The 72,089-nt window shown below is 37.9% G+C and overlaps 2 protein-coding genes across 2 annotated transcripts; one reads left to right on the top strand and one right to left on the bottom strand.

The window, feature by feature from the left end:
• Positions 1–45,814: 45,814 nt before the first annotated feature.
• LOC107809018 (putative beta-1,3-galactosyltransferase 2) lies at positions 45,815–49,937 on the bottom strand. Its single transcript, XM_016633599.2, has 12 exons — positions 49,831–49,937; positions 49,444–49,673; positions 48,336–48,435; positions 48,153–48,226; positions 47,860–48,071; positions 47,689–47,752; positions 47,510–47,582; positions 47,286–47,406; positions 46,970–47,057; positions 46,768–46,893; positions 46,542–46,651; positions 45,815–46,309 (listed from the first exon to the last, which is right to left on the bottom strand). The coding sequence occupies exons 2-12, from the start codon at positions 49,557–49,559 to the stop codon at positions 46,161–46,163; spliced, it is 1,233 nt and encodes a 410-aa protein (XP_016489085.1). The 5' UTR covers positions 49,560–49,673; positions 49,831–49,937; the 3' UTR covers positions 45,815–46,160.
• A 5,391-nt stretch (positions 49,938–55,328) lies between these two features.
• On the top strand, positions 55,329–56,022 carry LOC142165443 (uncharacterized). The gene is made up of 2 exons (XM_075223997.1): positions 55,329–55,640; positions 55,774–56,022. Exons 1-2 carry the CDS (start codon positions 55,329–55,331, stop codon positions 56,020–56,022), a joined length of 561 nt encoding a protein of 186 aa, XP_075080098.1.
• The last annotated feature ends 16,067 nt before the right edge of the window (positions 56,023–72,089 follow it).

The following is a 72,089-nucleotide window of genomic DNA, read 5'->3' as shown; positions in this document are numbered from 1 at the left end:
TCTGAGGTTAATCGTGTGCTCTTACGAAGAACACACAAATAAACTCATATTCGGCACGAAATTTTGCCAAAACTTGACTTGGGGTTTCTGGGGTTTGTTTCTGATCTAAGATTCGAGGAGCTGGGGCAATATTCAAGGGAAACAGAGTGGGGATTCAGAACGAGGGGGTCAGGGTGGTTCGGTGGTGTAATTTTGATGGCGTTTGGAGGTGGCGCTGCCACCGGACGGTGGTGGGATTTTGGGGCGGCTACTAGGGTTTGAGGGCAGGTTTCTGAGAATGGGGTGTTGGAACGATGAAATGAGATGGGGTAGGGTAGCATTTGGACATATATATATTAACCCCCCCCCCCCAGTTCTGATCTGTTGGATTAGGCAATATCAACGGCCCAGATCAAGCTTAATGAAACGACGTCGTATGGTACTAGGGGGGAAACTGACCGAGTGAGGCGGGTCTGGGCCTGGGTTAGATGGACGTTGGATGGGGATTTCTAGGCCAGGTTTGGCCTAGTTTTTGGGGAAGAAATATTGGGCCATGGGCAAATTAGGACAATGTAGCCCAAACAACTTCTTCAATTCCTTTTTTTCAATTAATTCTTTTTCTTCTTCTTTTTTTTCAAAAATAAATTAAAATCTAGATTAAATCCTAGGACCTAATTATCCTGAAAAACACTAATTAAAACTAATTAAAGACTATCACAACAAGTAAATTAAAAGAAAATTACTCAAAATCAAAATTCAAATTAAAGAGTACAAGTTAAACTACTGTTGTGATTTTTTCAATTCTTATAAAATAAATAATTTACTACTTAATTCAATAATGAAAAGTTTAATCCTAAATGCGAATGAGACATATTTTTATATTTTTCGTTAATTAAATAAAATAAATATGCATAGACAAATACAAACAATTATCAGAAAATACCACAAAATACTCAAAAAATGCAAATAATGAAAAGAAATTATTTTGTTTGAATTTATGGGAGTAATTCATGTAGGGCAAAAATAACGTGCTCACAGCTGCCCCTCTTTGCCCGGAAACACGAAGAGTTTTCGTGCAAAGATAAAGTGAGCGGATACGAGCGATTTTTGTCCGTTTGAATAATCCGGGTGAAGCATTTTTGAAAAAAGTTGACCGCACCCTGCTTCAGAGGTTGCCTACATATCCTTGGCTAAAAAGGAATCAGGTTAGTGTAGTTCAGGAATGTTTGGTAGCTGGGACTACCATGAAGCTGGGCTTCCAATGTTGTTGTTGTTGCTGCTTACTGAACCCTCTTATTACACCATGTCAAAATAAAACAAAAAGCTAGACTAGACTATGGTCTATGGATTACAAAAGTCCTATCTATATCTTCAAGCTTGCTCTTGTGTTTCTTGTTGCCTTGTTGTCCTCCATTCTCTCGGAAACATCCGTTTGTTGCCACCTTAAATTGTAAACTGAGATGTTTTCCCCTTCTTCAGGTGGGTGCCTGACTGCTGAACTTGATATGTATTCCCATGCTATCCAGGCGGGCTGCTGACTGCTGACTTGAAATATATTCCCTGCTCTCCAGGCGGGCTCCTGACTGCTGACTTGAAATGTATTCCCTGCTCTCCAGGCGGGCTCCTGACTGCTAACTTGACATGTATTCCCTGCTCTCCAGGCGGGCTCCTGACTTCATCATAGACAAAACAAAGAATTTGAAAGTTAAATTTAAATTGTACTCCCTTGTTCTCCAGGCGGGCTCCTGACTGCTACGCTTGAATGTATTCCCTGCTCTCCAGACGGGCTTCTGACTGCTGCATTTGAAAGTATTCCCTGCTCTCCAGGTGGGCTCCTGACTTCAACTTGAAATGTAGTCCCTGCTCTCCAGGTGGGCTCCTGACTTCAAAATAAACAAAGCAAAGAATTTGAAAACTAAAACTTAAATTGTACTCCCTTGTTCTCCAGGCGGGCTCCTGACTGCTGCGCTTGAAAGTATTCCCTGCTCTTCAGGCATGCTCCTGAACTTCAACTTGAAATGTATTCCCTGCTCTCAAGGCGGGCTCCTGACTACTGACTTGAAATGTATTTCCTGCTCTCCAGGCGGGCTTCTGACTGCTGCATTTGAAAGTATTCCTTGCTCTCCAGGCGGGCTCCTGACTTCAACTTGAAATGTAGTCCCTGCTCTCCAGGCGGGCTCCTAACTTCAAAATAAACAAAGCAAAGAATTTGAAAACTAAAACTTAAATTGTACTCCCTTGTTCTCCAGGCGGGCTCCTGACTGTTGTGCTTGAGAGTATTCCCTGCTCTTCAGGCGGGCTCCTGACTTCAACTTGAAATGTATTCCCTGTTCTCCAGGCGGGCTCCTGACTGCTGACTTGAAATGTATTCCCTACTCTCCAGGCGGGCTCCTGACTGCTAAACTTGAATGTCTTCTCCCTGTTCTCCAAGCGGGCACCTGATTTCAACAAAATAGACAAAAATAAAGAAAAATTTTCTGCCCCAGTTTGGTAACTGGGCACATATGTAAGTGTTAAACTGAATCATATTACCAAATATTACTAATAATTTGAAAGCTAGGTCCCATTATGCAGGGGGGTCCTGACAACTCTTAACTAAACGACAATTTTAAATCTAAGTTATATCTTCTACAGGTGTGACTTCTGCTAAATCTTGCTATCTAAGAGAATCTTTAAACTACTCCCCATTATCCAGGAGGGTCCTGAAAATCAAAGGTCAAATTTTATCTTAAGGGTGACAACTTTCATGTCTGAATTATACTACCCTACAGCCGAGTTTACGCTAAATGTTGTTATCTAATCGAAATCTTAAAGCTAAGTCCCATTATTCAAGGGGGTCCTAGAAACTCCTAGTTGAATCATATCTCGAACATGCAAACTTCTAAGCTAACTTATATTCTTTTAGGATACATTTATGCTAGATTATGCTATTTCTGAACTTTAAACTAGGTCCCATTTTCCAGGAGGGTCCTGAAAATCAAAAATTAAACCTGTTTGGTAACTGCCTTTCTCCACGGAGGGTTTCTCCGAAACAAACGAACTTTTCTGCCCCTATTTCAATCAAAGAAAATTTGTCAGTTCAAAATGGTGGTTAGTCGATGGCATTCTTGCTGAAGATCTTTCCGCTGCATTGTTTTGTTCTAACTGGCTTCCTCGAACTGGCCTTGAACCGTTTTGACTTTCTGACTGACTTTCACACCCCATGACCTTCGACGAACCGAGTGTTCTATACCCATGCTATTGTTTTACCTCTGACCTTTTTATTTGAACCTTTGCATCTCCCATGACATTACCAATCCATTCCACCGATGAAACTTCCGGTGATTCCTTGTACCCCTCTCTTACATCATGTTATCCTTAATATGCTTTGACCACTCCGTGCTTTGCAATTTTGGAAGTTGGTAGTGAGCTTTGAAATATTTTTTACTTGATTTGCACAAGATTGACATTGAAACATCTTTAGATAAATACCCAAAAGAAAATGAAATGCAATGACTTTGCGGGTTAAGGTTAAGAAGAATCCAAAACCAGATGACTGCTATAAAAGGAAAAAGAAAAAGAAACTTATCTGAGTGGAACAGCCGGTACCAATGATCATGACATGCATTTCGGATTAATCGGCCCAATCTGTCCAACCAATCAACTTTTAGTTATCGTACTTCGTTGCCCCAGAATTTCCATGACCTGATTACTTTACCCAAACCTTGACCTTGTTCATCCTGCGGTGCTTTGAAAGGTTTTCACCAGCAGACCTCTTTCATTCATTCATATCTCAACTCACTTTTGCCTTACGGTGCCCGTGAGGGTTTTCACCAATAAGACTCTCTCATTTTAATTTCTCTCAACTCCCATCGCTTTACGGTGCCCATGAGGGTTTTCACCAATAAGACTCTCTCATTTTATTTCCCTCCTTGCTTGAACCAGAGTGTTGCCCCCGACATGAATTACCTTTACCTGCTTGACTTGGCATTTCTCAAAGACTGATTAGAAGGTCTTTCTTTGGACCGTAATGTGGGCTTTTGGATAGGGCTAGGAAGGAAGGGTATAAAAGGCTCAAAACAATTTAAATAGGTTAGAATTACAACTTTCGGAATCAGGTTTCCCACAACAACCACGACTTCTGCCCCAGTTTCTTGCTTGGGGACTTTTGGATTTTTGTTTCGATGAGACCGTACCGTAAGGCTGCCTACGTATCCTTAAAAGGAATCAGGTCGAACGTAGTTCATGTTGTAGAAATTACTTTGTTGTTGTGATTTTATTTTCTTTCTTTCTTTTCTTTCTCTTTTTTTCTTCTGTTGTTCTTCTCAAAATATGCCAAATACAAACAAGTACAATCAAAGGAAGAAATCATACGTAGTATCTTTTGACTGCATCAGAATTGATAGCTATTTCTACACATTTCCCTTCTATATCTACCAAATACAACGCGCCATTGGACAATACTCTGGATACAACAAATGGCCCCTGCCAGTTTGGGGCGAAGTTTCCTTTTGCTTCAGCTTGATGAGGCAAAATACGTCTCAACACTAACTGACCCACTTCAAACTGCCGTGGACGTACCTTCTTGTTATATGACCTCGCCATTCTCTGTTGGTACAATTGGTCGTAACACACTGCTGCCAATCTCTTTTCATCAATCAGACTTAATTGTTCCAAGCGGGTTTTGACTCATTCAACGTTATCAATTTTTGCCTCAGCGACAATCCAAAGGGATGGGATTTCAATTTCTGCGGGTATCACCACCTCCGTGCCATATACCAACAAATAAGGAGTGGCCCCTACTGAAGTACGGACAGTAGTGCAATAACCCAGCAATGCAAACAGCAACTTTTCATGCCACTTTCTAGAACCTTCCACCATTTCGAAGTATCTTCTTTATATTCTTGTTGGTTGCCTCGACTACTCCGTTTGCCTTAGGGCGATATGGGGTGGAATTGCGATGTATAATCTTAAACTGCTGACATGTCTCCGTCATCAGATGACTGTTGAGATTAGTGCCATTGTCTGTGATGATTACCTTCGGAATCCCAAACTGACAGATGATATTTGAATGCACAAAGTCGACCACTGCTTTCTTGGTCACAGATTTGAACGTTTTCGCTTCAACCCACTTAGTGAAATAATCAATGACTACCAGAATAAACCTGTGTCCGTTCGATGCTGCTGGCTCGATTCCCAATGACATCCATGCCCCAAGCAACAAAAGGCCATGGTACGGACATTGTATGTAATTCAGATGGTGGAGAATGAATCAAATCTCCATGCACTTGGCACTGATGACATTTATGCACAAAACTGATGCAATCCCGCTCCATAGTGAGCCAGTAATAACCTGCTCGGAGAATCTTCTTTGCCAGAATGTACCCACTCATATGCGGTCCACAAACTCCGGAGTGTACCTCAGTCATGATTGTTGTGGCCTGTCTAGCATCTATGCATCTTAGCAATCCCAGATCTGGAGTTCTTTTGTATAATACCCCTCCACTGAAGAAAAATCCACTTGCCAATCGTCGAATTATTCTTTTCTGATCACCTGTGGCCTGTACCGGATACACCCCCATCCTGATGTATTCTTTGATATCATGGAACCATGGCTCCCCATAAAGTTCTTCTTCCACTATATTATAGTAAGCATGCTGATCACGGACCTGAATCTGCAAAGGGTCCACATAAGCCTTATCTGGATGATGTAATATTGACGCTAGAGTAGCCAAAGCATCGGCGACTTCATTATGGATCCTTGGGATATGCTTGAATTCTATCGATTGAAACTGCTGAGAAAGATCATGCAAACATTGTCTATACGGTATGAGTTTCAAATCCCGCGTTTCCCATTCTCCCTGAATTTGGTACACTAGAAGGTCCGAGTCACCCAAGACCAAGACTTCCTGGACACCCATATCCACAGCTAACCTCAAACCTAGAATGTAGGCCTCGTACTCAGCCATGTTGTTGGTACAGTAAAAATGAAGTCGAGCCGTAATAGGGTCGTGTTGCCCTATTTCAGAAATAAGTACCGCTCCTATTCCCACACCCTTCATGTTTGCAGCCCCATCAAAGAAAAGTTTCCATCCAGGCTTCACGACTTGCTCCAACTCGTCAATGTACATCACCTCTTCATCGGGGAAATAAGTTTTCAAAGGTTCATAATCTTCATCAACCGGGTTCTCGGACAAATGGTCCACCAAGGTCTGTGCCTTCATTGTAGTTCGAGTCATGTAGACAACGTCAAACTCTGTGAGAAGGATCTGCCACTTTGTAAGCCTCCATGTGGGCATAGGATTCTGAAAGATATACTTCAATGGATCCAAGCGAGATATGAGATAGGTAGTGTAAGATGACAAATAATGTTTCAGCTTCTGTGCCACCTAGATTAGGGCGCAACATGTCTTCTCAAGCTGAGTGTACTTGACCTCGTACGGTGTGAATTTCTTATTGAGATAATATATGGCCTGCTCTTTCCTGCCAGTGATGTCATGTTGACCCAATACGCAGCCGAATGAATTGTCCAAAACCGTCAAATATAGAATCAACGGTCGCCCTGGTTCTAGCGGGACCAACATGGGTGGATTTGACAAATACCCCTTTATCTTATCAAACGCCTCCTGATATTCATCTGTCCACTTGACTGCAGCATCTTTCTTTAACAGTTTGAAGATTGGCTTGCAAGTTGTCCTGAGCTGAGCGGTGAACCTGCTGATATAATCCAATCTCCCCAACAAACTCATCACCTCGGTCTTGTTCCTCGGAGGTGGCAATTCCTGGATGGCCTTGACTTTTGATGGATCCAGTTCAATGCCCCGGAAGCTGACTATGAACCCCAACAACTTTCCAGACGGCACCCCAAAAGCACACTTTGCAGGATTAAGCTTGAGATTGTACCTGCGAAGCCTCCAGAAGAACTTTTTCAGATCCCTGACATGGTCAGACTGCTTTCTAGACTTCACGATCACATCATCCACGTACACCTCTATTTCTTGGTGTATCATATCATGGAATATTGTTGTCATTGCCCTCATGTAGGTTGCCCCAGCATTCTTCAAGCCAAATGGCATGACCCAATAGCAGTATGTTCCCCACGACGTGATGAATGCCGTCTTTTCTGCATCTTCCTCGTCCATTAAGATATGATGATAACCCGCGTAGCAATCCACAAAAGAGCCAATCTCGTGTTTGGCGCAATTATCAATCAAGATATAGATGTTCGGCAACGGGAAATTATCTTTTGGACTTGCCTTGTTGAGATCCCGATAGTCAACATACACCCTGGTCTTGCCATCCTTTTTCGGTACAGACACAACATTGGCTAATTAGGTGGGATATCGGGTGACCCGAATGACTTTGGCATCGAACTGCTTGGTGATCTCTTCTTTGATCTTTACACTCATATTTGTTTTGAACTTTCTCAGCTTCTGTTTGATGGGAGGGAATGTCGGGTCAGTGGGCAACTTGTGAACCACTAAATCAGTGCTTAGGCCCGGCATGTCATCATAGGACCATGCAAAAACATGTTTGTATTCGAACAGTGCTTTAATTATCTCCTCCCTGAGTTGAGGCTCCAGATGGACACTTATTTTAGTTTTACGGACATTTTCTTGGTCCCCTAGATTAACTGCTTCTGTGTCATTCAAATTAGGTTTAGGCTTTTCCTCAAAATGACTTAGTTTCTTACTAATTTCTTCATAGGCCTCATCATCATCAAATTCCAACTCGTCATCACACTCAATTTCTTGTATTATTATTTCAGAGTTAGATTGGCTCTTAAAACTGGGCCGAAGATTCCTCATGCATGTCATTTCATTGATATCACCATAAAAAGAACTGTACAAAAGAAGAAAACAAAAATAAAATTAGAAGAAATGAAGGAAAAGGAACAATTGCATTTCATTGAATTTAACGATAATAGGGTTTTAACACATCCAACTGGACGGAACATAATATCTGAATTACAGACCCTGGAATAATCCAGACAACTAAAAGAAAATCAAAACCCACTACCAAGACTCCCTCCGGGTAGGAAGAGGAGTAGCTTCCCAGTTGTTGACTTTTGCACGTTGTCCCACGAATTGCGCATCTGCCCTGCTGGACCCTTCCCCAGCCTGAACCATGTTGACCTCGGCGAATAACCTTTCGAACCCCTTCTCCAAGTCTCCATCAGCACCAATCAGTGGTCTAGGGACCTTTGACAACAGTTGCTTTCTGATACCCGGCCTGACGAATGACCTAGACAGACGCGGGATTGGGTTTGGCAATGCCCATGCTTTCTGTTTCATTTTTCTAGCTCTTCTCACGTCTGCAACGGTAGGCTTGAACCCCAAACCAAAAGTATCCAGATTCTTTGGAAGGGAAACTGGCTGCACAATACCTTGCAGAGATGCACCCAAACCCTTGCCCGGTACGAAACCATTTTTCAACATTTCAACAGCTACCATAATTGATGTCGCAACCATCTTTGGAGTTGGAACGCACTTTCCTTCCGGAATTTTCTCTACTGATACTGTGTCAAAAATCTGATAAACCCATGGTCCCTTGTCATCGTCAACCTCTATGAACGGAACAATGGCACCGTTGGGCACACACAAATTATCTTCGCCATGTACAACAATTTCCTGTCGATCACATTCAAACTTGGCCATTTGATGCAGAGTAGACAGGACTGCTTTGGCCGCATGGATCCAAGGTCATCCCAATAATAGATTGTATGAAATAGCCACATCGAGCACCTGGAATTCCATAGTAAATTCAACTGGCCCTATTGTGAGCTCAAGCACTATGTCCCCGACTGAATCGTTCCCTCCACCGTCGAATCCCCGAACGCAAAATTTTGTTCTTGTGAATTCTTTCATCCTCCACTTTCAGCTTGGTCAATGTGGAGAGAGGACAGATGTTTGTGCTAGACCCATTGTCAACCAATACCTGAGTAACCACGGAATCTTCGCATTTCACCGTCAGATAAAGGGCTCTATTGTGCTCAGTACCCTCCACGGGCAACTCATCATCAGAAAAAGTGACTCTGTTTACCTCGAATATCTTGTTAGCTATCTTTTCCAAGTGGTTTACTGAGATTTTTTTAGGAACGTGGGCTTCGTTCAAGATCTTCATCAAAGCGCGACGGTGCTCATCTGAATGGATCAATAATGACAAGAGCGAGATCTGAGCTGCTGTCTTCCTTAACTGTTCCACAATGGAATAGTCTTGCACTTTCATCTTTCTCAGAAATTCTTCTGCTTCTTCCTTAGTCACCGCTTTCTTCACCAATACTGGATTATCTTTTGAGGTCTTAGCTTTTCTCAGCTCTTCGGGGGCAAAGCATCTCCCCGATCGAGTCAAACCATGAGTCTCACACACTTCTTCTTTAACCTCTTTCCCTTTGTAAGTCATGGTCACTCGTTCATAATTCCACGGGATTGTCTTGCTGTCAACTATCGGTAATTGAGTTACCGGTTTGATAACAACAAGATCTGTGGGGGCGCTCTTCACAATTACCATGGGCTTGTTCGTCACTCCTGGCACAACCACTTTTGCTCTTCCATGTTTTCCTGCGACGTCACTGGAGGACCCCTTCTTGACCTCCACAGATGGTTCATTATTTGCCCTGTTCAACTTGATCACAGATGTCTCACTTGTTGACTTTTCAAATGGTCTGGCTTCACTAGCCCGAATTATCATGACGGTTTGCGAAGGCTTCATAGGCTCCCCTCCCTTATGCACTATCTCAATCATATTTGTTTCATGATGGGCTGGCAAGGGATTCTGATTGATATTGGGCGCCTCCGGAGCTTGGACCTCAATCTGATTGGTGTCAATGAGTTCTTGAATGGCTGTTTTCAATTTCCAGCATTTCTCTGTGTCATGTCCCGGGGCCCCTAAACAATACTCACAACTCACCGAGCGGTCAAGATTTCTGGGAGAGGGATTCATCAATTTAGCCTCGATCGGATTCAACATACCCAACTGTATTAGTCTGTGGAATAGGCTAGCATACGATTCTCCTAATGGAGTGAAAGCCTTTTGCTTCTGCAACCTCTTATTCTTGGTTGGGTCGAAAACCCGTTCCAAGAGAATTTCTGTGGGCTTTTGGGGGTGGGTAGTTATTTTGTGGGGCTTGGTAGGGGTTTTGTGGAGCTGGCACGCACCATTGTAAGTGAACGAGCAGCTGGGTATAGGTTTGTGCGTGATGGACAGAAAAATGGGGATCTGGCGGTGGGTAATAGTGTTATGGTGGGTTATATGAACTATGGGGGTAAGTTTGGAGATAGGGTCACGGCTGGTTGTAGTAACGGGGAAGGTTCCTGGATCCAACCCAAACTCCCAACTCAATTGTCGCAATATTCTCCTTCTTCTTCTTCCCGAGCACACCCCCAGTACCGTTTTGAATGGCCTGAGTGGTTGCCTTGATTGCTGAATAACTCATGATCTTGTTGGACTTGAGTCCCTCTTCAACCATGCCTCCCATTTTCACGACTTCATTAAAGGACTTACCTATTGCTGACACCAAGTGACCGAAATAAGTGGGTTCCAAAGCCTGCAAGAAATAATCAACCATCTCACTTTCTTTCATCGGAGGGTCAACCCTCACTGATTGCTCTCTCCAGCAGAATCCATATTCCCTGAAGCTCTCACCGGGCTTCTTTTCTAGCTTTGTCAATGACAGACGATCTGGGATAATTTCGAGGTTGTACTGAAAATGGCAGGCGAAGGATTGGGCCAAGTCGTCCCATGTGTACCACCTGTTGTGATCTTGTCTGGTGTACCATTCCAAGGCCGATCCACTTAAACTTTGGCTGAAATATGCCATCAACAATTCATCTCTTCCACCTGCTCCTCTCATTTTGCTACAAAATCCTCTTAAATGCGCTACTGGGTCACCATGCCCATCGTACAGATCAAACTTGGGCATTTTGAACCCTGCTAGCAACTGAACATCTAGGAACAGACATAAATCCTTATAGGCCACACTCACTTGACTTCCTAGCCCCCTCATATCTCGGAACGATTGCTCTAAGCTTTTGACCTTTTTGATCATCTCTTCATGTTCGGGATTTTTGGGCGGCTTCTCGGTCTCTGCCGGGATATCAAGATGAGGGGTGTAAGGATATTGTTCTGGAACTTTGAAGGTGGGTTCAAGGGGATAGTACTAGTTGTCGTGAGTTTGGAACAGGGGTTCACTAGAAGATCGGTGTAATGTAGCAGGTGGAGGTGCCACAAAAACAGGTGTAATTGGTGGAGGAGGGTATGGGACTTGTTTGGGTGGTGCAGCTTGAGAAGTGAGGGAAGTGGCTCCATGGTATTGTTGGTAGAGGGGAAAGGCTAGAGATGAGTTCACAGTGGGAGGCTCCGGAGGTTGGGCTGATGGTGGGATATAAGTAGGGTTGGCGGGATAAACTGGTGGTGGGTGCCCCTTCGCCCAGGCTTGGTACATTTCAGTCATCTGCTGCTTCAGCTTATATATTTCTTCCTTCATCGCATTAACGTCCATTTCTTCCACCTCTTTTGATGGGTCGACAATACTTGTTTCCGGTTCCTGGTCGACCATATTCAGCTTGTCTTTCAATCGGGTGTTGTAGGAGTGAGTTGCCAGAATACCAGTCAACTAACCACCTGCCTGAGCTCAATACATCAACAACAACCTTATTAGAGATTAGGCTTTAACATATTGGTAACCACACATTAGGCATGAATGCACCTAAACAGTTAACCAACTCTATTATGTATTTGATTGGTTGCATGCGTCATCCCGGCCTTCTCTTTCTTTTGATTGCAAACTTCCACTTTTCTTTCATTTCTTTTCCTTCCTTTCATTCTCTCTTTGTTTTATTTCTCTCTTGATTTTTATTTTCTCTCTTTTCTTTCTTGTTTTTCCGCTCTTTATTTCTCTCTTTTATTTGGTTACGTTGAATCCTATGGAGATTGCCTACGTATCATGACCCCGCATGAATCAGACCAAGCGTAGTTCTTGGGGATAACTGTGAAGTAAAACATTTTGGGATTTTCAGTTATATATAAAAAAAATGCTATTACAAAGACTGAAACTAACAGACTCGAAAGAAACTAACAGATTCGAGATACACACTCAAAAACAAACAACCCATATACTCTGATAATAGAAATACAGACTCCAAAACAACTGGAAGACTTTAACGGAAAGAAAGCACAAACTCAAGAAATCACGAATACATCAATGCCTCAATTGTCGCTAGGACCCGTGGGGCATCATTCGGCCTTTCTGCGGGCCGACTCGCTAAATCCCCCTGAAGGTGGTAGAGATCTTCCATTACCCGGTGAACAAAAATCATCACAGTAGCGAAGAACATAGATCTCGTCATATCCTCACAGCTACTGCACTTTATTGCGATATAGTTGGTGACCCTTTCGACTCGCTCTCTTATGACGCCCTTCTCTTGCAACAAATGCCCAATTTGTTCGGTTCTGGATTCCAAAGTTCGTTCAGCTACCTGGTTCTGCTCTTGGAGTTGTTGCAAGTCCCTTTCTAGCCGTGCCATTAAGGCGTAACAATGTTCTCTTTCAGCCTTAAACTTTTTGGCTTGTTTAGCCATTTCACCCTCGAGGTTGCCAATTGCCTTTTCCCAACCTGTGACCCCTCTTTCATATCTTTCTTTCATCTGTTGAACGAAAGCTGCACGCCCTTCGGCGCTTTTAGCCAACCTTGCCCGTGCTTTTGCTAGTTCAGACTCAGCTTTCTACAGGTCATCTTCGTAGTCACGTACCTTTTAAGTGAGGTTGTAAATGAGCCTCTCATCATTCCTGCTTCTGCCTGGGCTCTCGGCTTCAATTTTCAACTGTCGAACCTGAGCTCTGAGGGCCTCATTTTCTCGCACCAATATTCTCCTTTCACCTTCGGCCTCTTGTGCCTACAAATCATTATTGAAGGTGACATTTCTCAATTCTACTTGAAGACCATGGATAATGGCCTTATATTCCTTTTCCTTCTCCCCCCAAGCTAACCTCTCTTGAATTTTATCATCAAAGGTTTGAACATGAGGCCTTTTGGTGGGCCTCTCGGGCTTTGGCTCGTTGTTTACATAAGACATTTTCTCAAACCAAGCAGCATAATTTGGATCTACTTCCCCCTTGGCGATGTCTGGTACCTGGGTGCCATTTTTTAGATACCGACAGCTGTTCCAATCCTGCTGAACTACAGCCTCAGGCAATGCAGCTTCTGGATGCAACTCTATGACCTGGGTGCTTATATCTTCATCTTCAGGCACAATCTGATACCTTCCCAATTGCCTCAAGACCCTCTGCGGTGCATATGGTTGAATACTCCTTACGCCCATTATCCTTAGGTATCCTTTGGTAGCAGTCATATAGATGGCTTCTGTCCTTGGGAGCCATCCTATAGTCCACTCGACCTGACCTGCGTCAAGAACTTTCAAATGAGAAACTCATGCTTCAAATCCTTATGGTGTGTTGTAATCTTTTATCCTCTCCTCATAACTAATGATGAAGTTGTTTCGGCTCAAACTGTAACTCATGAATCTGGGATGATGGCGAAGATGCTCGATCAACCACATTTGCAGAATGATACTGCAACCTTCAAAAAAATGAGCCCCTGCTTTGCACAAAGTCAATGCTTGATAGATATCTGCCAGCACCAATGGGGCAAGTGTATAATTTTCCTTGGTAGTAAGGATTTGTGCAATTCTAGCCATACAAATATCCACCGTCCCTTTCTCATTTGGAAAAACCATGATCCCCAAGAATGCCACAATAAATGCGAACCGGCAATGAACTTGCCAAAGGCCGTTGTTTTGTTTATTGCTTAGACCCTTTTCGTGCGTTTCAAAACCAGCAGAATGCCGGAACCTGAAGTATAAGAAATGGAAAGCACAGCACCCGTTGCTCACACGCTCCTTATTTGTCTGTTTACTAATATTCAAGAGGTCAAAGAACTTGTGCACCGATGGAGCCCTTGTAAATATAAGTTGTTGCTTCCTCAAGTCCCGTCCGAATTCAATGTTCCCGGCTATCTCCTCCAAAGTAGGAGTGATCTCAAAATCCGAGAAACGGAAGATATTGTGGACAGGATCCCAGAAAGTTACCAAAGCTTTGACCAGATCTTCCCGCAGTTTGATTTCAAAGATGTCTATAAGAGCACCCAAGTGCTGTTTCACCCATTTATGACCATCTTCGTCTAGATCATTCCACCACATACGCAAGTGTAGCCGAGCATGTTCCCTGACCACTTCTGGCGGTTCCTAGATGGTATTCATTTGTTTCTGTGGAAGATTAAGGTTAGGGTTGACTCGATTTGACCCTTTTGTAAACAGTTTTTTGAAGAAGAAAAGAAAAAAAAAAGAGAAAAAAAAAGAACCATAATCTCTTCCCCTGTATGCCAACTTTAGCCAAATGGTTGTTTTTGCAAATGCGGCCCCTTTCCAATTTCACGCGAATTTTGAGGCCGGGGGAATTATTTTATGACCCCTCACAAACTTGTCCATCCTTTTACGAAAATAGCCTTTCGACAACTGAAAAATACTCTGAGGCTACCTCGGCAAGAATGGTTTAAGACAGAGCCGAAGCTGGATCGGCTTATTTTGACCAAAATCAAGATTGCATTCACTCGACCACTGACTCTCTTTTCTTGTTTTTCTTCTCTCTTTTTTCAAAAATAAGGCCGAACCTTATGTAGGTTGACTACGTATCCCACATCTGGTGAGAATCAGACCTGCGTAGTTCAATCAGTTTTGACACATTTGAAAGAACACAGTGTTTGACTCTTTTTGAAAAAAAATTTGGGCAGAGTTTCAGGACGCTTTTCAAATACCGGGATGTTTAGAACCGGGTTTTATTTCCTTCCCTATATCACTCTTGGTTTTCCCCCTTTTTGGCTTTATTTTCCCTGGCCGGTCAGCATGTAAGCCAAAATAAATGTTCACATAGCACGTAGAATGCATCAGGATGGTCTGTTCTTTCGGACATGCCTGTCTAGACGGACTCAACCCCTGTGTTGAGTCCCCTAAGTCAAATGCACATGATGCAAACAAACGTTCCTACAAGGGATCCGGCATGGGGCTATGTTTTTCTAGGTTTAAATCCTAGGGTTTTTGGTCTAGACTTGGGGTACCCGAGCGGACAACTGGGGCCGAGGAGGCGGCGACGTACCGGGAGCATTGAAGTCTACCCGGCCTTGTCTCTTGCCCAGCCTCGTTCTATTTGGTATAATTTCTACAGAAAAAGCGGGCTACGCGAACGTATGCACCATTTCCAGAAGATTCAGATGGGTGGCGTAAGAAGACAGTTATATACAATCTAGATAATATTAAAGTGGTAAACATATAACATTTAGCACAAAAAGTTCACAGAATACAGTAATATTAACAATAAATAAAACCAAGCAAAATCATATTAACAAGCTCGAATTCTTGAACCCTGAACCAGAGATTCTGGGCTCGTTCCCCAGCAGAGTCGCCAGAGCTGTCACACCTCCTTTTCACTACACCCCCGAGAGGGGTGTATAAAGGGAGTTTTTCCAATTAAAGGACAATCGAAACGGGATTTATTGTCAAAAGATTCAGAGTCACCACTTGGGAGATTTATGGTGTCCCAAGTCATCGGTTGAATCCCGAATCGAGGAAAAACTTGACTCTGTTTAACAGTCCGCGAACCAGAAATTCGAGTAAGGGATTCTTTTAACCCGGGAGAAGGTGTTAGGCACTCCCGAGTTCTGTGGTTCTAGCACGATCGCTTTTGATTATACTTGGCTTACTAAAATTGTTTAATTACTGATTTTAGATCCTATGTGCATCTACCTTTTACCGCTTTTAAATTAAAAATTATCTTGAAACGGGTCACGCGTACGTGTACCCTTTTGTTTGGCGCGACAAAAATCATGTCACGCGAACGTGTCCACAACCACGATAGTATTTTAAACGGCCCTAAAGGTTTCTCTACGAATATTTGCTATTTTACATCTATATTATGAAATTAACACAAGATCCATTTGTTACTAAGCGTCTAATTATAGCTTGCCTCAAATTAATTACCACAAATAATTGAACTAACACGATTTAAGGCCTAGGTGTTCAACTATTAGGGAAGGGGGGAAGGGCGTTAGATGTTCAGAAGCTGAGCCACCTCTATTAGTTAACATTAGCAACAATAAAACTTTGGGCTCAAAAACAAGCCCATGACAAGCGAAGACAGCTAGACCAAATTAAACAGAAGCCATCACTGCGAGAGACGGGTTAATACCAATTCTGCATTTACACTATCAAGCACTGATTCTCTTTAGTCTTATGTTAGCGTCTTACTACGATAGTATTCAGAATCTAAAACTGAAATATTAGTAAATTCGTGGGAATAGAGCCTATATATTTGATGGAAACATGCTGCAAATTTTCACGACAAAAATAATTAGATTAATTCGCCACCTATTTTAGCTCTTCTTCAAAGTTAACAACTTAAACTCCTATTCGTGAGGTGTCCATGCTATTATACTTAAAGAATGAATATCTCATAAACAAACAAACCAATTCAAAACTCTTGTTGAGTTCACAAAGGGCTCAATCAATCAGTATAGAAGAAACTGAGAGCACACTCTGTTTTCTCACATTCAATATCAAATCCTTATATTTTCCAAAGACATGAAACATACATTCAAACCAAACAAATTTAATTAGTTAAACTAGTAGTCCCAGTCCATAATTAATACACACATAATTGATTAGTACTCTGGACTCAAATGTACTCCTGAAAGTCCAAATCTAGCATAATGTTAGAATTCCAACTTCAAGTTTCACATTACATGGCTATCAAAGCAAGTAAGGTACCAAACCCCTATTAAATACAAGAACCTTTTCTTCAGATTTAGAGACTAGAGATTCAGAGGAAGAAAACAGAAAGAGATGAACTAAATAATGAATAACAAACTAAGGCCAAGCTCATCAACTCCATTTCCATTTCACCTTTCAAGTCAAGCAATTCACATTATACAGGTTTTAGAGCATGTACCTGGAATTTGCAAAGAGGAAAAAGAGGTGAGAAGCAATAAACAGCAGCAGCAATATGGCAGGATTCAATACCAACAGCCTAGTTTAACCAAAAATAATATGAAGCAGTCCAAAATAGCTCCCAATCGAACAGCACTAAGGCTAATTTCAAAAACCAACTTCTGAAGACCAAATTCCACCCATTCCACACTCAGATAAGTCCAAATTATTTCAAAAATTGAACCAAATCAAAGATTTCTGAAGAAGTTCAATGAAGCAGTAAAAAGAGCTCATCCGTTTGTATTTTCTGTATTTTTTATCTCTTAAAATCTCTTTTTTTTGTCTTCCTTGAAAGGCAAGAAAAGCTGCCTTTATAGGCAAGCTATTAGGGCAGGCTTAAGGAATTCAAATTTTGCAATTAGACCCTTTTACATTTGCAATATAGCTTAGATATCCCTAGGCACTATCAGATTTTCGGTTGAGTCCTAATGACAGCTTCTGGGAAGCTTCCTATTTCAGTTATAGAGAGATTCTTTACCTAGATTTCCCAATTTACCCTTTTAAACCTTGTTAATTACCTTGCCAACCAAACAAACTTGGGCTCAAAACAATCGGGCATCTTGAATTGGGTCAGAAATGACTCAAAAGCCCAAGGCTGGTTCCAAATCAGTCCAAATGAACATTCAAAAACTCAAATTCTGACCCAAAAAGCCCCAACAACACGAGTAAACAATTTGACTCTGCGTTGACTATTACCTTGACAATTATGAATTAAAAGTAACAAGATTCATTAATAACAAGGTTGACACAGCAAAATCAACCCTAAGCGGGTTTGGAATAATTAAATAAAGATACTAACAAAGTCGTGCTTAATGGATCAAAAGCAGTTAAAGAAATCAATTTGGGAAAATAAAACTTAACGGGAAGCACAAAAACACAACCAACTCTCAAACATCACAATTAACAGAGTTTTAATTGAATCGACCAGAAAAAGGAGGAGAGGTGGACCAAGAAATGAAAGACGGACTTACCAACTGAAACTTGAACCTAGGGCTTAGGACTCCTAAATGGCGTCAAATACTTGTTTTTTTATCAAGGAACAACTCTGCATGTACAGGTTTGGGTTTGGATTTAAAAGCTCGGGCTTCAGATCCTTGAATTTTCCGAACAAATATGAGGTTAATCGTGTGCTCTTATGAAGAACACACGAATAAACTCAGATTCGGCATGAAATTTTGCCAAAACTTGACTTGGGGTTTCTGGGGTTCGTTTCTGATCTAAGATTCGAGGAGCTGGGGCAACATTCGAGGGAAACGGAGTGGGGATTCGGAATGAGGGGGTCAGGGTGGTTCGGTGGTGTAATTTTGGTGGCGTTTGGAAGTGGCGCCGCCACCGGACGGTGGTGGGATTTGGGGTGGCTACTAGGGTTTGAGGGCAAGTTTCTGAGGACGGGGTGTTGGAACGATGAAATGAGGGGGGTAGGGTAGCTTTTCTACATATATATATTAACCCCCCCCCCAGTTTTGATCTGTTGGATTAGGCAATATCAACTGCCCAGATCAAGCTTAATGAAATGGCGTCGTATGGTACTGGGGGGAAACCGACCGGGTGAGGCGGGTCTGGGCTTGGGTTAGATGGACGTTGGAGGGGGATTTCTGGGCCGGGTTTGGCCTGGTTTTTGGGGAATAAATATTGGGCCATGGGCAAAATAGGAGAATATAGCACAAACAACTTCTTCAATTCTTTTTTTTTCAATTAATTCTTTTTCTTCTTCTTTTTTTTCAAAAATAAATTAAAATCTTAATTAAATCCTAGGACCTAATTAACCTGAAAAACACTAATTAAAACTAATTAAAGACTATCACAATTAATCACAAGTAAATTAAACGAAAATTACTAAAATCAAAATTCAAATTAAAGAGTGCAAGTTAAACTATTTTTATGATTTTTTCAATTCTTATAAAATAACTAATTTACTACTTAATTCAAAAATACAAAGTTTAATCCTAAATGCGAATGCGATATATTTTTGTATTTTCCGTTAATTAAATAAAATAAATATGCATAGACAAATGCAAACAATTATCAGAAAATGCCACAAAATCCTCAAAAATTCCAAATAATAAAAAGAAATTATTTTGTTGAATTTATGGGAGTAATTCATGTAGGAAAAAAATCACGTGCTCACACACTGATATTATGAACTTGTGTTTATACTGATAATTCATGCAAAACTTGTATGGTTCTCTTTGAATCAGTGTCATTTAACCATGGGTTTTGTTAGAGCTGTGTGAAATCCCGACTATTCAGGCTCTACCTCATTTTATATGCTAAGCATGCTGCTTCTTTCATGACTTTTTGAACCCTTGATTACTCTTAATCCTTATTTTCTGGTTTAATTTGACCCATTTCTATCTAACGTTTGATCCTTACTTCTTTACTCAATTTGATTGAATTTACCTGCCTTAATTGTTTTTCCTTGCCTTGTTTGCATTCCACTGATTGTTATTGATTTGTTTCCTTAATTAAACTGTTGTGCATTTACCCTTAATTACATGTTTTATACCTAAGCATTACTTTATTCTTTTCCTTAAATATTTAGTATGTTTTACCGTTGATTGAACTGTCCCTCGATTAAGGGAAGATCTTGTTAATTTATGTGTGATTTCCCTGATTTACTACTTAATTGATCTCTTACCTTGTTTTGTTAAGTTTCGATTCCTATATAAACCTCCTCTTCTTTTAAGTTCCGAACAACAACCATAACACGAAGACTAGTTCAAAACTCTCTCTTATACTTAAAATTTTCTGCTCTTTTCTGTTACTTGCTGCTTCTATTGAACTAGCCAGCTATAAGCCAAGGCTAGTTATTGCACTACACTACTCTATACTTTGTGTCTGCTCTCCTTAACTGGTATGTTCTGATTTAATTACAAGTTCAAAACTCTACGTGTCCTATCACTTGGATTTTTGATATGTAACTAGCATGCTTAAATCCTGGTTTCACTTAGCATATATGAGTACTACCTATTCAACTTATGATTAACATGTCTGATGACTTGTCTATTGCTTTTCTAGCATGTCTCAATTTGACTCTACTCCATGTATGATTGTCTGTCTGTTTGTTTACCCAATTCCTGATAGTAATCTACTTTGCTAGGTTGCTTACTACTCCCTAAGTACTTCTGACCCTATGTTCAATTCTGCCTAGTCTAACTATGTTCTCACTGTTCGTTCTATGGCTGTGTAATTGACTCCTAAATCCCATAAAGAACTCTAAAAATGAAACTTCTATGCTCTTGTTGTTACATTAATGTGTTCTATGTGTCCCAATTCCCCATACTCCCTGAGTGAAATCTGTGTCTGAATGGTGCTGTTTAAACTGCTTACTGATTTTTCACAAGTTCACTGTTTCTTTCAAAACTGTTTATTACTAATCAATTTCTATTTTTTATAAAACTTCTTTACTTAATTGAGCCCTTTTCAACACTATTTTTTCATATCAAACCATTTCAAAACTAGGTCAAGCACTCTCACATTACTCCTAGAATATTAGGTTCTGCCCCTATGGCATGTGTACTGCCTTGAGATTCTTGAGATCTCTCTGAACTCTGGCATGTCAGAGCTGGCCCTTCCACACTGTATTTAAATCAGTTATTGTTGAGAAAAGGTCTAGGTGTGAGCACTGCCCGGGACCTTGAGGTCCTTAGGAAATTTTGACACACCTAGACATGATACTGTCTATGGAACTTTGGCATTTGAGGCTATTGGAGGCTTGGGAAGTCATGTGGGCCTGCTTCAGGCTACCTATAGTTAACTTCTTCTTTCTCTTTAATTATTTATGTAATTTATTCAGCTGGTCTGTAATAATTATGTGTAAACAACATTGGGGTGAGTACTGAAAAAGGGGTAGGTAGTTATATCTGTTGGATAATTGGGGTAGGTACCATGCCTATAGGATTGTGTTAATGCACTTGCTATGTTTTCACAATTTTAGAAATCATGTCTATAGGATCTAGATGGCTTTATAATTAGATATCATGTCTATGGGGTGTAAAGGGATTAAGTTCAGTTTCTGTTACAATAGGTATTTACATTTGTTTCACTAGAAATCATGCCCATAAGTTCCAATATCAGCTCTTAACAATTAGATACCATGCCTATAGGAATTAAAATCAGAAATCATGCCTATAGAACTTAAAATCAATCTAGTTAAACAAATTAGTTTAATCCATGTTAGTTCCTTTGAACTGGTTTAATCATTTGTCCACTTCTTTGATGAGTTTTCAAACACTGCCTTAATTTACTACCGCTAGAAAACATGTCTATAGGACCTCAAGTATCTGTTTAAAACTGTTCCTATTTTATTGCATCAATGCAGATATCATGCTCTTAGGACATCACTATTCTGTGTTTAGGCAAGCCTATAGGGCGATTTAAATTTTGCAACTCTGAAACTGTGCTTTGGTTATTTAAAACTGTCCAGATTCAACAGGTTTAATTCAGTAGGCAAGCTAAATAGGATCTTTTACACTTTGTCCTAATTCAATACTGCATAATCCTTGCTCACCTAGATATCATGTTGTAGGATTTTCTCTTAAATACCTGACTGTTGTTTGAAGACGTGCATTCACTTGTTCTATTTGTGGAGGTGACTGTGAGCCTATAATCTGTTCTTTTTAAATGTTGTCCTACTTGTTCTTGATTAACGCCTAGACTTTTATCCTTTAAAACCTTAGAAAGGTCTAGAACTGTCCAAAAGTAGAGGTCCTAAAATACCTCCAAGGCCACAAGGAAGGGACGGGTAGTGCACGCATAGGACATTTTCAAGGTTGCTAGAACGCTTTAGGCTATGATCAAGGGGAGGGAATTGGGTAGAAAGGGATATGATGACTACGCGCTAATGTCACGTGTAGCCCCTCATTGAGGAGTGTTTACCGAGCATTGTGTGGGGTGCTTCTATAGGCTAACCAACCTAGGACCCCTCTTTCCCAATTCCCAATGTTTAAACCTTACTCTTTATATGAAACTTGTTCAAACTCTTTGAGTCATACAATGTCCAACATGCTTTTATTTGCAATTATGTGTTTCAACTACTTATTTGTTAAAGGACTAATTCATAAGTATAAGTTCGGCGGGGACCCACCATTGTGGACCGAGAGGGGTGCCTAACACCTTCCCCTCAAGGTTATTTCGAGCCCTTACCCTAAATCTCTAGTAATGCAAACTATTCTAAGAGTTAATCGCTCTAGGTGCCCTAACGCAGACTTTCTCCGCGGGGAAAAAAAGGGGGCGTAACATGTAGTATCAGTACAACGGACCCCATATACTGATAAGTGTCGAGCCTAACCTTGGCGAAATAGTGATGAGGCAAGGACACGACCAAACATCATAACTTGTGCAGTTCAACAATATCTAACGAAATAACAATTATAGAATCTAAACAGAAATTAACGGGAAGGGGCAACATGTTATGGGGATACCAGAATAAGGAAAACACAGAAGTAATGGAAATGAAATAATTAAGGCACTATAACTGATAACAATAATTAATCACAACAAACATAAAATAAATGCATGCCATCACCCTTCGTGCGTTTACTCTCAATCCTCACCATGCAATTAATAATGAAAATGTGTACGACATCACCCTTCGTGCTTTATCACTTTTCCTCACCATATGAATATCAGAAATGTACATGGCATCACCCTTTGTGCTTTATCTCTCTTTCTCACCATATGCATCAATATAGATGTAAATGTGCACGGCATCAGCCTTCGTGCTTTATCACTCTTCCTCGCCATATGCATAAGTATGAATGTGCACGGCATTACCCTTCGTGCTTTATCGCTCTTTCCTCACCTAAACGGTAGAAACAACAACATTCCGGCAAAGGAATCAACAATAGAAATAAATACATCCCGACAAGGGAATCAGCTATAACCAATCTCGTTCCAACAGTTGACTTCACAAAATAAGTCTCAACTCGAGCCAATACTCAACAATGGACAAATACCAAGAAAATATCATAAGTCTTGTTCAACATGGATAATCATCAATTTACGCATAGATAGTACATAATAAGAATCACAACGATCACAGTATAAGACTCACGGCATGCTTAACACCAACCTATAGATACTCGTCACCACACCTATACGCCGTACACAAGACTAACACGCAGTAACTAAGACGCAATACCTATTCCCTCAAGCTAAGGTTAGACCAAACACTTACCTCGGATTCCACGGCCAAACTCAAGCCTCAAATACCGTTTTCCCTTTAGAATCCCCTTCCAATTCACTTGTATCTAGCCATAATTAACTTAACAACATCAATAAATGCTAAAGAATTTAACTCCAATGCTTAATTATAGGTTTTCTATCATTTTTCCTGAAAAGTCAAAAATCGACCCCTGGCCCACTTGGTCAAAACTTGAGGTTCGGACCAAAACCCGATTACCCATTCACCCACCAGCCCGAATATGCAATTAGTTTCGGAATTCGACCCCAAATTGAGGTCTAAATCCCCAAATTTGTAAAATCCCTAATTTTCCCAAAATCCCTAATTCTACCATGAAAGAACAAGATTTAGGCCTAGAAATCTAATGGGTATTGATGGAAAAATGAAAGAAATGAGTTTAAGAACACAAACCTAGGATTTGGTGTTGAAATTTCTCTTCAAAAATTGCCCAAGATCGGATTCAATGGAAGGAGATATGAAATTTGGATAAAATCACGACCTAGGTTATGTTTTAAAATCACTGGACAGACCTTCTTCGCGCTCACGAAGGGTCTGTTGCATTCGCGATGCTTTGTGGCCAGAAGGGCCTACGCGTTCGCGATGAGATGATCGTGTTCGCGATGGTCTGTCCCCACTGACCATTGCGTTCGTGGGCCTGGGACCGCGTTTGCAAAGGACATCTCAAGGACTCCCCCAGCCACCTCCATTACACTATGCGTTTGCGTGTGGCCAGTCGTGTTCACGAAGAGCAATCCCCTAGTGCTTCGTGTTTGCGACCAAGGCCTCGTGTTCGCGTAGAAGAAACCCTTCCCCAACCCAGCTTGTACTTCGCATTCGTGTGAGCTGCATCGCGAATGCAAAGAACAAAATATTAGAACACCAGAAGCAGCAATACAGCAGAAATTCTTAAGTACAAAACATCTTGAAACCTATCCGAAACTCACTCGAGCCCTCGGCCTCCAAACCAAACATGCACACAAGTCTAAAAACATCATACGAACTTACTCGTGTGATAAAATCGCCAAAATAACACCTAAAACTACGAATTTAGCATCAAAATCAAGGAAAAATCTCAAGAACTCTTAAAGTTTCCATTTTCACAACCGAGGGTCTAAATCATGTCATATGAATTCTGTTTCTTACCAAATTTTACAGACACAACTTAAATACCATATTAAACCTGTACCGGGCTCCAAAACCAAAATACGGGCCCGATACCATCAAATTCAAACATCGTTAAATTTCCAAAAACTCTTATATTTTCAGTTAAATTATTTTCTTCAAATATTCATTTCTTGGGCTAGGGACCTTGGAATTCAATTCCGGGCATACACCCAAGTCCCATATTTTTCTACGGACCCTTCGAGACCGTCAAATCATGGGTCCATGTCCGTTTACCCAAAATATTGACCAAAGTCAACTTAAATTCAAATTTAAAGGCAAAATTGGCATTTTTCTCAAATTTTTACATAAGAGCTTTCCGGAAGCGCGCCCGAACTGCGCACGCAAATTGAGGAGAAAGAAAACAAGGTCTTGAAGGCCTCGAAACCCCAGATTGGGTTCTAAAATACGAGATGACCTTTTGGGTCATCACATTCTCCACCTCTAAAACAACCGTTCGTCCTCGAACGGACATAGAAAAGTACCTGAGTTGGGGAAAAGATGGGGATATCGGCTCCGCATATCGGACTCGGACTCCTAGATCGCTGCCTCAACGGGCTGACCTCTCCATTGCACACGAACTAAAGGAAAATTCTTCGATGTCAACTGACGAACCTGCCGGTCTAGAATAGCTACCGGCTCCTCCTCATAGGTCAAGTCCTTGTCCAACTAGACAGTGCTGAAGTCTAACACGTGGGATGGATCGTCGTGATACTTCTGAAGCATGGACACATGAAACACTGGATGCAGAGCTGATAAACTCGGCGGCAATGCAAGCCTGTAAGCCACCTCTCCCACTCGATCAAGAATCTCAAAAAGACTAATGAACCTAGGGCTTAGCTTGCCCTTCTTTCCAAATCTCATCACGCCCTTCATGGGCGACACCCGAAGCAACACTCACTCTCCGACCATGAATTCCACATCACGAACCTTGCGGTCGGCATAACTCTTCTTCCTGGACTGAGCTGTACGAAGCCTAACCTGAATGATCTTAACCTTCTCCAAGGCATCCTGAACTAAATTTGTACCCAACAACCGAGCCTCTCCCAGCTCAAACCACCCAACCGGCGACCGACATCGCCTACCATATAATGCCTCATAGGGAGCCATCTGAATTCTCGACTGGTAATTGTTGTTGTAGGCAAACTCCGTTAATGGCAAGAACTAATCCCAAGAACCTCCAAAGTCAATAACACATGCTCAGAGCATATCCTCCAAAATTTGAATAGTACATTCGGACTGTCCGTCCATCTGAGGATGAATGATGTGCTCAACTCGACCCGCATAGCCAACTCGCACTGCACTGGTCTCCAGAAATGTGAGGTAAACTGCGTACCTCGATCAGAAATGATAGACACGGGCACACCATGAAGGCGAACGATCATACGGATATGAATCTCTACCAACCGCTCAGAAGAATAGGAAACTTTCACATGAATGAAATGCGCTGACTTAGTCAGCCTATCCACAATAACCCACACTGCATCGAACTTCCTCTGAGTCCGTGGGAGTCCAACAATGAAGTCCATAGTGATATGCTCCCACTTCCACCCAGGAATCCCAATCTTCTAAAACAAACTACCAGATCTCTAATGCTCGTACTTTACCTGCTGAAAATTCAAACACCGAGCTATATACGCAATAATATCCTTTTTCATCCTCCTCCACCAATAATGCTACTGCAAATCCTGATACATCTTAGCGGTGCCTAGATGAATAGAATACCGGAAACTATGGGCCTCCTCTAGAATCAATTCATGAAGTCCATCTACATTAGGCACACAAGCTCTACCCTACATCCTCAAAACTCCGTCATCTCCAACTATGACCTACTTGGCACCTATGTGCCGCACTGTGTCTCTAAGGACAAGAAAATGAGGATCATTATACTGCTGAGATCGAACACGCCCAAATAATGAAGAACGAGCAATTATACAAGCTAGAACACGGATGGGCTCAGAAATATCCAACCTCACGAACTGATTGGCTAAAGTCTGAACATCCAAATCAAGTTGTCTCTCACGGAACGGATATACACAAGGCTGCCCATACTGGCTGACTTCCTACTCAAAGCATCGGCCACTACATTGGCCTTCCCCGAATGATACAAGATGGTAATATCATAGTCTATCAATAGTTCCAACCACCTTTTCTACCTCAAATTTAGCTCCTTTTGCTTGAACAAATACTGCAAACTCTTTTGATCCGTGAATACCTCACACGACATGCCATATAAATAATGCCTCCAAATCTTCTGCGTGTGAACAATGGCTGCTAGCTCCAAATCATGAACTGGATAATTCTTTTCATGAATATTCAATTGTCGCGAAGAATATGCAATAACCTTGCCATTCTGCATCAACATCGCACCAAGCCCAATACGAGATGCATCACAATAAACCGTATATGGCCCTAAACATGTGGGCAATACCAACACTGGCTTCGTAGTCAAAGCTGTCTTGAGCTTCTGAAAGCTCACCTCACACTCGTCTGACCACCTGAACTAGGCACCCTTCTGGGTCAACCTAGTCATCGGGGCTGCAATAGATGAAAACCCCTCCATAAATCGACGGAAATAGCCCGCCAAACCCAAGAAACTTTGGATCTCTGTGGCTGATATGTGTCTAGGCCAGTCCTTGACTACCGTAATCTTTTTAGGATCCACCTGAATACCCTCTGTTGATACAACATGACCCAGAAATGCTACTAAACTCAACCAAAACTCACATTTCAAAAACTTTGCATACAACTGACTGTTTCTTAGAGTCTGAAGAATGACTCGAAAAAGTTTCTCGTGCTCCTCCTGGCAGCGGTAGTAGATAAACATATCATCAATGAAGACAATCATGAAGTAATCCAAACAAGGCTTGAACACACCATGAAAGCTACTAGGGCATTTGTCAACCCGAATGACATCACTAAGAACTCATAATGCTCGTACCGAGTGTGAAAAGCTGTCTTAGGGACATCGGATGCCCTAATCTTCAATTGATGGTAGACATACCTCAAATCAATCTTCAAGAATACCTTGGCATCCTGAAGCTGATCAACCAAATCATTAATCCTTGGCAATGGATACTTGTTCTTGATGGTGACTTTGTTCAACTGTCGATAATCTATGCACATCCTCATCGATCCATCCTTCTTCTTAACAAATAACACCGGTGCACCCCAAAGTGAGACACTAGGTATAATAAAGCCTTTATCCAGCAAGTCTTGCAACTATTCTTTCAATTCCTTCAACTTTGACGGGGTCATACGATATGGCGGAATAAAAATGGGCTGAGTGCCCGGAGCCAAATCAATGCAAAAGTCAATATCCCTATCGGGTGGCATACCCGACAGGTTTGCAAGAAATACCTCAAGAAACTCACGAACAACATGCACATAATCTATAAAAGGAACCTCAGCACTAGAATCACGAACATATACCAAATAGGCTAAACATCCCTTATCAACCATACACCAAGCCTTCATATATGAGATAAACCTGCTAGTAGAATGACCAAGAGTCCCTCTCCACTCTAAATGAGGCAACCCCGGCAATGTTAAGTTCACGGTCTTGGCATGACAATCCAATATAGCATGATAAGGGGATAACCAATCCATCCCCAAAATGACATCGAAATCCACCATATCGAGAAGTAGGAGATCTACGCTAGTCTACAGACCCCCAATAACAACCACACATGAACGATAGACACGATCTACCACAATAGAATCACCCACCGGTGTAGACACATGTATAGGAGCACTCAAAGAATCACGAGGCACAACTAGATAAGGGGCAAAATAAGATGACACATAGGAATATGTGGACCCTAGATCAAATAGAACTAAAGCATCTCTACTGCAAACTGAAACTGTACCTATGATAATTGCATCAAAGGCCTCAACCTTAGGTTCGGCGGTAATAGCATAACATCGGGGCTAGTCCCCTCCACTTTGAACTACATCCCTAGGACAGCCACCTGTTGGCTGGCCTCCACCTCTAGCTGCCTGACCTCCACCTCTAACAGCCTGACCTCCACCTCTAAAACCTTGACCCCTACCTCTAACTAGATGAGTAGGCGGTGGAACACCCGGTGCTGGAACCATAGCACGAGAACCCTGGTGCTGAGAACTACTCGAGGCTCGAGGGCAAAACCTAGCAATGTGCCTCATGCCGCCGCAAGTATAGCAAGACTTCGGCTCTTGAGCCTGTTGACCATGAAACTGACCCTAACGACCTGGATAACCACCCTGAAAACTCTGGAGCAATGATAGGAGCTGGTGGTGCAGTGTAGGGCAACTGATCAGAATACTGCATATGGGAACCACAGCCACCTGGAGCACCGTGAGAAGTCTGAAGAGCTGAATGAAATGGCCGGGGAGGATGACCTCTACCAAAAGAATCCCTGCCTCCAGATGAGGCACCACTGAATCTGCCAGAATGACGAGGCCTCTTATAAGACCCCTGACCGCTCCCCTGAACTAGAACCATCTCAACCCGCCTAGCCACATTGGTCGCATCCTAAAAAGAAATCTCGCTCTCGATCTTCTTAGCCATCTGCAATCTAATAGGCTGAGCGAGTCCCTTAATAAACCTCATCATCCTCTCTCTCTTAGTGGGGAGTATCAGAAGAGCATGATGAGCCAAATCAATAAACCTTGTCTCATACTGGGTGACAGTCATAGAACCATGCTGAAGACGCTCGAACCGCCTGCGGTACTCCTCTCTCTGAGTGACGGGAAGGAACTTCTCAAGAAATAGCTGCGAGAACTAGTCCTAAGTGAGAGTTAGTGACCCAGCTGGTCTAGCCAAATAATAATCTCTCCACCATTTCTTGGCGGAACCTAACATACGAAAAGCAACAAAGTCGACCCCATTGATCTCCACTATCCCCATGTTCCAAAGAACCTCATGACAATTGTCCAAATAATCCTAGGGATCCTGTAAAGATGTACCGCCATAAGTAGTAGTGAAGAGCTTGGTTAACCTGTCCAATCTCCATAAAGCATCCGAAGACATAGCTGACCCATCACCGATCTGAACTGCAACACCCGATAGGACTACTCCAACTGGCTGAGCTGCTTGAGTCTAAAACTGGGGAGCCATCTGCTCCAAAGTACGAGTAGCGGCAGCCTGTGCTCCTCTCCCATCATGAGAGACCGATGGTGCTACAGGAAGTATGTCTGCCTGAGTGACACTCTCCATAAGGCCCACTAGATGGACTAGAGTATCCTGGAGTACTGGGGTAGCGATGAACCCCTCTAGGACCTGAGCTGGGCCCGCTGGAACTGTTTGGGCTGAAACCTCATCATCAAACTCTACCTCAGGCTCCGCCACTGGTGCTGTTGCTCTGGGCTGAGCTCTTCCCCTACCTCGGCCTCGTCCTCTGCCCCTCATAGGAGCTGCAGCTAGGGGCTCGGGCTACTGATCAACTGATGAAGCGGTACATGTTCTCTCCATCTACGAAAGAACATAGTAGAAGTTCAATTAGCATTGAGAAATCAAAACGCACGATAGAGATGAATAGTAGTGAAACTGTAATTAACTCCGTAGCCTCTGGGTGATAAACGCAGACGTCTCCATATCGATCCCTCAGACTCTACTAAGCTTGTCCGTGAATTGTGAGACCTAAGCAACCTAGAGCTCTGATACAAACTTGTCATGACCCGAATTTTCCACCGTCGAGACCGTGATGGAGCCTAACATTGAACCCGCTAGGCAAGCCAATGTTACAGATTATTTTACTTTTTTACTTTATCTTTTAACAATTTACAAGTTAATATAAGGAAATAGCGGAAACAAAAATGCAGAAGAACAGAATTTGACAATAACTTAGTAAAATTATGAAACCACAATAAAACTCCACCTAGAACTGGTGTCACAATCTCACGGACTATCTACAAATACTAAAAATAGTGGTCTGAACAAGAAAATACAAATCTGTCACAAAAATAGACAAAACAGAAAAGAAGCAGGATAGAAGGAGATATCAAGTCCTGCGGATGTCTGCAGGACTACCTCGGGTCTCCACTTGACTAAAGGAAGCAACCTCGATCTACGATCCGTAGGGTCCAGTACCGGGATCTGCACAAAAAGTATAGAGTGTAGTATTAGTACAACCGACCCCATGTACTGGTAAGTGTCAAACCTAACCTCGGCGAAGTAGTGACGAGGCTAGGACACGGCCAAACATCATAACTTGTGCAGTTAAACAATATCTAACGAAATAACAATTATAAAATCTAAACATAATTAATTAACGGGAAGGGTCAAGATGCTATGGGGGATACCAGAATAAGAAAAACACAGAAGTAACGGAAACGAAACAATTAAGGCACTTGAACCCATAACAACAATTAATCATAGCAAACAGAAAATGAATGCACGACATCACCCTTCGTGCTTTTACTCTCAATCCTCACCATGCAATCAATAATGAAAATGTGCACGGCATCACCCTTCGTATTTTATTACTTTTCCTCACCATATGAATATTAGAAATGTGCACAGTATCACCCTTCGTGTTTTATCTCTCTTCATCCCATATGCATCAATATAAATGTAAATGTGCATGGCATCACCCTTGTGCATTATTACTCTTTCTCACCATATGCATAAGTATGAATGTGCACGGCATCACCCTTCCTTCTTTATCGCTCTTTCCTCACCCAAATAGTAGAAACAACAACATCCCGGCAAGAAAATCAACAATAGAAATAAATACATCCCGTCAAGGGGATCATCTATAACCAATCTAGTTCCAATAGTTGACTTCACAAAATAAGTCTCAACTCGAGCCAATACTCAACAATGGACAAATAACAAGAAAATATCATAAGTCTTTTTCAACATGGATAATCATCAATTTAGGCATAGATATACATAATAAGAATCACAATGATTACAATATAAGACTCACGGGCATGCTCGACACCAACGTATAGATACTCGTCACCACACCTATACGTCGTACACAACACTAACACGTAGCAAATAAGACACAACACATATTCCCTTAAGCTAAGGTTAGACCAAACACTTACCTCGAATTCCACAGCCAAACTCAAGCCTCAAATACCGCTTCCCCTTTAGATTCCACTTCCAATTCACTTGTATCTAGCCATAATTAACTTAACAACATCAATAAATACTAAAGAATTAAACTCCAATGCTTAATTATCGATTTTCTATCATTTTCCCTAAAAATTTAAAAATTGACCCGGGGCCCGCTTGGTCAAATTTCAAGGCTCGGACCAAAACTCGATTACCCATTCACCCACGAGCTCGAATATGCAATTAGTTTCGGAATCCGACACCAAAATCGAGGTCTAAATCCCCAAATTTGTAAAATCCCCAATTTTCCCAAAATCCTAATTCTACCATGAAAGAACAAAATTTAGGCCTAGAAATCTAATGGGTGTTGATGGAAAAATGAAAGAAATGAGTTTAAGAACACAAACCTAGGATTTGGTGTTGAAATTTCTCTTCAAAAATCGCCCAAGGTCGGATTCTATGGAAGGAGATATGAAACATTGAAGAAATCCCGACCTAGGCTCTATTTTAAAATCACTGGACAGAACTTCTTCGCGTTCGCGAAGGGTCTGTCGCATTCGTGATGCTTTGCGGCCAGAAGGGCCTATGCGTTCACGATGAGCTGCTCGTGTTTGCGATGGCCTGTCCCCCCTGACCATCGCATTCGCGGGCCTGGGACCGTGTTCGCGAAGGACAACTCAAGGACTCACCCAGCCACCACCATTACACTACGCGTTCGCGTGTGGCTAGTCGCGTTCGCGAAGAGCAATCTCCCCAATGCTCCGCGTTCGCGACCAAGGCCTCGCATTTGCGTAAAAACAACCCCTCCCCATCCCAGCTTGTACTTCGCGTTCGCATGAGTTGCATCGCGAACGCGAAGAACAAAAAATATCATAACACCAGAAGCTGCAATACAGCAGAAATTCTTAAGTCCAAAACTCACCCGAGCCCTCGGAGCTCCAAACCAAACATGCACACAAGTCTAAAAATATTATACAGACTTACTCGTGCGATCAAATCGCCAGAATAATACCTAGAACTACGAGTTTAGCATCAAAATCAAGGAAAATCTCAAGAACTCTTAAAGTTTCCATTTTCACAACCGAGGGTCCGAATCACGTCATATGAATTCTGTTTCTTACCAAATTTTACAGACACAATTTAAATATCATATTAAACCTGTACCGGTCTCCAGAACTAAAATAGGGTCCCGATACCATCAAATTCAAACATCGTTAAATTTCCAAAAAAAACTCTTATATTTTTCAGTTAAACAATTTTCTTCAAAAATTCATTTCTCGGGCTAGGGACCTCGGAATTCAATTCCGGGCATATACCCAAGCCCCATATTTTTCTACGGACCCTCCGGGATCGTCAAATTACAGGTCCGGGTCTGTTACTCAAAATGTTGACCAAAGTCAACTTAAATTCAAATTTAAAGGCAAAATTGGCATTTTTCTCAAATTTTTACATAAGGGCTTTCCGAAAGCGCGCCCGGAATGCGCACGCAAATCGAAGAGAAATAAATGAGGTATTGAAGGCCTCAGAACCCCGGATTGGGTTCTAAAACATGAGATGACCTTTTGGGTTATCACAATCATTTTGGTGGTAATTGATCGACTCACAAAATATGCTCATTTTACAGCCTTATCACGTCCTTATAATGCCTCCCTTGTAGCCCAAGTATTCCTATATAATGTGCGTAAACTACATGGATTGCCTTGCTTGTGTCAGATAGAGACTCAATATTTGTAAGTTTGTTCTGACAAGAACTTTTCAAAAATTTACAAGTACGATTGAGTCTAAGTTCAGCATACCACACTCAAACGGATGGACAAACGGAAAGGCTAAATCGATGTTTAGAGGTTCACTTGAGATGTATGACTGAAAAAAAGCCAAAAGAGTGGAGTAAATGGCTTTCTCTAGTAGAATTTTGGTGCAACACAAATTTTCAATCGGCCATTGGCATGACTCCTTTTCAGGCTCTTCATGGTTATGAACCCCCACAGCCAACTTTTGAGCTAATTGCTTAATCAAAGGTGGAAGCAATTGACCAATTGCTATAGGAGAGGCAAATCGTAAGCAAGCAATTGAAAGAGAATTTAGCCAAGTCACAAATACGCATGAAATAATATGCTGACAGCAAGAGAAGTTAGAGGGCATTTGAAGTAGGAGACATGGTTTTCATTAAATTGCAGCCTTAACGCCAAACCTCTGTCGTTGTGAGAAAGAATTTGAAATTGGCTTCAAAAAGTTTTGGTCCATATCCGGTCATCAGGAAGATTGGTCCAGTGGCATATGAGCTGCAGCTCCTAGCTGAATCACGGATCCATCCTGTGTTTCATGTCTCTCAACTCAAGAAGAAGCTTGGACCCAAAGTTTTCCCGGCCAAAGATCCCCCTTTAAGCACTCCTGAAGGCCAACTGGTGGCGGAACCAGTGGCAATACTCGATCGAAAGATGATTAAAAGAGGAAACCATGCTGTGACACAAGTGTTGGTGCAATGGGCAAATTTATCTCCTAAGGAGGCAACTTGGGAAGATTTTTCTTTTCTCACCTTGCAGTTTCCAGAATTTCGACCTTGAACTATCAAGGTTCTCGAAGAGGGATGGAATGCAGCGGGTCAAGGTCAGTTGGACTAAAGAATTGGGCCTATTAATTGAAGAACTAGTTAGTTGCTTTGGGCTCAACCCAATCTAGGATAGTTTCCTTATTGTAGTAGTAGTCCACTAGCTTAGGATCTTTCTAGAATTTCCTAAAAGGTGATTGTCTATCCAGACAATGACACTTGTCCTAGTGTCAGTATTTTGTAACGTTAAGGAATATTACTAAGTTGTATATCACTGATTGGTTTAGTACAAGGTCACAATTGTAGGTCCCTAGTATTTATAATACAGCAAAATTAGTGTAACATCATCTTTTATGAAATTAAATCCAATTTCCTATCTTTCTTTATATTACTGCATTTACTACTTTTCATTTAGTAGCTGTTTTGCTACAGAGATGCCCAAATTTTAAATACTATGTAAATATTGATTATTCTTTAAATAATGGTCCTAAAATTGCTATTTGTGAAAATAGCACCCGGATTTTAAATAGCATTTACGTTCAGATTTATTTTTATATGAAAAGTGGCTAAATTTCGATTACTTTTGAAACTGTAATTATTTTACCACTTGTAAATCTGGCTAATTTTGAATTTCTCCCTGGCTATTTGTGCAATCAAAGATAAAAAATTAGCAGGTTCAGGCTGTGACCCAATCAGTTCAGAATTGGGCTTTTTATCGGGTTAATGAAAACATCTGGTTCAAGCCTTCGACGCCCTAAAGTTCCCGTCACCTTTCTCTGGTAAAATCTTATCTCCTCCCAATTTTACTTGTAATGAAGAACGAAAAGCAATCCAGTTCCAGTTGGACGGAAAAATGGGGGCGCAGCAAAAGCAGCAACAAAAATATGGAAAAAGTGACGGCGATGGCGTCGGCGAGGTACGACAAGGCAAAGTCGGCGGCTGCGGTGGGAGCTGACAAGGCAAAGGCGGCAGCTGCTGTTGGAGCAGTGAAGGCTAAGGCGGCGGCTGTCGTTGGTGCAAGCAAGGTGAAGAGCGGAACCTCTTCTGGATTCAAATGGATTAAGGAGAAATTTATGCAGAAGGGAAGCTCAGCTAAATAATTTGGTTAAAACAAAGATACTTAGAAAATGGTGGAGTAGAATATAGGGGTTTATTTGAATGTAATGGCTTTGCAATTAAGGATCTAATTGTATTCAATGGCTATATTCGTACTGATTGTATTTGATTCCTTTGTTTTAATGGAAATTTTGCATTTATTTTTTTCTTTTCGTGTCATGATAGTCATGATAGTGTTATTACAAATGGAGTAGACCTAAACATGACAAACGGGTGGTCCATTTTCACTAAGCTGAATCTTTTCAATTTGGAATGTGACATATTATCTGATTTGGTCCAACAAAGATAGACACAGGACTTCGCTCGATCTGAACCCTAGCTCGGAAGTTGAGCTTGACTAGTCAGGAACAAGTTGGTTCAACCTGAGACTCGAAACATATGCAACGGCTTTTCTAATACATGCTTATCGACAAAACGGGTTAGTACTTGTATACGGTGAAATCGAAGGGTCCAATTCTCATCATCGAGGCACCTCGGATGATCATCTCGAAGGCTCAAGGTTGCAAGGTTATGTTTGAGTTTCCTCCCTCGAGATTCGTCGACGCTCGGCCTAAGGATAATGTTGGCCACGGTTGTGATGGAAACGGAGAGTGTTGAAGTTTGGCAAAATGCCAAAGTCCCACATTGGTTGGGAGTTAAGTTTGGAGGGGATTTTTCCCCTATAAAAGAAGGTCTAATGTTTAGGATTGATACACACCTCTCATTTGCCTTCTCATCTGTTTAAGGCATTTGTATCTTCTCTCTTTAGTATTATTTCACTTGTATTTTTGGAGTGGAATAAAATATTTGGTTGTGTCCGAGGAGTAGGCAAAATTAGCCGAACCTCGTAAATTCTGGTGTTCCCTTTATTGTTGTTTTATTGTCTTATTTATTATTTGGTGGCTGTCATAATTTTTGGTATAGTAGTTGTGACTTATTCACACTATATACATTTGGCTTCCGCAACAATTGGTATCAGAGCCAAGGTACTGTCTAAGTATGCTCTGTGGTTGCAGCATAGTCTGATCTTCCACATCAGAAAAGATTTATCTTGGTAACTGAGTCAAGGTTCTGTCTGAGTATGCTCTGTGGTTGCAGCTTAGTCTGATCTTCCACACCAGAAAGGAAATAATCTTGATTTGTGTCGTCAGCTATTAAATAATATTTGTGTCAAAGATGGGAGACAATAAACAAGAAGAATCTACATCAAGTGTCAACAATACGTCATCATTGGCATCTTCGCTTATGACAAGAATTGTGTCAAATGCGAAATTTGCGGTCGAAATATTTGACGGGTCCGGACATTTTGGGATGTGGCAAGGCGAGGTTCTAGATGTCCTTTTTCAACAAGGGCTAGATCTGGCCATTGAAGAAAAGAAACCAGATGTTATTGGAGAAGAAGATTGGAGAATTATCAACCGTGTTGCTTGCGGTACCATTCGATCCTACCTTGCTAGAGAGCAGAAATATCCATACACAAAGGAAACTTCTGCAAGTAAATTATGGAAAGCACTGGAGGATAAATTTTTGAAGAAAAACAGTCAAAATAAATTGTACATGAAGAAGAGACTGTTTCACTTCACCTATGTTCCTGGTACCACGATGAATGAACATATCACCAGTTTCAATAAGTTGGTTACAGATTTGCAAAATATGGATACAACTTATGATGATGGTGACTTGGCCTTGATGTTGTTGGCGTCACTTCCTGATGAGTATGAGCACCTTGAAACTACTCTACTCCATGGAAATGACGAAGTTTCTCTCAGAGAAGTTTTTTCGGCTTTGTACAGCTATGAACAAAGAAAGCGAGAAAAACAGAAGGGCGGAGAAGGAGAAGCACTATTTGTGAGGGGTCGTCCTCAAAATCAAACGAGGACAAAGAAGGGAAGATCCAAGTCAAGATCCAGACCCAGCAAAGATGAATGTGCCTTTTGTCGAGAAAAAGGGCACTGGAAGAAAGACTGTCCGAAGTTGAAGAATAAGGCCAAACATAACAATGGAAAGGCCATTATGGATTCAAATGTAGCTGATTGTGATGATTCAGACTTCTCATTAGTTACAACAGAGTCATCAACATCATCAGACATATGGTTGATGGACTCGGCTTGTAGCTATCATATGTGTCCCAACAGGGACTGGTTCATGGAATTTCAAGAAGGAGAATATGGAGTCATCCACACAGCGGATAACAGCCCTCTTACCTCATATGGCATTGGTTCAATACGATTAAGGAACCATGATGGAATGATCAGAACATTGATAGATGTTCGATATGTACCAGATTTGAAGAAGAATCTCATCTCTGTGGGAGCCCTAGAATCAAAAGGGTTCAAAATCATTGCAGAAAATGGAGTGATGAGAGTATGCTCCGGTGCACTAGTGGTAATGAAGGCTAATCGGAAGAATAATAATATGTACCGCTATCGTGGCAGTACAGTTATTGGGACAGCGACAGTAACATCCAGTGACGACAAAGAGGCAGAAGCAACCAAGCTATGGCACATGCGCTTGGGACATGCTGGAGGAAAATCCTTGAAAACTCTATCAGATCAAGGATTGTTAAAAGGAGTAAAGGCTTGCAACTTGGAGTTTTGTGAGCATTGTGTTAAAGGGAAACAGACAAGGGTTAAATTTGGTACAGCGATCCATAATACTAAAGGCATTTTGGATTATGTACACTCTGATGTTTGGGGTCCTTCCAAAACACCTTCATTGGGTGGGAAGCACTATTTTGTAACCTTTGTTGATGATTTTTCCCGAAGAGTATGGGTGTATACAATGAAGAGCAAAGATGAAGTGTTGGGAATTTTTCTCAAATGGAAGACGATGGTGGAAAATCAGACAGGCAGGAGAATCAAGTGTATTCGCACAGACAATGGAGGTGAATACAAAAATGATCATTTCAATAAGGTCTGTGAAAATGATGGCATCATCCGACACTTCACTGTTAGACATACACCACAACAGAATGGAGTGGCAGAACGTATGAACCGGACCTTGCTGGAGAAGGTACGGTGTATGTTGTCCAATGCTGGCTTGGGCAAAGAATTTTGGGCTGAGGCAATTACATATGCATGCCACCTCATTAATCGTCTACCATCTGCTGCTATTGATGGCAAAACACCATTTGAAAAATGGTACGGAAAACCTGCTGTAGATTATAACTCTTTGCACGTGTTTGGCTCAACTGCATATTATCATGTGACGGAGTCAAAATTGGATCCAAGGGCAAAGAAGGCTATTTTTATGGGAATTACTTCTGGAGTCAAAGGATATCGCTTATGGTGTCCTATGACAAAGAAAGTAATATTCAGCAGAGATGTTACCTTTGATGAATTTGCTATGGTAAATAAGGTAACAGAAGATACCAAACAAAATGAAGGTGCTTCTAAGCAGGTGGAGTTTGAGGGAAAATTTATTTTTCCTACACAAGAAGCAGAGGAGGAAACAAATGAAGATTACCCTCTGGAAGGAGAGCCAGTAGAGGAGATTCCAACTCAGGAATCTCAACAACAACTTGAATCAATAGCAACCAGCAGGCCAAAAAGAACAATAACGAAACCTGTTCGTCTCATAGAGACGGTTGCTTGTGCAACCTCAATTGTAGCTGATGATGTTCCTACTACTTATAAAGACGCTGTCCAAAGTTCAGAAGAAGATAAGTGGAGGATTTCCATGAATGATGAAATACAGTCCCTTCATCAGAATCATACATGGAGATTGGCCAATCTCCCGAAGGGAAAGAAAGCAATTGGGTGCAAATGGGTATTTGCAAAGAAAGAAGGATTTCCTAACCAATTAGATGTTCGCTACAAAGCAAGATTGGTGGCCAAAGGATATGCTCAAAAGGAGGGAATTGATTACAATGAAGTGTTTTCTCCAGTTGTAAAACATTCCTCCATTAGAATTATGTTGGCTTTGGTAGCACAATTGGATTTGGAACTAGTTCAGATGGATGTAAAAACTGCGTTTTTACATGGAAACTTGGAGGAGGAAATCTACATGACTCAGCCAGAAGGATTCAAAGTTGCTGGAAAAGAAAATATGGTGTGCAAACTTGAAAAATCGTTGTACGGATTGAAACAATCTTCTAGACAATGGTACAAGCGATTTGACGAGTTTATGTTGCGGCAAGGGTACAAGAGAAGCAAATACGATCATTGTGTGTATTTGCACAAGCTTAAAGATGGTTCCTTTGTATATCTTCTCCTATATGTTGATGATATGTTGATAGCTTCCAAGAATTTGGAAGAAATTGATAAGTTGAAGATTCAACTGAAGAAGGAGTTCGAGATGAAGGATTTGGGTGAGGCAAAGAAAATTCTTGGCATGGAGATAATTAGAGATAGACGTTCAAAGAAACTCTGTTTATCTCAAAAGGAATATTTGAAGAGAGTACTTCAACGTTTTGGCATAGATGACAAGACTAAGCCAGTTAGTACTCCACTTGCTTCCCATTTTAAGCTAAGTACTACTATGTCGCCAATGGATGAAGCTGAACGAGAGTATATGTCAAAGGTACCATACGCAAATGTTGTTGGTAGCTTGATGTATGCAATGGTTTGCACAAGGCCTGACATTTCACAAGCTGTTGGAGTTATTAGCAGATATATGCACAATCCAGGGAAGGAGCATTGGCAAGCTGTGAAGTGGATTCTACGGTATATTCATAATACTGTAGATGTCGGGTTAGTTTTTGAGCAGGAAGACAATCAGTCTGTAGTTGGATATTGTGACTCAGATTTTGCGGGTGATATGGACAAACGAAGATCAACTACTGGTTATGTGTTTACTTTTGCAAAGGCACCAGTTAGTTGGAAGTCTACTTTGCAGTCAACAGTTGCTTTGTCTACAACAGAGGCAGAGTACATGGCTATTACAGATGCTGTGAAAGAGGCAATTTGGCTTCAAGGATTGCTAAAGGAGCTTGGTGTTGAACAAAAAGGTATCACAATTTTTTGTGATAGTCAAAGTGCTATTCAATTAGCGAAGAACCAAGTTTATCATGCAAGGACGAAGCACATTGATGTTCGGTATCATTTCGTACGAGAAATCATAGAAGAAGGTGGAGTCACGGTGAAGAAAATTCATACTACAGAGAATCCTGCTGATATGCTGACAAAGGTGGTGACTGCGGTCAAGTTTCAACATTGTTTGGATTTGATCAACATTGTTGAACACTGAAGATTGAAGATGAAGACACAACCAAAATTTGTTATTGAGAGAGAATTGAAAATGTGGAATTTTGCCAAGGTGGAGATTTGTTGAAGTTTGGCAAAATGCCAAAGTCCCACATTGGTTGGGAGTTAAGTTTGGAGGGGATTTTTCCCCTATAAAAGAAGGTCTAATGTTTAGGATTGATACACACCTCTCATTTGCCTTCTCATCTGTTTAAGGCATTTGTATCTTCTCTCTTTAGTATTATTTCACTTGTATTTTTGGAGTGGAATAAAATATTTGGTTGTGTCCGAGGAGTAGGCAAAATTAGCCGAACCTCGTAAATTCTGGTGTTCCCTTTATTGTTGTTTTATTGTCTTATTTATTATTTGGTGGCTGTCATAATTTTTGGTATAGTAGTTGTGACTTATTCACACTATATACATTTGGCTTCCGCAACAGAGAGTTCCCAAGGTACACGGCTAGGACTGACAGAGCTTAGTGGACTACCCTAGCCCTGAATCAGGGTGTCATGTAGCCGTCTCATCCCTTTATCTTTGTAATTAATGCATTTTGTACTATATTAGGATTCTTTTCATATATAAAGGGGATCCTTATCATTTTAGAGACTTTTGTTGCTTCAGATTTATCATTTTAGAGACTTCTGTTGCTTCAGATGCTCCACATGAAATATACAAGAACATTCTATTTGTTTTCTAACATATTCTCTTGATATCGTTGCTTTCATCTACTATCTTCATTATTGTTCTTCATTTATTGCTTATCATTAGCCATAAAGAACCTTCGTTGATTTTATTATAATTGTTAGCCATACTTCGACCGCCTTCGATAACTCCCAGCCGAGCTCCGGAATCGACCTCGAGGCCCTGAATCGACAAGCTCGAGGCCCCCATAATTAGCCTATCGGTTTGGTTATCACTTCACTCCTTACTCTTATCTCGTTTCCAAACTTCACACATAGCATCAACTGCATAACAAACTAGTATAAAAATAGATCACATATTTTTAGAATCCCATAATCAAATTTAATTGTTATTACCATTTTCACGGTAAACAGTACTCAACCTCTTACTTTATTGGTGATTAATTTCTCTCACAAGTTGATATTCATCCACGAACTATCATAATTTACAAGTTTGTATATATATATAATGACATAACATGCAAAATTGGTTCCAAAAAAATTAACCTTTATAGTAAAGTGTTACAGAGAATGACTATTGTAGATAAGTTTGACTGTTATTGTATCCTAGCTAAGTTTAGGTCAGTCCCTTTGTCATGTCTATCCACACTCCAAGTTTTATGCATGGGGCTAACGAGTCAGGGCCACGAGCTTGCACCTTCTTAAAGCTAAGAATGGCAGAATATCTAAAAAGATTGGCCGCGAGGTTAGTTCTTTTTTTTTCTTTTTCTTTTTCTTTTTCTCTTTCTGGGCAATTCAGAAGAATGGATTTGTTGGGGGACTTGAAAGTGATACCGAGTATTGGAAATACAACCACAACGGATTTGGCAACTTAACAAACTTGCTACTAAACCGCGCCACATCCCTTAATTATTCATTTTGACTACTTTAGCATATTTTCTCATACTAATTTCTACTTTACCTTCCCGGAATTCATTCTCCGGTAAACTCCATTTAAATTCTTCTAGTGGATCATTTTACATATCCGCTTCAGAAGATTCAATTGGATCATTCTTGGCACATAAGAATGGGCCGGGGAAGCAAAGGTAAAGTCCTTTAATAAGATGTCTGTAAAGCTGAAGTCAATGGTGGTACTACTGTGAAGAAATTGAAACTTCGAGCGAGGACGTAGTTTTCCAATAAAAAGATCGACTCCACAGTGTAATTGTAGAGAACTCCTGTCTTGTTTTCCACTTGGTTATTTCCTCCATTGATGTAGTACTTCTAGTTTTGCCTAGCATGGAAGCATTACTAGTCTTGTGGGCGGAGCTTGTATTTGAAGGGATTCTAGTTCTTTTAAGTTACGAGGTTCTAAATTAATAATTTGTACATATTCAAAGAATTTTTAAGACAAATATAGAGCTTGAACTAAAGCTATTGGATTTGGCATAACCCGTAGCCTAGGGGCTGGCTCCGCCCCTGCTCGTGGCAATAAAATGACTTTGGAAATTATGCTTAACAAGGTGAATCGGGAAGCGAACGAGGTGATTATATCCCTAGAACTTTCAATCAAAATACTTCAACGAAACTCTATAGCAAGAAATTATAAATTGTTTCTTGATCCACACAGAAGATTGTTTAGTTGTAATGCCCCGAGAAAAATTTCATCAGCTTGACAAAACCTTGAGGAAGTACTAGTACGTATTATTTTGATCAAATTACCAGCTCTAAAACCCAAAGCACATTCTAAAAGTTAGACAAATAGCCGTTTCAATGAGTTTTCTGATACCATAATTCTGATAACTTTGTCTTACTTGAACCAATTTGTTGAGAATAAATACTCCCATTTACTTCAAACTACCATTCTGAACAAGCCAAAGGAAGCGTGCTTAAAATAGTCATGATTTTTCTGCCCTAGAAGGAAGGGATTGTTGTCTAGTCTTTGGTTGGACAACAATTCCCTACCACAACATAGTACACATGGATCACAAGTACTACCAACTATAGTTTTAATTCAATACTTGGTATTACTTTCAGTTTTTTTAGGGGGCAAAGAGAGAGCGCCAATAAGAAAAGTTGATTTGAATACAAAGTTTTGAACAGAACCAAACATCCTCTGTCCTACTCCATGCCCATTAAATGATATGTATTAATAGCTTCAGTTTTATGTCTCCCTTTTGAGTCTTGCTTTCACGATTCTTTCACCTTCTTTACTTAAATTCCAACTTCCTTTCTTGTTGAGTAGTTGGCTCATTTATTGCTACTTCTTTAATGCTGCATACTTTTCTCATTTCTCCCTTCTCTTAAGTTCAATTCCTCCCTTCACAACTTCCTTTGTCTTCAAATTTTCACATTTCCTCAGTTCTTCATTACTCCTTTGGCCCCTCAAACTCAGTAGTTGCTTCTTTTATTAACTGGTATCTTTTTACATCTTTCAAAATCCTAGTGTCGTTTATTTTCTTTTTCCTTTATAACAGATGATGGAGGAGGGAACTTTTTAAAATTCAAAAGGAAAAACGGATGTTCAGCTTGTAGGTATATCATACGAGATGTTGGTGCGGTTCAATGAGAAAGCAGTTGTCAAACTAGTTTTGACCCTACTTTTTGATTGAGCCGTGCCAATATCACGTGTCACTAGTAGTTGTCATAAGTTTTTTTTATATTTAAGTTCATGAAGGAATACAATGTTGTCAAATATTTTCACTTGGTAGGTCGCATTTTCTCTGCAATAAAAAAAAGACGGTGCACAAAGTATCCGCATTTACGCACGGTCCGAGCAAGGGCATCAATGCAAGGGGTATGATGTAGGGAGCCTACCTTGATGCAAGCATCAGTGGCTGATTCCACTGCTCAAACTGGTGACCTATAAGTTACACGGGGACAACTTTATTATTGCTCCAAGGCTCCCCTTCCCGCGTTTTCTCTGCAACATTCTTTAAAATCTTTATTTCTGTTATTTCAGTGCTTAGTTCTTTCTGTTGTCTAAAATTCTCTGTGTGCTGTGTATAGGAGTAAGAATGAGTCCATTTTTCAGATTCCTGGTTGAGTCAAAGACGGAGAGATTATATTTGCTCTGAATCTACGTTTCTTCATAGAAAGAGAGAAATACTTAAGGTCTCCAAATTAGAAACAAAGGTTGGGTGGTGGATTGGCATAAATCTATATAAGCAGCCTGAAAGGAACAAAGCCAACTAAATGCAGTTTATTTTCATGAGCTCAACTTCTATACACCGATAGCGTGGGAAAAAAAAAAAGAATTTACTTTCAGATTACCCGACTGATAATTACAAGTAATTGTTTACATTAAACGGAACTAATTATCTACTAAAACATAAGATATGCACCTTGCTAACAGGTAAAATTACACTAATAGCGCAAATTGTCAATGTATATAAGTCAAATTATATTTTCAGCAACATTTTCTAGTATGAAAGTATAGGATATAAAATAAGGGCATAGCTCTTTGTGTCAGCCATGCACAATACCTAGTCCTTTGAGCGTTTGCTACTTGCAATAGTCATTTTAAAGAGTTATGCTTTGCCTATTTTCCCAAGGTATTGTAGAGTCCCAATTTAGTTCCAACACTTTGATATTTTGCTATTTACTATTGCTGTTTCTCTTCTTTTTCCCAAACCAAAATAACATATCTACAGGAAATTTTGTTCTGCCTTATGTCCAGAAACATTTGGAATGTAAACAGAAGCAATGTTGCTATTTGCGATCAAAGATTCTATAGTATGTGTCTTTCGTGTATTAGCAGAAAATAGACTTACCACGTAGAACCATTAAATGGCGACACGTGTTAGTAAAGTAAAGAGTGACATGTAAAATGCCCTCGGGGTTAAACAAATTTGTATTGTGCCTATTAGTTTCCAAACTAAACATAAGAGAATATTCTCGGGTCTGCTTAAACTATGTAAAGACTAAAACCATGTAAATGATATGGCAAAGTTTTCTTTCTTCAACATGCCTTCCTATTGCAATAGCTAAGGCTTCGTTGGTCCTATTACTATTATAATTATAATTGTATTAGAAAATAAGACTGAGGCAACCTTTTGTTCTTATTAGCTATTTTTGCTCCCCGTGTTCTATTAGTTTCACTACATTTAGCTTTTAAATAGCAGGGACCAGATAGCAACTTCAGTCAATCTTCGGGGACTGAATTAGTAATTTATTAGTTTTCATAGTCCACAGGAAGTTAGCAGAAAATTTCCCTCTCATTGACGCCATCTATTCCCCTACTTCCATTCTAGCTCTGAAAAGGTTCTTTCCAATTTAATGCCATTGTGAAAGAATTTAGACATCATTCCAATTGAATTGACAAATGTGTCATATAATACATTTAAGAGAGACCTGCAATAAAAGACTACTGTTTTGAACTATTACTAGTTGAAACATCACCTAATACTTGTTAGTTGAAACATCACCAAATACTGTCTATTAATGAATCCCTTACCATATATACTTTGAGTGAAGTATTGGCAATATCATTCCTTAAGGGGTCGTTTGGTACGACGGATAAACAAAAATAATCCTGGGATAAAAATTTCGTACCACCTTATTCCAGAATAAAACAATAAAATAGACAATCCCAGGATCAATACAACATACCAAACACACAATAAAAAGTAATACCATAATAACTAATTCCAACATAACTAATCCCAGCGTAACTTGTCTTCAAAGTTCAAACCAAACGACCCCTAAAAGTTTCTGTTCAACTACTATGTGAATATGCTTTACCAAGTAGCAACAACGACACAGTTGAAGCTGGGAACAAGCTCTGCTCCCCACTCCTGCTATTACTTGTATTATCAAAGAAATTATAGATGTTATATTATGCAATGTTCTTCCTTATTTTTACCTAAAGCTTTCTTGAAAACGAGATTGGAAAGACTTTTTTCACTTTAATTGGGGTGCATTATTGGAGTAAAACACCACATTTCAGCAAATATAAGTGTATACTAGTTGGTGCAAGGGAAGCAGGTCCACCAAAAAAATGACTTGCATTTATTAAGATTTTGTAGTCCAGTGAATTATGACTTACATCTCAGCCTAGTGGCAAACAAGAAGAAAAGAGTGGTGAGAGCCATTGCCTGCTTCTCATGACCGCTTTTGCAGCCGTTCTTCTCTACAAAAATGGAGAACTTTACAGCTAGGCCTTGGCACTCTTTCTTTAGAATTCCCTCTCTTTCTCTTCCCCGAAATCCTTCTCTTGATCTGTCCGTGTGTATAACATGTATATCTGTACTCTCGAGCAATAAAATGAGAAATTTTTTTGACATAAAGCATTGACATCATCTCCTTCCTGAGTTTGGAAGAAATGCATGTGCTCAGATTGCAGCTTTCCATAAAGTGTTCTCCCCTTCCCCACACCGTCTGTGGACCTCCTTTAATCTGTCGACGGACCTGCATATCCCGCTGCAGGTCCAGTCAAATGAAGCAACACAGATGTTGCCTGCCTGAGCCTTCCATTCACAATCTGCAGCAAAAGTGTTTTGCTTTAAATAATACTATGTGATAATAGAAAGACGAAAACTGAATAGGTGTACGAGTTGCAACACAATGGATTAACTAGGTTCAACATAGCGCAATCACATTCCAAGCTTTTCACATGATTCTCATCCTTTCCATCTCTCTCAGCCAACATCTTGAGGGAGATAAAGTCTTATTATGATAGCACATTAAGACGCATTAAAAGGAGAAAGCTTTACCTGGTGGAGTACCACAACATAATCTGCGATCATCTATATGGTGCACGTCAAGTCCAATAAACCAAGCTCCCAGAGACACATCCTCATTGGCATATTTATGTAGTACATGCCTGCAACAATCGAGAAGATTATGATCAGAATTTCAAAACAAAAGGGGAGGAAATCATTCTATTTGATTGTGTTCAGTCCATATAACTAGAAAAAAAGACAAAGGAAAATACTGAACTTGTTTACTGATATGTAGGAGGCCAGGTCCTTTGAAATGGCATATATTTGGCCTGTAGCGTGACGGAAGTACTTGTTTCCCGTCTCCCCAAATTTCCAATATTCTGGTTCATGGTATCGTACTCCCCTGTTCAATGGAAAATTATAAGATGCTAAAGTAATGGAATTTAAATTGAATTCACTAAAGAAAATAAAACCCTTACTTCTGAGCTAGCACGGGACCAGATTTCATGCACCCAATGTACACACGAGGCTTCTTACGGTGCCTCGCCAGTGTTTCTGCCAGTGTACCTGCAACAGAAGTAGAAAATGAGCTTGATATAGCAAAGAAAACAAACTAGTCAGGGGACACCACTCATATTTGCGCTGACGAGTTAGTAAACTTGGACAAACTTTAGCCAGCTTCCTCTTAGGATGTATTCCATAAACATTTATCACGCTAATTTATTATGGGAAGTAAGACATGTAAGATGATTATGCTATTGCCAATGTGGAAAATAATGTCACAAATTCAGTTACCTATATTTACATGGACATCATCATCAACTTTAACGTAATACTCTGCATCCCATAGCTTAACAGCAGTAGCAAAATAAGTCTTTGTCTTGGCAGACAATTCTAGATAACCCTCGACGTGATCCTGTTCAAAGGCAGCAGCGTTATGTTACCAAAGCTTATTTATGAGGACAATTTCAAAAGAATAGAGTTAGTACATATTGGGCTAATTATAGAGAGAGGATTACCAAGCGCAAGAAATCACCATGCTTTTGGTCCTCAGCTTCAATAGCTCTGTCCAATATACCCCCTAACGTGGCACTGCATGACAAGTTTATAGCTTTATTAGTCCGCAAATTTAAAGTCTATGCTGTCTATACATCTGCAGATAAAATCGCTAAACATTTGCAACTTCTTAAGTACCTACCCATGACCAATGACAAAGCGCATGATGATTCCTTTCTCTTCTTCCAGCTTCTTTCGTTTTTCACCTATTTACGACATTATTAACAAGGTCAGATATCAGACAGAAGCAATGTCCACCAAAAGATGAGTTACATAAACTAGAAGGGGAAAAGGGCGTGGGAACAGCGGATACCTTGTGGCATCCATGTAGCACGAACTGAATCCCTTCTTTTTCTGCTACTAAATGCGGTATTTATTCCAACCACCACAAAATATTTTCTCTTTCTAGGTGAATCACCCTTCTCAATGTCTTGTGATAGAGGTGCACCGCTAAGAATCGACTCCTGAGTGGCCTTTGCAGCTGCCAACTCCATCTCCAAATTTGAAATTGTTTTGTCTAGTGTCCTGTATAAGATATGCAGTCATAGGAAATTAAAACTTACTAAACAATAATAGGAAAGAAAAAGAGTGTTGAGCAACACTCACTGAAGAGCATGATGTGTCTTAGAAACTTCTCCGAAAACATCTTTGGATACCAGTTTTACATCTTTCTGCTGCAACTGAAACAACACAAGATAACATCTAAGAAATCTACTATGGGAATTAAACAAGAAATTGAGGCTCAAGTTGGAGATTTCGATTAAAAAAAACTAGAACAGAAATACTCACAAATTTTGTATCGCAACCTTCTGAAACTAAGTTGAGTCTTTCAGCCTCTACTGCAGTTGTTCTTGTAATACCACCTTTTGTTTCAGGAACCGTCCACATTCTGCAACATCAGATACTTATTTTATTATGGAATATACCATTTTTCAAGAGTTTATATTCACAAAGAAAGATCATTCCACATAATAATTGCAAAGCTAGAGTAAAGAGTGGTGTTTCAATATCAAAGGAGTAGTGTTGTAATATTCTAGAATGCTCCTACAACTAACTGTTGTTTATAACAATCAGCACTGTATAGTTTACTAAATCCAAATCCTTTTTGTCAAAATACCGAAATCCTTATTCTTATATGACATTCAACATATTATTATTTACAACAACAATAAACCCAGTGGAATCTCACAAGTGGGGTCTAGAGAGGGTAGTGTGCATGCTGACCTTACCCTACCCTGGAAGGTAGAAAGGTTGTTTTCAAAAAACCCTCGGCTTGAAAATAAACAACATATTATTATTTAATTCTAAAAATAATTAAACATGTTTGCGTACTTGTTCAGTGTGCAAAGGTAAAGAAGAAATGAACAGTAACAAAAAGGGAATGCCAGAAAAGAGGATAAAAGGGGACAATGAGGGAGAATAACATAGCTTGAAGTTTTCATGGTTTAAAATCTGAACTTTTCATTAATTCTGAAATAAGGAATAAGCCAACTGGTGATCAAAGGTTATTTTGAGGCCTAAAATATACACTTCTGTAAAATCTCAACCAGAATGTGACTACAGATCTACAACTGCTATACCATTTTATTTTGCACCAGTACCATTATACAAAAGGAAAATATAGGAAAACCAGACAGAAGACTCAGAAATTTCAAAAAAAAAAAAAAACAATGGAACAGCATCAAAACTCCAAGATTATTTTGCTTATATAGAAACAACACCACAAAATCTCCTTTTGAAAGAACTAATAATATTACAAAAAATTCTTCCTGATAAACTACCAGATTCAAAATGGCGCAATTTAGAAAAAGTGAAGACATCAAAAATTGGTTGAATTCACATAGGAGAATCTAACAAGAGAAAATGAAAATTTCTGATAAAAGGTAAATTAATTTACCTGGCGGTGAAGAACATTCCAGCACAAAAACTACCTATACAAAGAAAAAGAGTCCATTTTTGAGAAATAACACTTCTTGATTGCGTTTCTACTAGTCCTCTGTTCTTGAAAGACATTTCCAATCTAATTGACTCTTAATTATCCTCAGCCAATCTACCTTTCTGGTTAAAACCCCATATGCCGAACTCAAAGAAAGAACCAAATCGAAGACACCCTCAAATCAAAAGAAGCTATATTGGCCAAAAATATACACAGAAAACTGTTAGTATATGTAAGTTTTTGAATTCTTGAACACAAACTTTGAGGAAGATTCAGAGCTATAGGAAAGAAGGTATAAGAGCTATAGCTATAGGAAATGAGGCTTAAAAAAGGATGCCTTGTTCTCACTTGTAATTTGTTCCTTTCTTTTATCCTTTGCTTTGTTCTCCTCTCTCCCCCGCTATATTATAGTATATACACAACTACTAGTACTACACTTTGCAGGTAAGCTACTTGGAATAGAAGTGAGAAGACTTACTAACTGTCCCAGTTTTGATATACTAAATTTACCAAACAGTCCTTGTCCGGACTACGGACCATTTTCCCTTACTTAATTTGAGATGGGGATTCTTGAATAACTGTAACAGTTTCTTGGTTTTTTTGTCTTAGTGTGACATGAATGCCCTTTCCTTCTTTAACTTTTTCTTTAATGTGAATATATGCTTTGGCAGTTTTGTTTCAGGGACAATAGTTTATAGTGACAGGCGAATCAATACAGAGATTAATATGGAGGAGCAAAAGAAAAATGTTAAAAAGTGAGAAATAGCCATATTTACATCTGTAATTAAAAAAATAGTCATAGTTTTAAAAGTAGTCAAAATTTAATCATTTTTTTATATAAAAATAAAATCTAAACAAAAATATTCTTAAAAATTCGAAAAAATTCCAACATATTATGTTGGAGTTCGACGTTTTTACATATGAGATAATGTGATGGAGTTCCAATATAATATGCTGAAAGTTTATGATTACATAACCATCATATTATGCTGGAACTTTCCGTGTGCTGGAGTTCCAACATAATATGTTATAGATTTATATGCATGGGCTCCATAATCCCGCATATTATGCTGGAACTTTCCGTCTTTTGACAAAAAAAGTGGCTATTTTTCAATTACTTTGCAAATGTTGGCTATTTTTCAATTACTAGTCCAAAAACTGGCTAGCCCGTGCTTACCCACAAGGGTTGTGGTGGAGTGGTAAGTACTCATTCATCCTTAACCAGAGGTCTCGGATTCGGGCCCTGAGTATGGAGTCATCTTTGTTAGGGAGCATTTTACCCTCCCCTTCCAATGTGAAATTTTCTGGCGCAAATCCAAATTTAATCGGACTCCAATGCAGGTACCGAAAACCGAATGGGATACCAAGAAAAATCTTGACATCTGTAAGGACATTAGGCTAAATTCATTTTCATGTGCTTGTCAAAAGGAAAATTTTAGCTAATACTCCAGTGCAAGTTTGGTAGTATTTCTGTGTTTAGCATTTACTGTTTTTTATTGAAGGGGAAATGATTTTCCAATTTCCTAACTTTGTTTCTCTTGTGGGCCTTAATCTAGTAAATTTCCTTTTATGTATTAAGAAAATTAATTACACTCGCACATTACATGATCATTAATTTGTTATACAATACAGCCTTGATGTCGCTAAGAACAGAAAATAGTTTTCTTTGATTTTATTTTGTGTTGGTTTTGTCTTATTTCTTGTTTTTTTGTTTTTGTTTATGTAAAAGCTTGGATATGGTTTTGGAAAATTGTTCCATACATATTTTCGTGACTGCTTAAACTTGGGTTCATTATTTGCAAAGTGGAAAAAAAAAATCTTGTGTTATGTATTCCGTTTTGTTTCTACTTGATTTCTTATTCATAAATAAATAAATAATAAAAAAAACTAACATAAATAGCTACTCACCAATCATTTAAAGGGTGATTTGCAGCTGTACCTTATTTTTATGTCACCTTTTAACATATACCCTATTTTTAAAAACTATTGATTTCGTAACTAACTAACAAAAAATCCGTAATAATATGACCATTATACCCCTTCCAAAACATATAAAAGTTGCATCAAGCATACCCAGATTCAAATTCCAGATCTCCTCCGTATCTCCTCCATCAGTCAGTCTCTCCTGAGATCGCCTCTCGCAACCAGATTCAAATTCCAAATTCAAATTCAAATACATTGTAAGTATTCAAATTCATCTCCAGAATTCAAAATAGTTTTTGAATTATATGTTTTCTGATTGATTGATTGAAGTTGTTTGACGAACTTCACTGATATGCTGAATTTGCATTCTAAATCTGTTTGACGATGAATTCTAACATTCTAATCCGACAAATATGCTGAAATAAGCTAAATTTATTTAGTTCATATCTAAAAAATTCAGCAAAACGAGCTGGCAAATAACACAACAAAGAAAAAATTATACTAAAACATTATATGAGTGTTTTAATATTTAAAACACATATGCACAAAAAACTTCAGCATAGGTGCTGAAATTTTTTTGTTAATATTTAAAAGCTGAAGTATGCCTATTACACTGGGTAAAAAAAATAAAACATAAATTAAAATTTCATATTGCACAAAAAACTTCGGCATAAGTGCTGAAGTTTTTTAGTTAATATTTGAAAACTTCAGCAGGAGGAGCTGAAGTTTTCCTATTACGCTGGGTAAAAAAAATAAAACATCAATTAAAATTTCATATTGCACAAAAAAATTCAGCACAGGTGCTGAAGTTCTTTAGTTAATTTGTAAAAACTTCGGCTAATGGAGCTGAAGTTTTCCTCCCGCACTATGTATTTTATTATCATTTTTTGGAAAAACTTCATACCAAAAAATGCTTATGTTTTCAGGAATATGTAAAACATTTTTCATATAATTTTTTGTATGCTGAAGTTTTTTTAGTTCATCTGCTTAAAAATACTTAATATTTTGTCATGCAATATGTAATTTTCGGATAAGTTTTTGTTAATTGTTCTATTATTTTCTAAGTTTAAAAAGAATTTTTAGTTCATGCTTGAAGTTTTCATCAAGCACTGTGTATTTTATTATGATTTTTTGAAAAAACTTCATACCAAAAAATGCTTAATATTCGGATTAGTTTTTGTTAATTCCTGCTGAAGTTATATAGTTCATTTCCTCTGCTATTTTTCGAGTTTAAATAGAATTAATATTAAAAAAGCACAGAAAAAAACTTAAAACAAAAACTGAATATTTCATTAAACATCAAAAAAGATAAATTAAATTACATAAATAACAAAATAACATAAATAACAAAAAGAAAAACTAATCGTTCATATCATCATCATCATCGTCGTCGTCACTACCAGATGGACGAGCATCTTCATCAGCAAGATTATCAAATCTTGCATACATCACAAGCGTATCAAGCTTGTTGTTAATTTCTTCCAACTCCCTGTCGTACTTTTCTATGAGCTGATCCAGTTTCAGCTCAAAAGCCTCTATAATGTCTTACTTGATTTCTTCCACTATTTGCCTGATGACAGCATCCATTTTTCTCCTTTTTGTATTTTATGTCTGCTAAAATATATGTGTTTGAGTGAATAAACTCACAAGGAATAGCGTGCTTATATAGGGGAAATATAATTATTATACTAACATATACCCCCAACGCAAATATAATTACTACTTTAATTGTGTAGGTTACTCATGTATACTATGCAATTAATACTGAAACATGCTCAAGTTTGTTGAATTCATTTGCTAAAACTTCAGCTCAATGTGCTGAAGTATTTGGTTCATTTCTAAAAACTTCAACACTTAATGAGCTGAAGTTTTTTTCCCTGCATTCATGAATCTCTGTCATACAGCTTTTTCAAAAAAAAACTTCAGCTGATATGCTGAAGTTATTAAGCTTATTTTAAAAAATTCTGCACCTAATAAGCTGAAATTTTCTGTGCACGATTCATTAATTATGTCATACATCTTTTTCCAAAAAGTTTTAGCAGAAGATGCCTAAAAATTCTTCTGTTCACTTTCCTAATACTTGCCACTAAACATGAATCTGCAGGATGAGTTCGATTTGCGTTGTTATAACTTTTAATGGGAGTTGGACTCCTGATTTCAAATACTTGGATCATGATGCAAAACTTGTTCTACTTAATAAACACATATCATTCAATACTTTCCTGAAGAAAATTAGTGAAGTTGCAAATATTGATTCAACCAGATATGCACTAAAAGTATGGTTTGATATCAAACTAAATACAAGCAAAGGAATGCTTGTAACTTCTAATGAAGAACTCAGTATCTGTATACATTTGCTTACAACTGATTTACCCTACAAGAATTGTCATTTCATCATCGAAAAAATACAACCTTCAGAATCTGCAGCATTCAAACAATTTCTTGCATATACGATAGATTCAGAACCTTTTGCTGATTATCAACATGAAGTAGGACAACCAATAATGGAAGTAGACAACGAGCAACAACTTTCTAACATTACAGTTGCTTCAGAATATATAATGCTGCAACAATTACCCCCTCCTCCAATAAATTCAAACCAGTTTGTCGATGACCAAGAAGAAGAAGGACAGTTAATAATGCAAATTGACAACCAACACACAATCCAGCAAAGCTTTTTGTTACCTTCTGCAATGATAAACAACAACGAAGATGAAGTAAACATGGAGCTTATACCGATAACATCAGATAGAATTGAAGAAATTGCTGAAAGTTTTTGTGTTTTTCATAAATCAAGAAAAAGAGTGAGGAGAAAGATGAAAGAATCTCCACCATGTAAAATACTTAGGCACGATGCGTTGCCTGAGGAAGTAAGAGTTGGATCATTTTTTGAGAACAAACAAAACATGACTAAATTTTTCTGCAGCTTGGAGATAAACTAGAAAGTTGAATTCACTGCTATTAGATCATGTTCAAAGAGATACGAGCTGAAATGCATCGTGGACAAATGTGGTTGGAATGTACGTGCTACCAGAATAAAAAATTCCACACTATTCAGGGTGATAAAATATCATAACATCCATGAATGCTCGGTTGATGCAAGAAAATCATATCAGAAGCATGCTACATCAAATTTTATAAGTGAATAAATTATAATACATGTTCGAGACAAAAAGATAGAGGTTACACCAGCCTTTGTAGAAAATGAAATAAAAAAGAAATTTGGAATTGACATTGGTTATCACAAGGCATGGCGTGCTATTCAAAAAGCTGTTACTTGCATAAGGGGAACACTTGAAGAGAACTACCAGATTCTTCCTTCATACCTACACATGATGGTGTGCAAAAATCCAGGAACGTACACAAGCATAAAAAGAGATGCGCAGAATAGGTAAGCAAAACAATACTAACCATCATCCTGAAGTTTCAAATGTTTCTATTTGAAAAACTTCACACCTTATGATTTGTTTTTTGTGTTTCACTGTACAAATTTGCTTACATGTTCTTTGCTCTTACAACATCAGTAGCTGGTTGGTCCTACTGTAGACCCGTTATTGCAGTAGATGCAACGTTTTAAAAGTCCAAATATCGTGGTGTTCTATTTGTTGATGTATCAAAGGATGCAAACAATCAAATCTTTCCTCTATGTTTTGGTGTAGCAGAATCAGAAAAGAATGAGGCATACATTTGGTTCTTCGGGGAAATGAGAAAAGCAATTCAAGTCCGTCGTGAATTGGTTTTCTTGTCAGATAGAAACCAATAGATTGCAAATGAGATTAGAAAAGTTTTTCCTGGAAGCTCACCATGGTATCTGCCTCTATCACTTTGAAAAAAATTTAAAGCAAAGACATGCAAAAGCCACGGTAATAAATCTTTTTCAAAGTGCTGCAAGGTCATACAAACGTGAAGATTTTAATTAGTTAATGTCCCAACTCAAAAGTATTGACAAGAAAACATACAATTACAATATGGAAGAGCCTCTAGAGAGATGGGCTCGATCATGGTTCCCACAGCGACGTTATGATATGCTAACAACAAACATGGTAGAATCAATAAATTCTGTTTTACTAAAAGGGAGAGAAATGCCTATTTTAAGAATATTAGATTTCATCCAAGAAAAGTTGGGAGAGTGGTTTTACGAACGGAGAAAAAAGGCAAATAAAACTTTTCACAGAGTCTCAATATGGGCAGAAGAAGAGATGACTAAGAAGATGGACTTGGCTTGTAAAATGTCTGTGAGTATATTTATTAACTTCAGCTTTTTATATCTGTAGCAGTGATTTACTGCTTACATTAAAAAATTTCATACTTTTTTTTGAAGCAACAATACACTAATATAGTTTGTCTTAATTTTTTATTCCTTGTTAGGTGTTCAACCTTAATTCAATGTTATTCAGAATAAATAGTGAAGAAATCAAATTCATTGTGGACTTAAAGAAGAGAACTTGTGACTGCCTGGAATTCCAACTTGATGAATTGCCCTATCCACATGCAATTGCTGCTATTAATAAGAGATATCTACAGAAATCTAATTACTGCTCAAATTGGTATTCAAAGGAAACATGGTTGAAAACATATGAAGGACATGTGAATACCGTGGGAGATCAAAAATCATAGGATATACCACAAAATGTACAATTTGAGATCACAAAACCTCCCGATGTAGAGATTTTACAAGGAAGAAGACAAAAGAAGAGGCATATACATATGACTGAATCAGTACCATTCAAGTCTACCAAATGCAGTTGATGTAAACAAGTTGAGCATAACAGAACAACTTGTTTGTCTTCTCCAGCACCTCATCCATATTCAAAGAAACACACTGAAAAATACTCCAACCTTCAATAATCCTTGGTCTAAATTTAGACTTTCATTATTGTATGACATATTTGAAATGTGATTTGTTTTCATAGGAATAAAAAAAGCTCTTGTACTATTTTATATACTACTAAAGTACAAATCACTCATTTTTGTTGCGCAGGCTTACAGGTTTGGTTACATTTTAAAAAAGTACGCAATGACTTCTGTGAGAAAAAACTTCAGGTTACATTATGTGAAATACATATCCTTAACACAAACACACACACATATACACACACTCAAACACATACACATACGCATACAACACACAAAAGAAAGGCATGTACAAACAAAATCTTCAGCATCTCTAAGCTGAAGTTATAGAAAATGAACTTAATAACTTCAGCATATTCATTACAAAAAAGCACAGCATAAAAACATAAAAAAGAATTACAAAAACTAAACATAAAAACCAACTAAGAAGTATAAAGCAAATACTAACAAATAACAAGGATAATGCAATAGAAAGCTAAGAAGAAAGAGGATGAGAATTACATTGATACAAAAAGAGATGAGAACAACACACAAAGTACAAATAAAAACATCAGCTCTCTGGGCTGAAGTTATACAAAATGAACCTAAAAACTTCAGCTCTCTGGGCTGAAGTAAACAAAAAAACACAACATTAAAACATAAAAAAAGGATAACAAACACTAACAATCATCACCACCACCACCACCATCATCATCATCACAGTACTCCTCAATTTCTCTAAATATCTCATCATTATTAGTATCGGAGATAACTATAGGGTAGTCGGGCAAAAGACTATTGAATCCAAGGAGATCAATCTTCAACTCGTCGAATTCATCACGTAGCTGACTTTGTTCGACGATTACTCGGTCCGTAAGAGGAAGAAGAGTCTTCAGGTTATTTTGCAGCTTGGAATAGTCGTTCCAGCTGGGAAACTGAAAACTATCAAACTGCTGCACAACCTTGTCGAACGGGGTTGAATAACCTCCACAACTACGTTCCAGGTTAAGCCTGTTCTGGAATGATTCATTGGCAAAGAGTTTTGGTCTGATTCTCTCCCAATCAGCCTTTATTTGATCCCACAAAAGCATAAGATTAGCCATCGGTTTGTTATTGTACTACTCACACTTCAAAGTCTCCCGCTTCTGCATGATTTTATCAATATTAGGCTTCCTATTTCCGCTTCCACCAGACATTTTTTCTTTAACAAAAATTGAAAGACTAAGGATGAATATAAATTTAAAGGAATATGATGGAAGTCTATAAATGACTATGAAATTTTCAAGTGAAGAGATTGTTAATATAGACAAAGAGTTCACCTAATCAATTAAATATCTATAAATGTAAAAGTAACTTTTCAGGTGTTTTTACTGTTTTACGTTCAGAGAAATTGAATGAAACAAGATAAGTAGGTGGTAAAACAAGTATGTGGTAAATGCAAAAAAAAAATATAACTTCAGCCCTAATAAGCCCACAGTTTTTCTATAGTAAAAAAATAACTTCAGCCTGAAAAATAACTTTTCGGATCATTTACTATATGGTCAAACAAATTTAAATGAAAAATAAAGTAGGTGACAAAAGACAAAAAGTAGATAGTAAATATAAAAAAGATAAGTATCAACTTAAAAAAATACCAAAACATGCTGAAGTTTTTGTCATAAGCTTTTTCAAAAACTTCAGCCCAATGTGCTGAAGTTATTTAGTTCATTTCTAAAACTTCGGCACATAATAAGCTGAAGTTTTTCATCGTGCATTCAATAGTTTTGTTATAAATGTTTTTTCAAAAACTTCAGCTCAATATGCTGAACTTAGTTAGTTCATTTCTGAAAACTTCAGTACTTGATGAGCTGAAGTTTTTCTCCTGGACTCGATAGTTTTTGTCGTAAAGCTTTTTCAAATAACATCAGCTCCATGTGTTGAAGTTATTTAGTTCATTTCTAAAACCTTCAGCACTTGATAAGCTGAAGTTTTTGTCCTGGACTCGATATTTTTTGTCGTAAAGCTTTTTCAAATAACTTACGGAGAAAAAGCTTAAGTTTTTGTCCTACATTTGACACTTTTGTTATGACTTTTAACCAAAACTTCAGCTTAAAAGGCAGAAGTTATTTACTTCATACTGAAGTTTAGCATATTTGAATCAACCCAAGTATACTAAAAAACTGTAATGCGAATAGAACAAAAATTTAAAAGACATCACATAAATCACAAAAAATAACGTATATTCACACAATCCAATTTTGTTTTCGCTTACATCCTTGAAAAAAAAAATTAGTTTTTTGTTTACAAGTTATTCTCTATTCAAAAAATTGACAGAGTGTCTTCATATTCTCCATAGTCATGTCCTAGTTGCTCTTCTTGGGTTTCTTAACAAAACTCCATGAACCTTACTGTGTCTTCAACTGATTCACAAAAGCGGCAATACGAGCATCTTTCTTTACCACCTTGTACGGACCTCTGAATTACATTTGCCATATTATTGCATTTTCCACATATGTGCATCTAGGAGGACTCACTAAGTGTGAAAAGGCGTTCATGCAAATTCGCTGCAACACCATGAGTTATAAGACAGTCACCCTCCATTTCACCAAATTTAATTCCACCAAAGCGTTTTTTGTCAGACACATGTTGACAAAGTTTAGTACTATGATTTTTTTAGCAACTCCCGTCTTCTTTCATAAGAAAAAAACAAGAAAATGTTGGCAAAGACATGCTTACTGGTGTGCAGCTGGGAATTCGTGGGAAGCAAAAATAATGAAGATGAAGTCCAAAAAACTTCATATGTGACGGAGAGTGGCCACATCAGATACTCGAGCTCCAAGACAATTTTACTAAAACTTAGATTTATCAACTAGTAAAAAGAGCAAATTGTCCTGAGCTCGAGTGTTAGATCTAGCCACTCTCCTTCACATATGAAGTATTTAGACTTTTCCTTCTTTATCTTTGCTTCCCAAGAACTCCCTGCTACACCTAATAAGCATGTCTCTGCCAACATATTCTTGTTTTTCTTTGAATATAAATTTAAAGAAATATGATAGAAGTCTATGGATGAATATGAAAATTTTTAAGTGAAGAGATCATTAATATAGTCAAAGAGTGCACCTAATCAATTTAATATCTATAAATGCTGAAGATATTGTTAACTGTTTTTTCTTCAGAGAAATTGAATGTAAGTAGATAAGTAGTTGGCAAAACAAGTAAGAAGTAAATGCTAGTAGTTGGCAAAACAAGTAAGAAGTAAATGCTAGTAGTTGGTAAATGCAATAAAAAAATAGTAAAAAATAAGGCCACAAAAAGTATGTGATATAGGTGATAAATGACAAAAAGTAGCTAGAAAATGCAAAAAAGATAAGTATCAAATTAAAAAATACCAAAACATGCTAAAGTTTTTGTCGTAAAGCTTTTTCAAAAAACTTCAGCCCAATGTGCTGAAGTTTTGTAGTGTATTTCTAAAGACTTCAGCTCTTGTTAAACTGAAGTTTTTGTGTTGCATTCAATAGTTTTTTCATATAGCTTTTTCCAAAAAACTTCAGCCCAATGTGCTAAAGTTTTTTAGTGTATTTCTAAATTTCAGCTCTTGATAAGCTGAAGTTTTTGTGTTGAATTCAATAGTTTTTTCGTACAGCTTTTTCAAATAACTTCAGCCCAATGTGCTGAAATTTTTTAGTTTATTTCTAAAAACTTCAGTCTTGATAAGCTGAAGTTTTTGTGTTGGATTCAATAGTTTTTTGTACAGCTTTTTAAAAAAACTTCAGCCCAATGTGCTGATGCTTTTTAGTGTATTTCTAAAAACTTCAGCATTTGATAAGCTGAAGTTTTTGTGTTGAATTCAATAGTTTTTGTCATAAAGCTTTTTCAAAAAACTTCAGCTCTTGATAAGCTGAAGTTTTTGTGTTGGATTCAATAGTTTTTTCGTACAGCTTTTTCAAAATAAACTTCAGCCCAACGTGCTGAAGTTTTTTAGTGTATTTATAAAAACTTCAGCGTTTGCTAAGCTGAAGTTTTTGTCCTACAGTCGACACTTTTGTTATGACTTTTAACCAAAACTTCAGCTTAAAAAACAGAAGTCATTTACTTCATGCTTAAGTTTTTTCAACAAAAATGTACTTAAAATTCATAATAAAAGACACAAATATATTTGTATGAACAAAAGTGAAATAAAAAAATACTTAATGTATATTCACAAAATACAAATTATGTGCAACCAATCCTCTAATCAAAAAATTCACACACAACCTCTTCAAAATCTCCATAATCATGTCCTTATTGTTCTTCTGGAGTTTCATAGCAACTATCTTTTTTCCACTTTCCATGAGCCCAAATATTGGCAGCCAATTCTCTCCTGAAGGTCAACGACTGACTTTGATCGAAATTGAAGACATCTTCTTTATTCAACCGCATATCAATTAACTTAAGAGCAAATACACCACAATCAACACTACAAAAAGAAAATAAAAAATAGTTAACACAAGGGCAAAAAATAATAAACATAAGATGCATGGTAAAACATATGCGAAACACGTACTTCTTAGTCTGCTACGGTGAGGTCATCCACATAATTTGAAATTTTTCCACAGGACTAGCCCCATAAAACTTATTGTGTGCCCCAAATTCCAAGTATTTGAGACAGTGTGGGATCAACCGGGCATAATTTCTGACATGTTCAACCACACGCTCATATGTTACACTGCCCATGGAATCATACACATATATAATTTTATCTTTAAAGTCCAGAATTCCAAAAAAGTAGTGCGTAGATCTCTGGCCCGTCATTGGCTTAAGTCGAAATGGAAAGAATACTTTTCTGGCAGATGCCCATGAGATACCACAGGAAAGGTCGAGGCCTTTTACGTAGTTGGCCACCTTTTCATTCGTTGATTCTTCCTCAAACAAACTAAAGTCCGTAAGTGGCCGAATAACCGCTTCTTCTTCTTCTTCTTGAGCCTGTTGTTTGGATATCCTTTTTCTCTTTGATTTGCTCTTTTTTCGATCCTCCATTCTCTTTTGCTTCATTTTTCTAATTTTATCCATCTGTTCTTCTAAAGGATGAATATCAGCCAGCTTAGTCATATACTGATCAAAAATTAAATCTGTTACTGCAAATCTTGATTTTGGATAAGCTGGAAGGTGATAGCAATATTTTTTGTGCAAGTAATATATGCCCACATCCATATGCTGCAAATGAACAACAAGAAATGATAACATGTGAAAAAACTACAAACAACATGACAAAAACTTAAGCATATTCAGTTTGAAGTGTTAGAAAATAATCTAAAAAACTTGAGCATGTTTGATTTAAAAGTTTTGAAAAAAACTAGAGAATGCATGTCAAAAACTTCAGCATGGTTAGGCTGAAGTTTTAGCAAATAAGCTAAAAAACTTCAGGATTTTAGTATGAATAAAGCTGAAGTTTTCCAAATTACAGTACAAAAACTTTACTATAAAAAATAAGCTGAAGTTTTGGGAAATATAGTTGAAAACCAATTTAAAAAATAAACTTAATAACTTACTTCATCCGCAAGATCAGAGCTAGGATCCATAAGCTCGGTAAAAAATAATTTTCGAATATCAATTCCAGCTAATATGAATGGATTGGAATCATATTCACTGGCATCCATCTTCAACCACTCTATAAATCTTTGCATCAATCCACTGTCTTGATTAACATAATGGAAGGGATACCTTCGTATATTCTTTCCTACTTTCCAATCTTTCCCCCTTTCCTTTCATTTATGAACTATGTAAGGAGATCTCAACCAAATACTCTCCATACGAATCCTTTTCCCTTTTTTATCTGGTTTTCCTTTTGCTTGCTCTTCCTGCTATTCCGTCACAACTAACTGTTGTTGTTCAGCAGCAGGGGGAAAAACTACAGCTATCGTGGCAGATGCTTGACCAACTCCCTACTATTCACAACGTTTTTGTGTCTCTTCACGAACAACAACAGCAGCAGAATTACCTTCTGAATTAGTCCCTTGTGTACTACCAAGTGAAAATGAATATAAATTGAAGTTGGGGATATCACTGGTATCACACATAGGAGAATTGAAAATCTTCCTTCTCTTAGGTTTTGGAAGAAGTTCCGATGCATCAGATGAAATCTGCAAAAGCAAGGAAAATATAAACATAAATAAAACTGATAGAAAACACACATTAGGCAAAAAAAAACAATTGTAATCGAATTGCAGAAAAAACTACCTGGTCTAAGTGTTGCGACACAGATGATGTTTGTATTCCAACAGATCTTGTATCTTCATGCAAATAAATAAATAATATTGACTAAATTTTATAAAATAATACCAATACACTTCACACCTGTATGTGAGGTAACATGTGTGAATATATGTATTTCTCTTTTTTCATATAGTAGCATAAGCTCACCAAATTCTTTTTGAGCTGCCTCGAGTCTTTTTGAAAAATCATTCAAAAACATAAAAAGAAAATAAAGTATGTAAAATTTCAAACTATAAAAAATATACTTCGATCAAATATAATAAATTCATGATCTATAGAATACCTTGACGTTTGTCTTCCGCTGTGGTTTCCCCAGGCTGCATGCCTTTGTCGATATCAGCATTTCCAGCTTCATTCAATTGTGAACCAACGTCGAGGAGCATTGGAGTATTCTCTAGAAAGTTTTTCTCAACTCTACCTTCATTCAATTCAGCATCATCAGAGAGTTTTTGAGTTGTGTCAATTGAGGCACAACTAGTTTCAACTTCCACTGCATATTCATAAAGAGGGGTAATAGATCAACTAGTTTTTCTATATATATAACATAGAAAAAATTTATACATGTAGCAAAAAATTCACTACAGGATATTATAAAAAAAACATTTAAAACTTCAACTCTAAGAAAGCTGAAGTTAGACAGTCACAAACAAAAACTTCAGCTCTAGAGCTGAAGTTCGACAGTTAGAAAAACAAAAACTTCAGCTCTAGAGCTGAAGTTCACCAGTTACAAACCAAAACATTCAGCAAAAAAATATGTTGTAGTTTTTACAAAAAAACACAAACACATGAAGCAAAACTTCAGCTTCAATCTAAGGTATCATTGAAATATTATAAACTTCACACTTTGTACCTGTAGTAACAATTTCCTGTGTATCACCACCTAGAAGTTCTTTGCAAATAGCTAGTAATCCTGCATACCGATCGTCTTTCCCAATAGTGCTAGACACATCACTCGCTTTCAGTTCTAAAGTACAAACAGGTGCTTGATCTCCATCGCCAAACAAATTGCCTTTTCCAATATCACTTTCCAAAGCACAGCTCGGTGCATGTTTTTCAGTGCCAACAACTTGATCATCTACACCTTTTTTGATCATCATTTCCATCTTTACTCTGTCTACAAACACTGGATTGCTCCTCTCCACCTTGTTGTTGAACATGTTGATCGCCTTCAACAACTGCTTCCTTATATGTAGCATTATCATCTGCGATTTACGCAATGCATCATGAGCAGTATGTTCTTCAGTCTCAACAACTTGATTATCTGCACCTTGCTTGCTTCCAATATTCTCAGTTGATAACTGTGCTTCATCATTTCCATCTCTGCTCAATCTATCAGTACTGGAACGTTCCTCTTCAACTTGTTCTTGAACATGTTGATCGCCTTCAAAAGCCGATGGATGTTCGTAACAGTCGTTCATCCTATCATATTCTCGATGGTTACTCAAATAAAAATTGCCATCGTCCATTCTATTTGATTTGTTGACAATCATAAACAACTATTCAAACTTCTTATCGAAATATTCCTAGAAAAAAATTACTAAGAATGATTAATCTGAATAACATCAGCAAAAATAAAAAGACTTCTTTATAAATTAGCTTACCTTCACTTTTACAAAAACCGCATCCATAATAGCAGATCGCTCCTCCTTTTTAAACTTATCAAAAACTTCGTTCACGATCGTGCTTCTTTCTTTTTCTGCATGCTTTTGAACCTCCGTCGTTAACCTCTAGAATAGATACACAACAAAAATTCAGATATAGAAGAAAACTTCAGCTCAAAAACATGTTGTACTTTTACAAAAATAAAACCAAAAAACTTCAGATCAAAACTTACAGAACATATTGTCTCAAGTAATTCATTGTCATCAAAGTCAGATGTAGAACATGTAGAACGACTCTGGGTACGAGATGATTCGCCAATAAAAGGAGTTTGTTCGGTTCTTTTGATCGATTCCGACTACACGGTGATTCACCAATGACATGAGTTCGATTCGCTTCTTTTGATCGACTCAGAGTACGTGGTGATTTACCAATGACAGGAGTTCAATTCGCTTCTTTTGATCGACTCAAAGTACGTGGTGATTCACCAGTTGAAGGAACTACATTAACTACCTTTGAACGAATCTGGCTGCATGGTAATTGTCCAATTAAAGGCATTGAATTCAATTCCTCTTCTGTAGTAATTATATCCAATACCCTAAAGTCGCGATATCTCTGTTTAATACAAAAAATTATATTATGAGGAGATAAAAACTAACACATCAACATATTAACACAAAGACAAAAAAAGTAACTTACTTCATGAGTACTGAACATATGATAAAGTTCGGGAAATTTAGGCTCTCTCACACATACATAACGTAACATCCTGGGGACCTGAGGGGTATCAAGGTACTCATCCTCTCTTATATACTTCTCCCGAACATCTGGGAAGCACTCATAGAACCAAGCACATAACGGATATAGAAATCTACCAAGTTTATACTCAGTTGTATGTAATTTGTTCTGCTTGTCCAATGCATGTTTCAGTGAATAAATGAGCTTCTCATAAGCCACATTACCCCAAAGATATTCAGCACAAACCTTATCATCTTCAACAATAGATGCGTACTCCTCCATCACAGATGACACAGTATTTTTCCCAAACAAAATAGACTCTACAACAAGAAGTTCCATAAGCTTAACAACATCATCATCACTCTCGCATACGTGTACGTGATTCACAGCATTCTTTGGAATTTCATTGTGAGTCATAAAACTTCAAATATCCTTCAAAGTCACACCCGACTTACCAAAATAGCGCTTCAGAATATTGCTCTCTCGATTAATTGGTTTTTTAACATTATGTGTTGTGATCCGCAAACCACACATAATGTGAAATTCTTCAAGGGTGAAGGAACATCATGGCCAAAAATCTTGAAAATAATAGAGTCTCGATCATTCGTGAATATTCGAGAAAGACACAGATAATGAACCAACTTCATGCTGTATTTGAAATTCTCCATAGCCATAATGTATCGAAATGTACAATTATTAAGCTTATCCCGTTGTGCAGGAGTCAAGAAAGTTGCAATTAATTTCTTCAAATCATGGTTCCCCTTCCAGTAACCCTTAGAGTTAAACCAATCTCTAAACTCAAAATATCTTTGGCCTGGTCTTGTAGGTGGAGGAGCAGGGACATAAGGACCTGGGGGTATTATAGGTTGTCTAGGTGTTTTAGGTGTTTTGCCTACTTTAGCTGCATTAGGATCTTTAGGTGCTTTAGGAGCCATCTGTTCAAAAAAAGTAAAGGATACAAAAAATTAACATCAGGATATTATCAAAAAGATCAGTTAAAACTTCAATACCTAAGAAGGCTGAAGTTCGATAGTTACAAAAACAAAAACTTCAGCCCTAGAGCTTAAGTTCGACAGTTATAAAACAAAAACTTCAGCTCTAGAGCTGAAGTTCGACAGTTACAAAACAAAAACTTCAGCTCTAGAGCTGAAGTTCACCAGTAACAAACACAAAAACTTCAGCTCCTAAAGCTGGACTTCACCAGTTACAAACACAAAAACTTCAACTCCTAAAGCTGAACTTCACCAATTACAAGCACAAAATATTCAGCAAAAAAACATGTTGTAGTTTTTACAAAAAACAAAACTTAAATTCAAATCCAAAAATAATGCCAAAACATAAAAAAAAATTCAGCTCCTATCTAAGGTGTCATTGAACTATTATAAACTTCACACTTTAATAGTATCATCTATTTAACTCTCAAAATTTTTAAAAATTTGGACGTCTAATCATAGAAGAATTTATAGAATTTTCATCAACAACGTAAACACTCGTTCAAAAAACCTAAAAATACAATCGTAAAAGTAAAACTAATGCACTAATCAAACTAAACCCTAAGAAAATATTTTATCATAAATACATGACTATCAAAACCAAAACCAGAAATTAAATCGTAAAATAAAACCCAGAAAGTTAATGCAATGTACCTGTGATTAAATCGTAATGTGGGAACAACGACGACTAGCAGTTGAAAAATCAAAACGACGACGAAAACCGTTTGATTTCAGAGAAGAACAAATCAAAAAACGCGAATAATGAGAGAGAGAGAGACAGAGATAGTAGAGGACTAGTGTCTACTTGGAGAGAAAGTAGTCTTTTAATAAAGAATGGCAAAATAGTCTTTTCAAATGATTTTTAACAAAAAAAGAGTACGGGTGCAAACACAAAGACAAAGCGGCTACAGGTTAAAAAGGGACGCCCAAATAGGGCGCCCCATGCAATTTTACTCATTTAAACTAAATATAGTCAGCGATGTAATATATATATTACATCGCTGACTATATTTAGTTTAAATGAGTAAAAATTGCATGGGGCGCCCTATTTGGGCGTAATCCATGTGTGTGTGTAATCTATGTATACTGACTAAAAAAAGTAAACCGTGAATTGGACCGGCTATTTGTGTTAAGACCCCCAACAATTGTGTTAATTAGTTGGCAAAAATTGAATTTATACTTCTTTAAAGCAACCCATTATTTTGTGAAAGAAGAACTTAACTGTTGTCATGTGTAGTATATTTTGCAGCCTCAATGTATTTTTCATGAGAAAATTATATAACATTAGAGATTTCCTTGTCATTGGGATTATTCTTTTTATGTTAGAATTGTCGTATTAAATATGAGAGAAACAGAGAGTACCTACTCTGATAGCAACATAAAATTCATTATTAATAAATTCAATCTTTCTATAGCTACCAATTGGACTTGCTGTATAATTCACGCGTTTAAATTATATTAAAACCCTTTATATCCATTTGTTAGGATGGTTTTGGTTACAAAAATACAAAAAACCAAAACTGAATTAAACGTATAGCATAACAATGTAATCCAATAATGAATATATAAGAAGAGTTGTTAACCAAACAAAAAAAAAGGTGTTTTTCTTTTTCTCAAAATAGCAATAAAGAGTTTGACTACTTGTGGTCCTTTTAGTAGAGAAGCTACAATAAAGCCTTGAATGAGACATATTTCTCCTCTCTGGTCACAATAATTGGAATATAATATGTACAAAAAGATTAGTTATTCCTTTCTCGTATATAAAAATATAAGTTGTATTTTAAGATTATCAAATACAAAAAGGGGGAAATTATATTGTATAGATTCATACTCCAATTCCTTTTTGGTCTTGCACATGACGGTATTTGATTTTATCTTCAAAATGCAATTGTTCTAAAGAGGTAATATTTTATAGATATATAATCCATAATGACATATTATGGAGAGGATAATTCAAAGATGTGAGAAGAATTTATCGTCGTTAGTCATCAATGAGTACTATGCTAGCGCTTGGACATAGATTTAATTGAAACTTGGGGCAAAAAAATTGAAGTTGTGTTAAAAAAAATAATTTTTGAAAGTTAAAATTGTATTTGGACATGCATTTTATTTGAAGAAAAGTTGAATTTTTGTGAGTACAATAGCAATTTTCACCCAAAAGCTGTCATAAACCAATTTTTGGGAACTTGATTTTTTTTTCCCCAAAACATGATCATATTTTATAAACAAACAATGATTTAAAAAAAAAATGAAGCCAAAATCTATAACCAAACGGGAGCTATAAATGTTACAATAAGTTGATAGGATCGATCGTTATTTAAGTCAACTTTGGAATGTGACGATTGGTCTTTTACTACGTTTAAAGTAAAATAGTATTACTAATAAGAGGATTGAAGTTAAAATAAAAAATTATACCTTATTTTTTAAAATAAAAACTTTTGAATTAAATATATTTAGTAACTAGGACAACTAGTATGGACCGTAGGGAGTAGTAGTAATAAGTGCTTATTATCTACTCTAGGTTGACAAATTCAATGAAGCTATACCGCGTTAGATTTCAAAGTCAATGTGGTCTCGGTAGTTTATTCGTCTAAATAACTCAGTTGACTGCATTATTACATATTACTTTGTATTGACTTCAAATATATACAGCGGTAAAAAAGCAGAAAACGGTAATAAACGATATTGAGTTTTAACCTCAAGGCTTAGATCTTTTCTCTTTTATTTTTCCTCTTCAGTATTCACAAGTCCCACTCTCATTTCAAAATCTTTTAAAATATTAACAATTTAAAAAAAAAAACTTTTTTCACAAGTATGCAGGAGAAAAAAATCAGCTGCCAATAATACACAGGAGTGCGGTTTGTAGTAGTAATGGTTCCATTACGTTTTCACCTTTTATTTCTATCTCTAACATTTTATTTGAAGGACTCAATAATTCTATGTCAAAATCAAATATTCTTTTTTCTATATGTGAAAGGTTTGAATAGTGAAGTGAAGAGTTTTTGGCCAATATTGTCCCTTATTTTTTAGTATAGGTCTATTTTGGTCCTCCAAATATAACTCTTAGCATATTTAGTCCCTTACGTATGCTAAAGTGGAGCATCTTTAATCCCTTATCTTTGAGGGTAGGATTATTTTGGTCCCTCAAATATAACCCTGAGCATATTTAATCCCTTAAGTATGCTAAAATGGAGCACCTTTAGTCTCATTGACAGAATGTGTTAAAAACTAACGGTGTTAACCAACTCTGATTCATGAAACAAATTTTCAACTTTGAAGCAAAATGTTTCCTCTCCTTTTATTGGATAACGCAAATTATCACTTTAATTCCTCATTTTTAGATAATGTCTTCTAAAATTTTGATCTTGAAAATATATAAAATTTGTATATTATTTTTTGTGTGTGTGTGTGTGTGTATATATATATATATATATTGTATGTTAATATACAAAAATTATACAAATTTTATATACTTTTTCGGTTACAAGATATAAATAGTTTCTAGCGCAAGCTAAAAGTGAGAATACAATCTGGTTATCCGTTTGCTTCAATAATATGCCTAGAAGTGATCTTGGCAACTTCATTTTTTTCAAATTTTAACTTTTCTTTTTTGGAAAAATCAACCGAAATTTTTAAAAGTAGAAGTTTCAGCATTAAAATCTTAAATTTATCAGCTATGTACTATTGCTGGGTGTTGGTTTATAAAATATTTTTAATAAGCAAATTAAAAAGAAGGTGAATGTCGAAACCAACCTTTTAATTGATCTTGGACAGATTCTGTCAGTGAGACTAAATATGCTCAGGGTTATATTTGAAGGACCAAAATAGACCTACCCTCAAAGATAAGGGATTAAAGGTGCTCCACTTTAGCATACTTAATGGACTAAATATACTCAAGGTTATATTTGAAGAACCAAAATAGACCTACCCTCAAAGATAAAGGACAATATTGATAAAAAAATTCATGAAGTGAACGTGAAGAAATTCAACTCCGGCATAGTGTTGCATTACCAGATTTCCACTTTGGAATTAATTTGTTATATTACTTTATAACTATATAACAAAGTCAGATTCATCGAAGATCATTAGCTTCTTCGTCAATAGTACATAACATTGACAGTTGACTGGAAAATTTAAAAATACACACACAAAAAAAACTCTTGACTTTTTATTTCTTATACCACACCACTCTCAAACAATTTGGAACTAACGCAATCTTTCAAAAAGAAAAAAAGGAAAAACAAAAACAAGTCTTCTCCTAATGACCCCATATAGTGCTCTATTTGGTATTCTAGCTCAACCACTTTCTTTTAAAACTAAGCTCCTTAATCATTGGGCTCTTTCATTAGTAATAATTTGACGAAATATATAAGATGGCTGATATAAGTTAAATTATTTTCAGCAAAACGTCGGTAGCCGTGAAAATTTTGTTATCTTATTGTAGATAAATAAAATGTTTGTATAATTAGTCTCTTATTTCATATGTTTTCGGGTAATTACTCATTCATATATTTTGTATAATTAATCTCTTGTTTTCAGTATTGTACAATGTTTGTATAATTAATCTTTGCTTTCATAATGTATCGTATTATATTGAATTGTTTGATGAATACAATGTTTGGATAGATTGTATTGTTTGTCGTTGTTTTATAATATCATGCACCAGCAATATGAAGAATAAACTTGCAATATTATAAAGAGAAATTATGATACAAGGTAAAAGCATTATATAAAAAGGTACGGTAAATGATAAAATAAAATTATTTAAGAATAATGAAGGGTGAAATCAAAGAAAAAGATAAAGTAATGACGCGACCACACCAAATCGGTCGTTATATAAAGTGGTATATTTTATCGTTACGTAACGACGGATTTAACAATACGATACAATAATATTTAAGTAACAATCAAAACAAATATCGTATTTAAAGTAACTATACCAATACAATAGGTAACAACCTCCAAACAAAGTGTTAAGACAAAGAAAGCATCTGATCATAGTGAGGTCTTGTTACCTTGTAGAGTCTTTCATTTTCTAGTATCATTAAACAAAGGAGTAAGAAAAATCAAATTAGATCTTGATCATTGGATTTCAAACTCGTAAAATTGTCATTTAAATTGTTCATTTGTACTAAGTTCTTCCTCGTCCTCCAAAATGAAACTAAACCAAAAGATTTTTGAAGGGTAAAAAGAGTTGTTCGGTAGACAAAGTATTTCGCATTCACATTGGTCTGAAAATGGATGCACCTTAAAGGGTATGATTTAGACATACTACCATAAAAGCATTAGTAGCTGTTTTCACAGCTCGAACTCGTGACCTATAAATCACATAGGGATAATTTTATTATTGTTTCAACGCTCCCCTCCTAGATTTCTGAAGGGTAAATGGACAGAAAATTGTACTTCCCCATTTCAATTATTATGTTAATCCATTTGACTGGGTACGAAGTTTAAGAAAAGAGAAAAGACTTTTAAATTTATGGTGTAAATAAAATATATATATTTTGTGTAACTATAAATCATTGCATAAAAGTAAATTATTTTCAAATAAGGAAAGAGGTTGTTCTTTTTAGCATGGACTAAAAAAGAAACGGAGAGAGTATAATTTAGGAAGCATATTAGTAGGGCCTTCTTCTTAATGTGTTAAAAGATCATTAGCTAATTTGAGGTTGAGGAATACCAAAGGCACGTGACAGTGATCTAGAAAGTGAGACACGTGGCCCGCAAACATTAGTGTTCACTTTGCCAGAGGACCTTACCTTGTAATTAATCAGGTAACAGCCTCCATTTTGTATCCACATGGAAGCTGGAAAACTCTGCTAACTCGGGGGTCCCACTCACGAGCTTCCTGACACGTGTCATTATGTTGTGATCTCTACCTCAGTGGCCTTCGCCTTTAAATGATTCTGTGAACAACAACTGAAGACCGACATCCCGTCCTGTGCTCTCAAGGCTAATATCGTCTTTTTGTCATCTGTTTAATGGCACCGTTACTTTTTACGATTTTTAAAAATATTTTATAACTATAAGAAATTATGATTCTTTTTAGCTCAGGAATTATGATTATATTACTCCAAATGCGAAATGTCTTATTTTATGAGGCAGTGCAAAGAATGACTAACGCTTTCTTTTCCTTGAATTTGAAAACTATATGATCTAAACCTCTACATTTATTTTTGCCGATAAGATTTATTGCGATTCCGTTAATAAAAATTATGGGAATACCCTTTGCTAGGGCAGAGAAAGTACTACGTACTACAACTGTTAATAGTAAGAACGGTCTTAATATAT

The sequence above is a fragment of the Nicotiana tabacum genome, chromosome 10 (genome assembly GCF_000715075.1).
Source record: "Nicotiana tabacum cultivar K326 chromosome 10, ASM71507v2, whole genome shotgun sequence".
Classification (NCBI taxonomy): domain Eukaryota; kingdom Viridiplantae; phylum Streptophyta; class Magnoliopsida; order Solanales; family Solanaceae; genus Nicotiana; species Nicotiana tabacum.
This window is presented reverse-complemented; position numbering and strand designations above follow the sequence as displayed.

What these genes read in the sequence shown, in the direction of transcription:
- LOC107809018 (XM_016633599.2), bottom strand. Translation starts at nt 49,559, where the DNA reads ATGTCTTTCAAGAACAGAGGACTAGTAGAAACGCAATCAAGAAGTGTT. An exon ending in AAGACACATCATGCTCTTCA is followed by an intron (nt 48,072 to 48,152) that starts GTGAGTGTTGCT and finishes TATCTTATACAG; the next exon opens with GACACTAGACAAAACAATTT. An exon ending in TGATGTCCATGTAAATATAG is followed by an intron (nt 47,058 to 47,285) that starts GTAACTGAATTT and finishes CTTCTGTTGCAG; the next exon opens with GTACACTGGCAGAAACACTG.
- LOC142165443 (XM_075223997.1), top strand. Translation starts at nt 55,329, where the DNA reads ATGTCCCAACTCAAAAGTATTGACAAGAAAACATACAATTACAATATG. An exon ending in ACTTGGCTTGTAAAATGTCT is followed by an intron (nt 55,641 to 55,773) that starts GTGAGTATATTT and finishes ATTCCTTGTTAG; the next exon opens with GTGTTCAACCTTAATTCAAT.